Source organism: Phragmites australis, chromosome 6 (assembly GCF_958298935.1).
Source record: "Phragmites australis chromosome 6, lpPhrAust1.1, whole genome shotgun sequence".
Classification (NCBI taxonomy): Eukaryota; Viridiplantae; Streptophyta; class Magnoliopsida; order Poales; family Poaceae; genus Phragmites; species Phragmites australis.
This window is the reverse complement of record NC_084926.1, coordinates 5,350,529-5,401,736: the sequence shown is the minus strand read 5'-3', so window position 1 is coordinate 5,401,736 and position 51,208 is coordinate 5,350,529. Positions and strand designations below refer to the sequence as shown.

Genomic DNA, 51,208 nt, shown 5'->3' with positions numbered 1-51,208 from the left:
CTTGCTCTTCCAGGAGGCGGCGGCAGCGCCGGCGATGCGCTTGATGGCGCGGCAGGGGCTGGCGGCGGAGACGGACGTGGCACGGAGCTGACGGCGGCCGCCTGCTGCGGCGGACGTGCGTACGCATCGGCGGCGGCCACGGAGAAGGACGAGCTGGAGCCGGCGCTGGGCGGGCGCAGCGGCTCGTCGAAAACAGCGGACGCGGAGTCCAGGGATCCCCCCGGGATGAGTGGCTCCTGATCTATCCTGTTCTTCCTCGACCGCCGCGGCGGGGATGGCGGCGACGACTGCTGGGGCTCCGGCCACATCTCCAAGCGCTGCTGCTGCCGGGGCGGAGGCGGCTGCGGCGGCCGCCAGCTCGCCGTGGGCTTCCTCCCCCTGCCGCCGCCGCCGTCGTCCTTCTCGAACTCCCTCCAGTATATCGCGTCGAGCCCGTTCTCGTCCACCATCCCGATGCCGCCTCCCCCTCCCCCTCCCTGCGGCGGCCGCTTCGGCGATCTCTCCGGCCGCTTCCCGGCGAAGGCGCCCTCCTGCGGCCCGCTAGAATACCCATTCCCATCCGCTGCCTTCAGCTCCTTCTTCTTCCCGTGCCGGAGGAAGAGGAAGAAGGCGAGCCCCGAGACCGCGAAGCTGCTCAGCGCCGTGCTCACCACGGCCACGGCGATGTCGCTGCGCTTCACGGACGACGACGATGGGGGCGGGGACCCCGGGAAGAAGGGCGGAGCGGTGGTGGGGGCCGGGGAGGGGGATATGACCGTCGGCGGTGGAGGGGTGGCGAAGGCCGGCGTGCGGGTGGAGGGGAAGCGCGTCTGGATGTTGCGCTGCGGTTGCTGCGCGGCGGCGAGGGGGAACAGGACGAAGACGGCGAGGAGGAGGAGGTGGGGCGGGCACGGAGCCATTGCCGTGGTGGGGCGAGGAGAACGGAATGGAATGGAAATTTGACGGGGGCGGGATGTGAGACGAGGTGGGATTGACTTGCAGGCGCTGCCGCCGCCGGCTACGTTATTGTTTGGTTGGGCTGCGTGTGGTGCGTGTTGACTTTGTCTGGTTGGGTGGAGGTGGGGTTTTTGCTTACTCGGTCCGGCCGCGCCGGACCAGACGACGCGAGAGAGACGAGGGGCAAGTAGCTTCGCGGTTGGGTCGGGGAAGAGAAGAGAGGAGAAGACGCGTTGTGACTGTGGTCCTTGTGGAGCGGAAGGTAGGAAGGAGCCAAGGCGGAAACAGCGCGGGCGCCGGGGCCACCGCCGCGCGTCGCTGCCGTGCCGTTGCATGCGGTTCTTCTGGCCACCTTTTTGTTGGCTGTCTGACGCGGCGGGTTCCCATCGGAGGCGTCCGTTTCAGATCTAGTGGTGCGCGGGATATCGGGACGTACGAAAACTCTTTACGGATGTGTAGTCGTGTGACGAGTTGGCAGCTCGCAAAGCGTCGAAACTCCAACAAGTGAAAAACTGTGAAAATCGTACGTCCGCCGGGCGCCTGGTGAGATCGACTCCGAATCACATCTACACACCACTCAGCGCGCGGTTTAAACTCTCACAAGTTGTTTGGATTTGTGACTACTAGATTGCGCGTTCGCCCAACGGCACCTGTACCGAGTGCTGTCTGCAGCAATTCCATTTTCCGCTAAACTGGGTGCATTTGGTTGGGGCGCACATGCCCCATGGACGGTGGCGCGAGGCTTCCCAGCTCGTGTTCTTGCGCTCTGGATTCGGCTGGCAGATCGCCGGCAAAAGGTCATGACGCTTGACGCGTCCAAATAACCACTGGGCAGCTAGTATTTCGCACGAAGAGGCTGGAGCCTGACGACTAACGTTAACTTCGTGGCCATAATTTGAATCTTTTGGTGCCACTGGAGAAGCATGCCGGTCGCTTGCGTCGCTGTGTTCTCGAGTTCAGTAGTGTGGCGTGGCGAGTTGTTCGTGGCTGCGCAGCACGGGCTAGTACGCCGTGCGCGTGCGTACGATCTCGTGTGCTGATCAATGATCACGCACCTTGCAGTTGTATAGATGTGATGACGCGGGCTTAAAGACCGTTTCTTCGATTAGCTCACGTATATCAGCAGAAAATGGTACTAGCTCGATCGCGCATGACCAGTTCGTTTGCTTCTGTAGACAATCTGATGAAATAATTGTTTACGTAGTTCATAATTTGCTTCGTCAAGTACTCAATCTCGTGCTTTAAATCTGGGGGCCTCGGTATGCAGCCTCACAGCGGTTGCACAGGAAACTAGATCTGAACTTTTGTTTCGCTTGGTAAATTTAATTCTGCCTGCATCAGTTTCTTCATAGTAACTAGCAGGATACAGGGTTTGAAAATTCGTTGAAAACCACTTGGTGTTTGCGATATTCGGCCAATATAGTCCGCACTGTATTCTGAATTCTACCAGTTTTTGAATTTGAATTCAAAAAAATTAAAAAAAAGCACAAACAAAATTTAAAAATACTAGAGATAATTCTAAGACCTTCTATGATTTATTTTTTGAAAATAATGTTGTTTGCATCATATTTCAAGGAGAGGGAAGTTTTAAAAAAAATGCTGAAATGGACCGTATGAACAGGATGATTTGGTCCATCACATTAAGAAAAAACTTAACATGCAAACACATTTTTTAAGCATATCTTAAGAGGATTTTAAAATTGGTTTCGCTTTATTTAGGGTTTTATTAAATTTTCCATAATTTTTACAAAGTTCACAAGCATAAAGTGAACATGTTAAGACACAACACTTTAATTAACTTTTTTCATGTTGACCATTATTTTTTTATAAATAAAGAATAGTATAAGTAAAATAATAAACGTGGTTTCACTAATTTTGGAGGTGTGATGGGTGAGTTATGAATTAATCTAGTTGCAATATATTTACACAATCATGCATATTACAATAACTATTTCATGAGTTCATGTATTTTTAAAAAACATAGGATCATGTAATAAGACTAAAAAATTAATTTCATGAATTTTAGATTAGCAAATAATTAACTATGCATTTCACTAGGTTTAGCAAATACATTTTTTCATAGAAAATATTCAACTTTTTATGTTTGTAAAAATACTTTTATCATGTAGACCATATTACAAGGAAACCAAAAAAAAATGTTTCACTTGATTTGAAGCTCAGATGAATTAGTTATTGATTTTACAAGGTTGAGCCATTTTTTGGTTTTTTTTTGAACTTCACTGCAATTCGGGAAATGCGCTCGAAATCAGGAAAATCGAACGGTTTTCGAAGAATTTGTTCGAAGTGTGTTCAATGCGGAAAATTCAAAAAATCTAGTCAATTTTTGGTGTAATTCGATCAGATTTCGGTTGAATTCGACCAGTTACCAAATGGTCGATTTAGTCAAATTCTTATCAAATTTTACAAATTTGACCAAATTTTTACCAAATTTTGAGCGGTTTTTTTATATTCGTGAATTTTGAAAATTCGATGGGTCCTGATTTTCAACTATAAAACGGATTTGTATACCTCGGAAGGATGACCTGCGCAAATAGCATAGCTAGACATATGATGATATCTTTTTTAAGCACCATAAGCCCTTTCATCATAAATTCATTGATATACAATCAATCAATACTTATTGGCAATTTTTTAAATTCGCCTAATGAATTCAACCAAATATAGTTGCTCTAGCCTACCACCATGATCGGGAGATGCACAACCTAAACCTAGTTCTCGTGCTCTGCACTGCTGATCCATAGCTCATTAAGTGTCACTTGTCTTATGTGTAATGTTGTTCTTTCCGTAATGAATTCAACCAAATATAGCCACATAGGCCTCTTCAGTTGGTCCTATGAAGACCCAAACCTTACGGTCACCCGCCTACCGCCGTGATCGTGAATTCTGTGAAACTACTCTGTTCATTGATATTGTCAGTCACAAGGCTAATTGATGCTCAAGATTGTGAAAGTATCTTCTTTGAGTTCCTTGAATTTTATTGAATTTTTTTTTGTGTTCCGTGCTATTTATTTGATTTTTCTTGATTTGTTTTTCAATTGAAAAGTCCTAAACTCGTTTTTCTTTGCATTTTTTTTGTAGAACCCAATATGGATCACGGTCCATCCTTCTATTCAGGCTGTTCACCAACGGGCTCTCATTTTTTTTTTCTCGTCGCATCCCAACCCAGCTCGGGACCCGGGCGCTGTGGCCGCATGAGGAAAATCCTGTAGGGTGTGATTGGTTCCGGTGGGAGCAATAATTTTAGAGAGAGAAACGAGTTTGTCATGTGTATGTATTATTTTAGTTTGTTTTAGTGAATATAAATGTATATCGCAGTCTGGCTCGTGATGCAAATGTTCGAGTTTTCCTCTGTAATTAATCACAATCTCAATTCTTACATTTTTTCATACGACCTCAGATTCGGTGAACCAAACAGAATTTCGGCTCAGTCTTTCCAGATAGATACAACTAACCAAATACTTTTTTTTAAACAGATATAGCTCTACTCAGTCTGCATATACGATCTATACGGGCAACTAACCACGCTTTTTTTCAACAAATATGACTTCACTCAGCCTGTATATACGGTCCATACGAGCAACCAATCACACCTATAGTCTACGCTCGACTGCGCATGCGCTTGTGCTGGAATCCGTCATCGCTATTGTTGTGTTGTTGCCATCGTCTATCGTCGTCGTGTAGCCGCTTCACCCTTATGTCTCATTCTCTATGTTCTCACGTGTCACACAGATCCGCCAGCCTACGAGTCGCTCCCCGCTGTTCATCTCACTGGATGCAACGATGGCGAGAACGTAGCTGCGACAACCTGTTTCTTCGTCACTGTCGTCTTTACGGGTGGACGAAAGGCTCAAAGCTCACGAGCTAGCTCGGCTGAGCTCTAATAGGCTCGTTGTATTTTATAACAAGTCGAACCAACATTTTAACTTGTTTTAGCTCACGACTCTAGCGAGTCAGGCTCAACTTAGCTGGCCCACAATGACCCGAGGGCTGAGGGAGTCGGGGACCATTTGAGACCTGAGACATGACTACTCCACGCGAGTATGCGACCACACATCCACTTTGCTTTGGGTCCTCATAAGGCTATTTGCCCTAGCTATCATCGGGTCCTTAAGAGGCTTTTTGCCCTAGCCACCATCGCCTTGAGGCTCCACCTCTTTACACCATGCCATAGGAGTCCTTGATGTTAGCATGTCGCGTTGCGCCACCACCTGGAGCCCTCGACATCGCGCCGTCTGGAGCCATTGACATCCACTTAGCATCGAGTCATGTTTGAGCTATTGTCAACTATTTTGTTGAGTTTTTAGTTCATGTTTAACCTATTGTTGAGTTTTTAATACTAGTTTGTTTCAGATTAAGTTCTGCAAAAATACAGATTGCACATGTGCATCGTCTGACTCGTGAGCCTAACAAACTGGACCGAACCAAGCTAAACCTATCTCTTAGTTTGATTCTCAAACAAGCCAAACTGAGCCAACTGAGCCGAGCCCGGTGTCCACCCCTAGTCGTCTTGCCTTCTGCGCCATCCTAACCTTGTCACAGCCTAGGGTGACACCACACACCAATCTCCTTTTTCGAGCTACTGCCGATAGGATCTCTGCGCCAACACCCAGCGCCTCCCCAGCTCATCCCTGAGTTGTTCACGCTGCCGGTAATGGTGAACCTACAGCGCCATTGTAATCAAACACGAGGATCATGTCCTTTAAGCAATCCCGGCGAGAAAGCAATCTTTGGACGGGACTGCGATAAGGCCCTGTTTATTTCAGATTATAAAAGCTGGATTGTGATCAAAATCCAAAAGCTAAAATAAACAGCTAATTGGACAAGCTGGATTGTTACAATCTGGGTGTTAAATTGTAACAATTCGTCTTCCACCAGATTATAATAATCCACAATCCAGCTTTTACAATACAGATTTTACAATCCAGCTTATTACAATCAACAATCTACAAGCTTCTTTTCACAATCTCCAGCTGAAACAAACAGTCCCTAAATTATCCGTGGACGGTATACGGTAGGATTCCTTTTGAATTGTACTAATATGGAGCGACGGAAAGAAATTAAGGAGTTGAGTCAGACTCTTAATCTGGATAGTGTAATATATTAGATTCCATCTTCAGTATGGATTCTAAGTATTGTGTATGGGCTTCCAAAATGATCTGACAAAGATATAACGGTTATAATTAGGGTCCATGAAAATGAATGGTATATATTTTTCTCTTTTTTTCCACCGATTAACGTGATAATTTTATGATCTGGGAGCGAATATGAAGACTTATTTTAACACTCAAATATTAAGATAAATATAGATTGGAGGCTACCACCAAATTTATTTTTATTTTTGCTTTGATTCCTGTTATTTTGGGTGCTTTTTTTACGTATCAAACAATTGAAGTGCTCCTCAGACTGTTTACCTGTTCGATGTGGCTCTGGCCATCTTTCATCAAAAAGGAGAAAAAAAAGAGAAGTCGTTAGGGTCTGTAAGAACAGCTGGAAAGTTCTTTCTGATTATATATTAGATATGGAGGGACATTGTATTTTTTCCGAGGTAATCGGAGACTTTCTAGTTTCTATATGTGCAGAACTCATCAAATTTCAAATGATAAGAGTTGACCTAAATTAAATAAGTATTGCACTGGTTCTTCTGTCTGACTATGCCTGCTGCCAACCTTTTATTATTTACTTAATTTATTTTACAAAATGAAAATCCCTACTTCTCTATACTTATATACCTGTCATCGTTCTAACTAACAACAAAAATATTCAAAACATATTCTATGGTGAATACTCACCGTCTCCAATACTGAAGCTTGCTGCTCGGATTGATTTAGTAAGTGTTTGTTGAATTTTCGAATTTTCTTATTCGAAGAAACACATAAGTTTCAGTTCATTCATTTCTCTTTGGTAGTTTGTGCGTAGATTTTTGTCCTTTGTACTTTATCATACCATGTGGATGCACATTCGTGAGAATGTTACCGTTTCTTCGATAGTGACAGGTACCGAACTACACAACCTGACCACTCAAACAAGTCGAATAAAGTGGAAGAATATATAGCTCGAGTTATTTGGTTCGTACCTTCCATTCAGTGGGAGAAATTTGAGCAAATGCTCATACACTTCAACGTGATCGTGGCCAAATGGTGTTTGGTTGCCTTACATTAGCCAACAATTTATTTTGACCCCGTCCATTTCTCGATGCTTTCTTTTGCCTTTGCAAGTTCGGTCACTAGTCATTAATAATTCGAATTTTGTAGTACTACTACAAACGCAAAAACATTGACAGTTTTATGGACTTCCTTTAATTTCCACCACCAAAGTGCAGGGCAGTTCGATCTGCATTCTACGAAGTAGTCTGAAAGCACGTACGTTTCTGCATGGGACCACCGCGTGCGGAATTAGAGACGAGTCATGACTGTTTTTCTTCTCCGTAACATGGACACCGTTAACAACATGGATCATGGTAGTAGTGACTTGTCGAAGCTCGTATTCTAGACGCCGAATTTTTTATTTTTTAAATAAAAAATTGTAAATATATATGTCTATTTCAAAAATTTGTAGATATAGACTTCTATCGTCATTGGAAGAGCGACATGACCTGTTGCCCGTGTTTAAAAATAAAAAAATGTGTTCCAATGCCCTCAAAATTCACAATACTATCGAAATGGTTATGAAAAGTCTGGGTTGCAGAGAATGTTATCATCTAGCTCTCTAAAAATTTTCAACTAAACTAATTACATGCGCAATGGGAAAAAAAGACATATGTCAAGATATCAGAAAATTGTCCTTTTTTTTGTTTCCCATTGTACAAGCTTATTTTTGTCTGAAATTTTTTGTTTCAGAATTTTTTATGGCCATTTCGATAGTTTTTTAATTTTTTTTTGAGAGTATTGGAATGTAATAATTTTTTTATTTTTAAACCTGTCGCCCTTCCAACAGTCGACATGAGTATAGATATGTAATTTTTCAAAACCAATGTATATATTAGTAGTTTTTTATTTAAAAATGGGAAAATGCAAAAAAAAAAATGCCAGTCTAATTTTGAGATTCTCCTCAAAAGTTGTTTTATTGCAAATCCCACCCCTAAAGTCAGTCTGGTTTTGAGATTTCCCTTTTTGCATTATATAAAACATATTTTGTACTCCGGGAGTATATACTCTCACATACGTATCTCATAACATAGGGAGTATTTTATGTGATAAATGTTATGTACATGGAGCATGAGTATATAAGATCATTCAAGTGGTATGTATACTTTTTTATGATTTTGTACATATTTTTTGAATATATTATATTTTATGTACAAATATGAAGGTATTATCAAAATCTATTAAAATTGATGAATTTCTTTTCAATTTTGTTCATATAATTCACATCGGAGTATTTTATAATGAGTATATAAATATACTTATAGTGATAAAGGAGTATATCCAATTTATTTATATGGTATATCATAATAGGGAGTCCGTACTCCAGACCATTTTTCGTGTGTGTGTATATATATATATATTCTCTATTCTACTCCCTGCGCTAAAAATAGTTATTCAACACCCCGGCCACACCACCCCTCTGACCCTGACCAGGCCCGAACCACCCTGCCTACCAACCAGGCATCCAACCCGCAACCGTAATTCAATTATTATTTTAACTATATATATGTTCCTTATTTTACGATCGGATGTTACCATTAATCGCATCATCTCCTATAAGTAAATTCTTATTTATTACGACTGTACATATGTAACCTCCCCTCCATCAGACACGTTGCTCACCAGCCCGGCCCACAACCGTAATACATTAGTTATTGCAACCGTAATGCACTAGTTATTGTAACCATCATACCGTATTATTCTTACACTTTTACGGTTTTAATTGATAATTTTTAACGGCCAATGACTCACCACCATAAAATCGAGAAGACACTAATTCTTTTATGGTTACATGGATGCATTTTTATGGTTATAGCTGTGCCTCAGTCATAAACAGAAAACGCATGGTTGCATGGATGCGTTTTTATGGTTATAACAATGTGTTTTTACCATAATTATTTTATAGTTACATGGGTGCGTTTTTATTGTTATGATTCTAGACCAACACTTGGTTTTTATCATAATTATTTCATGGTCGCATGGATGCGTTTTTATGGTTATGAATCTGGATCAACACTGGTTTTTACCATAATTATTTCATGGTTGCATGGATGCGTTTTTATGGTTACAACTATGTGTTTTTATCATAATTATTTTATGGTTACATGGATGTGTTTTATTTGTTATAAATCTGGACCAACACTGAATTTTTTACTCTAATTATTTTATGATCGCATGGATACGTTTTTATGGTTACAGGTGTGCCTGAGACAACAACAAAATCCATGTACAACCCAGATTTGTTAAGTAGAAAAAATGTTGTTAATTTAACGGTTATGAATCTGAACAACACTGGGTTTTTACGGTTGCGGGCTTTTGTGTTTTACGGTTGGAGGTGTTGAATCTAGACTAACACCTTATTTTTACGGTTGCTGGCATCAATTTTACGGTTGCGGACAATATTTGTATGGTGTCGGAGTGATCTCGGGAGCCCTACTACGATCGGGACGCGGGTAGGCCGGGACGCTAAATAACTATTCTTAGCGCAGCGCTAAGAATAGCAGCGCCCTATATATATATATATATATATATATATATATATATATATATATATATATATATATATATGAAAAATGCAAAAGGAGAGAATATCAAAACTAGACTTACTTTTGAGAAGGTTTTTTGTTTCAACCAAACAACTTCTCGAAGAAAATTCAAAATCAGACTAACTTTCGGGGTTTTTTTTTTGCATTTTTCCAAAAGAAAATCATAGACGCGGCAGTCAAGGGAAGAATAAGTCGATGCACCACGTGGGCTTACGTTGTTTGACGTCTCCGTTCGGCCCGTATTGAGATTTGATTTTGCTGGATTAGCAATCCATGACTCAGATCGGAACGGGCCCAAGTCTTGCGTGAAGGAGCATTTGATCGGATCTGCCCCACCTTGGGGGCAGGGCAAGAAAGAAATGGGCCATATTTCTCATAGCGAGGTTCCAAAACAACGAGACATTTTATTTTTACATTTTCTAACTTAAACATTTAAATAAATAAACTCTATATGAAAAGATTTCCGCACCTACCGTCCTACAGCCCTCTTAGAGAACGATAAGAATACTATAGTAGTACGATAAGATCTTACCACCCTCTTATTTGACGATTAGGCCTTACCGCCCGTTGAGACAGCGCGTAGCCCCCGTAATGAACAGTGCCCATGATAAACAGTACACAACGTTTAATTTCTCCTCCTATATTCTCTGTTTAAAACAATGGTCTTCTGTTACTTTAAAAATCCTAAATTTTTTTATACGTGTTCCATAACCTATGTGCAACTCATTTAATTGGATTCATAAAAAGCCTATGTAGAATTTAAACTAAAATTCTCAAAAAATCTACTTTTATAACTTCTAGCAATGGTTAGGTATCAAATAAATTCCAAAAATCTGGAATAATTCACTAATATTTTCTTATGTGATTAAATAATTTCTAAAATTATTTTTAGCATTAGATTATATGATGAAAAGGTAAGTTCTTTTGTAATGCTCAATTTATATATATTTTTATAATTTCATATGATATTCTTCTTTTAACTCAATTTGAATTCAAACATATATAAAATTAGTGCTGAAAATAATTTTAGAAATTATTTCATCACATAAGAAAAATATTAGTGAATTATTTTAGATTTTTGGGAATTTATTTGATGTCCAAAAAATTGCTAAAAGTTATAAAAATATTTTTTAAAAATATTTAGTTTAAATTCTACATATGCTTTTTAGTGAATCTAATTAAAATGAGTTGCACATGAATTATGTAACACATACAAGTTCTAGAATTTTTAGAACAATAGAATATCACTTTAAACAGAGAAGATACGAGGTGAAATTGAAAGTTGAGTACTGTTTATGACAGGGCTACCCACCTTATCAATAGATGGTAAGGCCTGATTGTCAAATAAGAGAGCGATAAGATCTCGTTGTGATACTGTGGCATACTTACCGCTCTTTCAAAGAATGGTATGCGTTCATTATTATAAATCTTTTCATCCGGAGTCTATTAATTTAATTATTTAAGTTAGAAAATATAAAAAATAAAAAAAAACGTGTTACGTCCAACAACTCCTCTACGTTGATGATTGCTGGAGCAGCGATTTGGAACGGGCCAGAATCTTGCTTGAAGAAACATTTGATCTGCTGCACTATGGGCCATGCAAAGAAAGAATTGGGCCATTTTGCTCACGGCAGGAGTAAGCTCGTAGACCGAGACGAACTGAATGATCAGAAGCAAAGCAAAGGAGACAGCTTTTGTCCAAACAATAAAAAAACAAATCATGCATCCCTCCCTTGCGAATTGCTTCGGCCTTTCTGTCCAGGCAGGCCGGCAGACAGTGCCTTCGCTTGCCTGCAGGTAAAGAGCGCCCGTGCTAGGTTGGATCTGCTGCCCTGTAGGAGTATGTTCTTGGCCTCTTGGGTGGATGGTCGCTACCTTTCTTTCCATCTGGGTTTCACCTCCAAACCTCGATTCTTTACCGATGCTGCATTGCTATCTATCTGAGCCTTTATTCCCCCAATTGTCCAGTTTGATGTGTTCGGCAGAACCTGCCTTGGAACGTGAGGCTTGCATCTGTGCCTGTTCCACAAACTTAGGAGGCAAGCAAGGGTGCCCTAGCCTCTACCCCAAGTATCCGATGCCTTGGAGTAGAGTCTACTAGGCTGTAATCTACTTTGCTCGGCCTGTGCCATTCCATTTAGTCGTTGTTTTTTCTGTGATTTCATCTGCTGGATGTCGTTAGCAGCAGCAGCAGCGATGAACCGGCACCAATTGTTTCACATTTCAATGTTGTCTTGAGAAAATTCTCACCTCTTAAATTGTTAAACAGGCTGAAATTTCTATTATTTAAAGCTAAATAAGTCATGCAATTTTCCTTTTTCTTGTCAATGTTGATGAACTATAGGCAATATGGACGATCTCTTCCTCACGCCGAGTTTTCACAAGAAAGTCAGGTGTCACACCAGCTATTACCTCACCAAATCCATGCTGTATCCTGGAGGACTGGAGACTAGTTTTCTGCAGCGCCTTTCTCCTTTCGAATACGCCTTCTGTTGCAACGAATGGAAGCAAGGACGGCTGGTCGTACTACTATTAACCCGGCCGGGCCTCCGATATTCCTTTCGCGGCCGGGAGTAAGAGCATCTCCAACCTATTTTTTAAATTTATCCCTCTATTTTTTTCATATAAAGAATTTTCTATTATGATTCTCTCCCTATTTCTCAGCGCACTCTAACTCACTCCCTAAATTTAGCTCTATATTCTCCACTCACCTATATTTTATTAGTATCCTATAAATAAAAAATATTTTCAATGACTATCTTTCCAATAGATAAATTTTATATATGTTTGAATTTTATTTGAATTCAAATTAAATTAAAAAAGAATATCAAATAAAATGATAAAAATACATATAAATGGAGCATTAAAAAGAAACTCATTTTTTTCACCATATAACCTAAAGTTGATAATAATTTTAGAAATTAGTTCATTACATAAAAAGAATATTAGTGAATTTTTCTAGATTTTTAGAAATTTATTGGAGACCCTAACAATTGTTAGGAATTTTAAAAGTAATCTTTTCTGAAGAATTTTAGTTTAAATTTTACATATGCTTTTTGGAAGAGCGACAGGCACTAATTGTTTCACATTTCAATGTTGTCTTGAGAAAATTCTCACCTCTTAAATTGTTAAACAGGCTGAAATTTCTCACATTTAAAGCTAAATAAGTCATGTAATTTCCCTTTTTCTTGTCAATGCTGATGAACTAGGCAATATGGACGATCTCTTCCACACGCCGAGTTTTCACTAGAAAGTCAGGTGTCACACCAGCTATTACCTCACCAAATCCATGCTGTATCCTGGAGGACTGAAGTCTAGTTTTCTGCAGTGCCTTTCTCCTTTCGAATACGCCTTCTGTTGCGACGAATGCAAGCAAGGACGGCTGGTCCTACTACTACTAACCCGGCCGGGCCTCCGATATTCCTTTCGCTGCCGGGAGTAAGCTACCTGCACGCATTTAGGTGACCTACTAAGCTGCCAGATTCCTGTTCGTTGCTTAACCGAACCTGCTAATCAATAGCTCTTACACTTGGCCCAAGTGACGCACAGAAAATCATTGCGAGATATTCCAAAGCTCTTACCGTCGGATATAATAGCCCCACTCTTTGTTCTTGTGCTCTCTATTTAACAACAACACGGAGAAGCCGTTGAGAGCTGTTAGAAGCACCATGTGTTAAATATGTAAAGTCAAAACTCAGAAGGGGTGGTGCAGCCTTCCCCCAAGTAAAATCAGATGTGTTTGCGGCACGGGAATTCTTCGATGGTTCTTGCGGGATCCGAACTGTTTCCTATCGAAATACATGGAAATTCCTGCGTTCCTGACGGTATACGATAGGAAGCCTCACGATTAGCTGGGCTTGATGTCATTGTCGCTGATGCTCGCCGTTACGGTGTTCTTGCTTGACGTCGCCATTATACAATAACAAAACGAGCTTTGGTGGCCACGGCTGCCCAATGGCCCGCGGTGGTTGGTTTTTAGGTGCCTGAGTTTGTTTTATGCTCCTCTATTACTACTAACTCTCGAGTGATGTACTCCACTTTTGAGCGAAGAAGGATAAGCTGCCTGTCTCCCTATGGTTTGGCGCCATTTGCTGCTTCTATCTCTGCATGATCAGCTCATATCGGGGAAAAAAATCATGCAGCCTAAACGCTTTTCTGTTCGGCACAAGTGTTACACTCCAAACGAACACCGAATGCCATCTTCCATCAATCCATTTCTAGCACTGGCCATCGCATCACATCGTGAACCTGAAAGAGCTCGCGCCGGATCACTGTCTCACCCATTCACGAACTGCCACTCCGAAACTTCCAACGTGCTCGGTGTTCTCCTCTCGTTGACACGGGCTTGGAATCGGTAGCCGGCGGCACCAACCTAACCTGCAAATAAACCGGTAGCTTCCAGGAGGGAAGGTGGCCTGGTCGCCTGATGTGCATGAACCACAAGGCAGCAGCCAACGGCGATCTTCCGAAGATCACAGGCCGATGAAAAGGATCGTTCGTTGGGCAGTGCCCATCCGGAACTGACCTGCCTAAAAAAAAAACTCGTGTTCTTGTTCGGCTGGGAGTACGGGTATGAAGCATGTGAAAGGAATTGAATACAATGACGTAGGGTGGTTGGTGATGACTAGTGGGTGGAGTTCATCACACTCACAAGGATGGATAGAGAAATGTGAAAGGATGAGAGAGAAATGCAGTGGCCAAGGGGGAATATAGACAATCATTAGTTGCACTTGCCTTGCGTTTCCAGCTCTCCATCTGGTCATTGGCAGCCTCCAGGCTGGGAAAGTGTGGGGTTCTGCTGTAACCTTACACCCTTGCCAAGCAATGTGGAACACAGACACCGTGCTCTGAGAGCGATCCGATTGGGAACTAGCGGTCTCAGATTCTCCCAGCACATTGATTATTATCAGTCCCAGATTGAAAATGGGTGATATCAAGGTTATTGTTCATCCCCAGTCCCCAAACCCCATGCTTGTGAGGAAAGTGAATATTTTTCAGAATCCTAGATAGAGTATGGGCTACCCCCCCCCCCCCCCACCCCCACCCCTTTTCCCATTCTGCTTACAAGTTTTAGATGGCAAGTCTGGAAGGGAGATGGTGGAGATGCTCTGTATTGGGATTTGAGAATATGTCCAGCTGCAAAAAAGTGTACAGCTGCTTAAGAAGTTATCATCAGAAATGTCACTGAACATGGAAGATGCCTGTTCTGCAGCTACATTTCAGTCTCAACAATGATCACATAACATAACTGATGCTGTTGCTGTTACAATTTCAGAAAACAGCCTTCAGCACTCTGATCTGATATTCATGTCAGGTTTGAAATGAACATAGTTTCCCACTGCATTCTGTTGTTTCAAAAAGCAATTTAGCAACATTCCGATTAAATTGATTCCGAATTTAAACATATGCAAAAAAACATAACTACCAATAACATATATCATATAGATTATCATGAGTATTTCAAAAGCAAATATGATAGAACATAAGTTACTCATGAACATTAATGTATCAAATATGGCAGTTGTCAAAGAGAGGTGTATAACACATGAACTAAAAAACAAGTGTTAAAACAAAAGGATTGCTCTCAGTGCGGGTTACCAAATTAACGGTCATCCAACGTATACTAAGCTTTACTGATTAGTGTGCCAAATTCACCACTAGAACAGACCGAGCTACCCAGGTTAAAGATCAAGTATAATATCTCCACTAATCTCAACATAACAGTACTTGTCGGCCACCACAGAGCCAACCCACACAGCACAAGACAGCAGGGTGCCAAAATTGCTCAACAACAGAGCACACACTAGAGCACCCAACCGAGTTTTGCCGCTAGACAGAGACAACATAGAGCACAAGACGCCCAACAAGAGCACCAGCTATCAATAGAGCACCCAAGAGTGCAACACCACTGGACACAGGGCGCCAAAGAAAGCACATCACCAGAGTACACAAAGAGCTAAACAGAGATACCACAAGATCAATAACTAGCGACCACAGCCTAGCTCAAGTGCACAAATAAAACGCTAATCAAACTTAGCCCACTATCATCACAGAGCATCACAGTCACTTCTTCTAGCATGCAAGTTAAACGAAATTGACACAGAGTAAAACTGATGCACGCTAGACAATAAGACAGAAAGAAGAGAGGAACGAGCTTACTGCCCAGAGGGTAGGAAAAGGCAAGACATGCAAATGCGCTATCCTAGAAAACAGAGACTCTCCCTCTATGCCAAGATCAATGGAGAGAATATTTTCGGAGATACAATACCGATATGTCGTCTGCAAGGCACACTGCAGACAACACCTGAGGAGCCGAAGACACCACAACAGCAAGAGCCCAGCTCCAGGCCAGGGAGGAGTAGCCGAACACCGATCTGCAAAACGCATGCACGAAGGCACGATACAATCACAACAACACCTTCACTGCCGCAACCGAGCACACGCACACGCAGCCCGATGACCGAATCTGCCACGCACCGAGTGCACAAGGGCACCACGCCCAAGCCCACACAGATTGGCAAGACAAAGCCGATAGGTACTCGATCGGAGAAGAGCACCAGCACATCGGGAGCCGCCTCACCGGAGCGGAACACGGCTCAGCACCGAGAGAGAACTGATGGAGAGAGGGAGTGGAGAGCATAGAGAAGGAAGAGGGTGGAGAGCTCGAAGTAGAAATAAGCATCAAGGGAGAGGAACCACCCGATTTTATCCACCTACAGGCGCACCAACACCCCCACCAATTCCGCCGAAGTCAAATGGGAGAGTGGAAGGGGCGGAGCCCCCGCGCCGACGCCACTCCCCTTGGGAGCTCACGCATGCCTTAGGGCAAGCCGCCGCGCCGGGTGGACTGCTCTGCCTATTAGGCCTGAAAGTGGCCCATCCGGTCAAATCTTTCTCTTTTTTTAATTTACTCAAATCTAAATTTAACTTCAAACTTAAATTCGAGTTTTAAAGGGAAAACCCCTCAAATTCCAACACATTCCTGCTATACGCTTTCAAAGATTCCAACGTCTGGGAGTAATTTAAAGAGAGGTTATCTGTATCACTGGTTTTGTGGAGATTTAGGTGGCGTTAGTTGGAGGATTAGCAGTATTAACGCTGTATTATTAATCAGTTGAGAAGTCCCCATCTTACGTTCCCACTTTCTTATATAAAAAGTTCATCTTAACTAACAACAATATTAAAAAAAAATTCCTTTCTTTGCAGCTCCGTAGGTGTGTAACAGTGCAATCCATCTGTAAAGATCCTCGCATAGTTCTTATGCTATTAACTCCAAATGCTCCTGCTAATGTGACAGGGAAGAAACACTAATGGCCCCAGCTCAGAAGTCAGAACAAACAATCCATCGCCAATTTAGAGCAATAGGAACTTCCAGAACACAGGAAACAACATTTGGAACTCAACAGCGAAACAGATAAACACTGAACAAAAGCACATTAGGGATAGAGGTTAAAGAAGCAAAGAGAGAATAGAATTGCTCACAGAAGCAACTACTAACAATTCCAAAACTACAAAACCAACCGCATATTAGGCCATTCTGGATGAAGATTTCCAAAACTACAAAACCAACCGCATATTAAGCCTCTGGATGAAGAAAGTAAGGAGGACAAGAAAAGCAATGGATTAAACCATTCTTGCTGAGCACAATAAGCACACAGGAATAGCAAGATGTTCTACCAACATAACCAAGATGAATGTAGCAAAAAAATAGCAACAGAGGGAATTAGGCCATTCTGGATGATGAACCGAGTCACAAATACAACAGAAATCTTGCACAGGCACAAGAATAGGATCCACTCAATTTGATTCAAATCAATTCAATCGATATTATACGAGTTTACTGAATAGACATGTAAATGAAACAATTCTGAACTAATAGACAAAAAAATGAAACCTTTATCCTATCCAAGAATTGTACACCACCAATCAAGTAATTCCAGCCTCCTGCAGTCGCCACCTCTGAATCAAAGCCTAATGAATCAATCTGAATCGTAACGCAAATGAACAAGAATTCGCATCCTGTATTCACTGGCCTCTCCATCTTGCTGCCGCTGCAACGTGCCACCCCTCCCCTCACTGTCCTGTACAGCCGAAGGCGGCAGCTGGCTTGCGGTGGCAGCTGTGGTGGCAGTGGCAATGCATTGCAAGGCAATTCCATTACCGGCCAAGAACCACCACATCCCCAAATGAAAGAATTATGTGTATGTCATCAGCTTCTACCAAGAAAACACTGCTGCGGGTAAAGCCGATGATGATAACGCAGACCCGGACGGTGCTGATGCGGAAGATGCGTCATTCTCGCCAATGTAGAGGTCGTAGGACTTCCAGGTATGGTCGAGGGGACAAGGCTTGCCGGCGTCAAGGCGGTCCCATGGTTTGCCCTTCCCGGACCAGTGCATCAGGCTGACGGGACCCTTGTGGAGGGGGCGGCAGCTGCCGAGCACGTTGTCGCCGCCCAAGCCGTGCTGGTTCCACCGGTGATCGACGGCCTCCACCTCGCCGGCGAAGACGAGCAAGAACGGGGGCAACGATCCGAGCTCGTAGATTCTTTTTTCTTTCTGTATCTCCATCCACTGCTCGATGCGGCGGCGGTAGTTGCCGACGCGCCATCGCCGGAGGTCGATGACCATGACACCGGTGTTGAAGTAGCAGGGCGCGCGGCGTCGCCCGGCGAAGACGCGCTCGCCGAGCTTGGAGTCGGACCAGAAGGCCTCGGTGAAGTATCGGGAGAAGTTGGCGTGGCAATACTCGGGAGCGGCCACCACCGCGGCGGCGGGCAGGCGCGTCTCCCAGAGCCGCCGCACGTCGTCGACGGCGAGCACGTCGGAGTCGAGGTATATCGCCCTCGGCACGCAGCGCGGGAGCAGGTCGGCGAGGTAGTTCCGTGCGTAGTTGAGCGGCGCATCGAGCGCGGCGCGCACGGACGCGGAGATGAGCCCGGCGACTGCGTCCTTGCGGAACGGGTAGATCTCGAACCGCAGCGACGGGAACGACGCTGCCACGGCGGCCCTGAGCTCGCCCACCTCCGGCGCGCCGCCGCCGTCCGCGGCCAAGAAGTGGAAGAAGAGCGACTCCGGGCAGGACGCGTGCTTGAGCAGCGAGTAGATGGCCGCCATGGAGCCCCTGAGGTAGTGCGCGTCCAGCGTCATGGCGATGTGCACCAGGCCAGGGTCGCACACCCCCGCGCCAGCGATCGCCGAGGGGCACCCCTCCCCGTTCCGGTACTCCGGCGCCTCGGCGAACCTCGGCAGCGCCGCCGCCGTCCCCGATGCGGCCAAGAACGCCGCCACGACCAGCGCGGCCCACATCGCCGGCGAGGCGCCCATGGCCAGCGCCGGCGAGGGCTCCCCCTTGGTCCCCGGAGATGCCCTCAGGGCTCGTCCTCTCCCTCGGGGGGGGTCGGGCTCCTCTCCCGGTCGGGTCGGGTTGTGTGGTTTCCTCGTTGGAGGTGATCGGCGTCGTTGCTGGCCCTGTGTATGTGCGGGTGGCGCTGGATCGATGGGCCGAGTCGTTTTATCGGGGACATTTATATGTGGCGTTACCAATAAAGGCCCGCGTGGGAGGTGGGTCCCACGTGCGGCGTCGGCTTTCCTCCCCTTTGCTTGCCCCACGCGTTATAATCGTTGGCGATCGGGTGGGGGAGGGTTAATTACGACGTGGTTAGTGGCTGCTTAATTACGGCTAAACTGGGATTAGCAGCAGCGCGATACGGTGACGCGTACGTACGCCACTCTGCTTACGTCTTTCTGATGCTTTTTTTTTCTCTAGGTTGTATTCTAGAGTCCGTAACGACCTGAGCGAGCGAGCCCGTGACAGGGGTTAGTGTAGTGCAAATTGCCAAGGAAAAGAAAATGCAAACGTATGATTTATCTTATTTGTCTTTCTATTTTATGTGATATTTATTTATTTATTAATTTTGTAAGTATTTATGATTTTTTCTACCTACCCCTTAAACGCGAATCAAACAAAGCGAATTCGAAATTTGGAGCTAAGTTGACGATACGAGCTCGTGGGTTATGAAATTTGGAGCAAATAAAGACCAGACATGTAGCTGTTCGCAATTGGGCGCACGTGCTATTCTCGTGTCGAGATCCACTGATCCAGGGTGAATTAAATGAGGCCGCGTATTCGAATTTTCTGTTGTTAACTAGTAATCCTCAATTACCATAGGATTATGAATCAGAGGTTTTTATTGGGAACTTATTGCTGTGATTTCCTGGAAACTTCACACGGTATGTGAAACTGTGGATATACAACATGCCATGCGCTACCACAAATATAAGCATTTCCGTGGTTTCCCGCTCGTATACTGTCGCACAAATGGTTTTTTACTCCTAATTTAGTCTAGTACAACTGTACAATGTACAAGACGACCCAACATTACGGACTAACTGCAGAGCCTAAAACGGCGCACGCTGGATCTCTATAAACAGTTACTTTTTTTTTTTTAACGGACGGGATGACATAAACGTGGCACCATGTGCTTGGTTCCACCTCCGTCGTTTTTCTTTGGCCTTGCGTACTATACTGCTACTTAAGCGTGCATAAGACCTTGAAAAATCGACAGATAAAAAAGAATGGCGACATTAACTTTTTTCCTCAACGGCATGCATATTTCACCTACATAGAATTAACTTAGGATATAATAATTCGAAAAAATAAAAAAATAACATAAAAAATTCACAACAAAATCATATAATTTTAAAAGAAGAAAAATGATGTGCCTAAATAGTAGGGTGGAGGGGACTGTATTGTCTAGAGTTGTTTGTCCGTAACAACGCTACGAGAAGGATTAACTGATTTATGAGGGGGTGAAAATAATTCTCGCAAATTATTTAGTGTAAAGATAGCGTGACGGAGGTAGAGCCGACATGCCTGCGGTGGCACATCTTTTTGAGAAACTCAGCGTTGTAAGTAAAGAGCAGGGGTTGGTGCACACTCTGAAGAAAGCTGATGGTGAATATATGAAATATAAATATTAGATATCTAGGTATGAAAGATAAATAATGAGATATTAAATATATTTTTAAATATATGAAAGACAAACATTTGACATATATATATATATATGTAAGATAAATAATAGGGAATTAAATGTATTTTGGAAAGACAAATGTGATTCAAATTTATACAATGACATTATGATCCATTTGGATAAACAATGAAGATCGATCGGATTGCCATAATTCGTGCATATTGTAGAAATATTGAAAAATGAATCAAACTTGGATCCTGACCGACCTATTCATCATGGAGAGGGAAACATCCTTTTTAGGTGGTTTTGCTATTGATAGGCCACTGGTCACAAATCGAAAATGTTCTTTGCAATTTGTCACTAGTATTTTGAAAAGCTTTTGAAAAACAGATGAACATTAGCAAGGTTATTTGTGAACTCTGTATGATTAGTGCGAAAAGAATGAAATGCCGACCGCTGTTGAGTGTTCATTGTCAATTTTGTATTTCCAGAAAAAGGGTTTCCGTCATTCCGTGTTGAAGAGTCGTACGCTCGTCGCCAGTTTGCTGGTCCTCAAAATTCAAGGACCATATGACACCACATAAGAAGCAGGGAATTCTAGAATTCAGAGAAAAGTTGCTTAGACCATTTCTAAGGATTCTCATCAGGGATTTCGATTTTTTCATGATTTTTTTTTTCGTTTTTTTAGCGTTTTAATAGTTTTTCTTTGTAGTTTCGTTACGAAATGATTTTTGTCATTTCTTTAGGACGAGATTCTATCTTTTTTTTTTTACAAATTCATTTAAAGAAATTATTGTAAATAAGAGAAAATAAAAGAAATAAGAACGATGAAAAGAATAGAGAAAACAACAAAATAAATAGAATATGAGATGGTATCAGTATCGAGGTCCCATGCGTTCTTTGGCACTTCCCTTCAAGTGTTGCTTCGAAGAAAAGGGTTCCGAGGCAAAAACTGGGAGCTCGTGAAACACGGAAAAGTTGAGCATTGATTGATCATATGATGATTCTTCAACGCTGTGGTGTATGGTCGCGATCTCCTTGAACGGTAAGACAACAGCCAGCGACGTAAAAGGCTTGACGTCGTTGCCACTGGCGGAGCTTTATTGAGGTCAGGGAGGGCCATGCCCTTTCTATTCTTTAAAATTCATCAAATAAATATTTAATGTTGCTAATCAAACTCAAGTAAATACTGATATATTTCCTTTTATTTAAACATGTGTCGTTGCCAAGTCATTCCATTGCCGGTAAATCCATAGCCCGATCTGTCGGCCTACGTAAGAACATTTGCTACTCAACTGCTCCATCAAAATTATCACCATTTCTCATCTCTTATCATAAGGATCCAATATCATGGTGTGTTCACGAGAAACAATTCAATATCTCGACAATGATCGATTTTTTTTTCTGCATTCTAATTTCCGAACGAGGCTCTACCATTTCGAAATGGCACCATCAGATGGCAAGCGTGATCTTCTCTTCGCCGTGCACACATTGCAAGTTTTGCAAGTTTTCGACGCCGACAAGTTTGCATGTTTGCTATTAGTTTTCTATTGCGAGTTGGTGAGGAATGGTACTAGTCAGCTACTCAGCTGGCACATGGCTTTAATTCGTTTACATTTCTTTAAGACAAAAATGATGCTTCTTCCTCCTCCTCTGCTTTCTGCGTAGTATTTTATATACCTGTGGCATTTTCCACTATAAAGTGGCATACACGTTCACCAGTAAAATACCTTGACGATCTGTGAGACTAGAAACAGATCTGACGAGAATAATCCAGCACGCTAAAAGGAATCTTCCGAGTGGTGATGCTGAGGGCGTACATGCATGCAGTATTGTAATTTGTACTGCTAATCTGTTACGGGTTTGGGACAAGCATGACAACTTGCCAGTCTTTTCGACGTTGCGGCGTCGTTAACTTACCGGGTAATCCACGTCTAATCAAGCTAGTCCTTGTCACGAAAAGTGTAACGCTTGGTAAAATTGGCAGCATCTTGTCACCCTGAGATTCATGTCGCTGTCAGAGTCTGTAGCGTACTAGCGTGCATCGATCTTCCAGTAATCCCATCCATTGCTTTATAGTGCATGAACCTCTACCGATAAACTAACAGGATCTCAAGAGCCTTTCTAAAACTCGTCTCTTATATCTTCATATAGAAAATCTTTTTAATAATATTTTTTTAAAATTAATTTTTTCTTCAACAGACTTTCAATACTAACTCTCAATATTTTCCCTCATGTGTCACTGGGTGGACCTCATATGTCATCTCTCCTCTTTCTCTTTCTCTCGCCCTCTTCCCTCTTTGCTCGGCATGTCATACCAGCAGGTGCCAGAGAAGAGCAAGGAGAGCACCGGTGACCCATGGCAGTTCATTGGCCTCCTGCCGCTGTTCGACCCACCGAGGCACGACAACGCAAAGACCATTTGTCGGGCTCTCCACCTCAGTGTCAACGTCAAGAAGATCACCGGCTACCAGCTGGCCATCGGCAAGGAGTCTGCATGTCGCCTCAGCATGGGCAACAACATGTATACCTCCACCAGCCTTCTCGTGACAAGTCCAGCGAGATGGGCGGCCTCCCAGTCGACGAGCTCATCGAGAAGGCCAACAGTTTCACCGAGGTGTTCCCTAAGCACAAGTACGAGATCGTGAAGCGGTTGCAGGACTAGAATTGAAGCACATCTGCGGCATGACCAGTGACGGCGTGAACGACACACCGACGCTAAAGAAGGTCGATATTGGCATCACCGTGGATGACATGACGGACGCGGCCTGGAGAGCATCGGGCATCATGCTGGTTGATCAACGCTAATCACATCTTCAACTCATCATTAGCCATTGCTGCTCCTTCAAGAAGATGAATTGGAAGAAAATTTTTGAGGGAGAATAACTAGAACAAGAACAAACAACTCATCACTTGGTTCCCAAATCAAGTTGCTTCTCATTGCTTATCACCGAATCGAGTTGCCCTCATTACTGAATAGCACTGCCTCGCCGCTCATCGCCGAATCAAGCCCATGTCTTTGCTCGTCGCCGAATTGAGCCGTCGCCGCTCGTCGCCGAATCGAGCCTGTCGTTGCTCGCTGCCAAATTGAGCCACTACGTTACCGCTCGTCTCCGAATCACACCATCCCACTGCTCATGTAGCCGAATCGAGCTTCTACTGCTGGCCGCTCGCGATAACCAGAACCGTAGGCGAAGGAGGGCACACACTGGCAGGCTCCTTCGCTTTCGCGTGTCCGGGTGAGGCTTTTGCGGCGGCGAAGGTGCCAAAGAAGTGGCCAAAAGGGCAGTGGAGTTTGAGGAAAAGGCCGTCGGGCGACTGGAAGGAGGCGCCGACAGCCCTAAAGTTGGGGTACGTCACCACCTCCATGGGATCCGGCGTGTGGTTTCAGCTAGGTGGGCGGAGAGCGCTCGCCGCCACGCATGATGAAGAGACCAAGGGCGAGGCCCACCGTCGGTGACACGCTGAACCAACGACAGCGACGGGAGGAGGACGGCAAGGTGTTTAGAAATGGGGTGGGCCCGTGGGGCAGAATAGCGTTTTGGGAATCAAGGGGTGTTCCACAAAAGTGGAGAGCAAGAGAGGTCTTTTGGGAACTCCTAAGGAAACAAAGTGAGATAAAGAGGCGGTTAGAGATAAGTTTTAGATCAAAATTCCTATATTTGACTATACAAAACCACTTATAGAGTCTCTTGAAGATGCTCGATAATATCATAGTTAACTTTGATGGTAATTGTTAGACTATATCCTATTGTTATGGAAGGATATTATTCATTTAGATTTATTGTAACCTCTACGATATGATTTGTTTCTATCTTTAAACAATTGACTTGTGAGTCAAATTATATGCTCTATATGAATAGATTGGATTCACGAGGCCCAATATAAATTATCCATCGCGAAGTACTGCCTAGTACTAGTTACCTGTACTAGAACACCTTTTACTTGTATGATGTGTTACGTCTCCCCATCTTGAAATGGTGCGATCCGAAGAGCCTTTTTGCCGCGTGACTGCGATTACAGTGATGCGACCAAACAAACAGTGAACGTCGCCGTTTGGTGTGGGATTGCTTTGCGTGCGCTCGTTTGCGATCTTGACTAATCAGCCTTTCATGTGTGCTTTTAATTTGCTTCCAATAACTGGGTACGATAAAGTAATAGACCTCGTCGTCTTTCTTGTGGAAGAAATAAATATATTCACGGTATTGATTCCAATGTTGTTACGCCATTTCTTGGTGCTTAAAATAAACAAATTTTCATTGTTGTTACGCAATAGTTGTCGAGACGTGAATTGATCTTGCAATCCGGATGGTCTCCATCACGACGATTACAAATCGCACCCATTGGTTCAGCACACATCTACATCCTGGAGTATAATAGACGCCGGTTTACTTAATCAAGCTTGCAAATGACACCAATTCCGTACTATTCGTCTCGTTTTTCAGTTGCAATTTGCCACTTCAAAAGCGATGCACGGAAGGTCTGGAAACCGGACAGCTTGGCTGATAGCTTGGAACGTCTATTTCGTCATGACCATCAATGGTAATAGCGAGTAAGCGACTAACGCATGAGCGAGGAAAAACGCCGGTTGCTGCCGTCATTAACGGCTGAGATAGTCAAATCCAAGACTTAACGAGAAAGCAAGCATATGCTGAACCAGAAGAATATCGAGCCGAGACTCGAGAGTAGCTACGGGAAACAGGCTTCTTGACGAGAAGATGGCGGTCTCGATCGAGAACTCGGTGAATCTTAGAAACCACTCCTTCATTCGCAGAGAACTTAACGGTTCGCTCCTTGTAACTTCCAGGCAGCGACCTCGTCTACTAGAAAGAATCCACTCAATTCAGCACGTAGCAAGATCGATGATGCTCACGCCGATCGAACGAAGCGTCCAAAGACAAAGCCAAGTCACACCGCAGCAGCTAGCTAGCCTCTCAACGGGACAGTTCTGGGCTATGGTTCGACGCACGCCCTGATGAAGGAGATGCCGTGTCACAAGCATGCAATCGACCAATCAATCGTAACATTTGTCGTGGTCGTGAATTCATGATCGATGCAGCGAGCGCATCCACAGGGCGTCTCGAGCATTCTGTTCCCCGGCCAGCAAGTGTGCACAGATGGTGGGGCGGCGTGTGGCTCGAAGGTTCTGCTTGCCTTCCTCTGGAGTCTGGACTAGAAAACGAAGGATTGGTTCGCGCGGCGCCATCCAGGAACAGGAATGGCTAGTCTCGTGGCATCCGTGCAAGCAATTGACCGCTTCCAATTACAGGAGCGCATGCGCGACGATCAGAAAGGAACTGGAAATCCTCGTGTGCGCGTCCATACGGTGTCTGGTCGATTCTTGCGTCAACGACGAGATTTTTGGAGAAAATTATTTTAGCAGTACATATATATGCACGACAAGAGTTTGTCGCTACGGAAAGAGGGAAGGAATTATACTTCTTTTCCCGTCACCTTATCAGCCAAAATATTGGATTTGACCACGTATCAGATTCGCTGGGTGGCTTCTAGCCTTGGGTTGAAGGCTTCAGAATATGCCTCTCCCAAGCATCGGCCGGTGCTGCTTCTTTACACCGACACCGTTCGTTTACGTGCTGGTAGTGGTTGCGCACGAGTCGCCACGGGTCTCTCTCTCTCTCTCTCTCTCTCTCGCAGTGACATCGGCATGGCGTCATTGCCTGGCGCCCGGGGTCATGCTGGCTGCCGAGGCCACTCGTTTCCGAGCTGCGAAGCGTCCTAGCATCGGACAGGTCGAATTTGGCACCGCTAGCCTGCTGATCAGCCGTGGACAGGTTCGCGCGTGGACAGGCGAAGCAGACCCTTCATACGTGTCGCAGAAGCACGGGGGACGGGGAAAGCATGGCGGTGCACGGGGAGTTGGAGGTCGAGACGGGAACGGGTAATAAGTCTCGTTTCGGAGACGTCTCGGCCCCGAGCCCGCAGCGTACGCGGTCAAGCACTCGAGCAGGCGAGGCGGACACAGCGACGGCCACGTACCGACGTACGTACGCGCCACGCGCTTGCGCATCTCGTCAGCTGCCCCGAGAGCGACGCGCCCGCCCCGTAGGATCTGGACCAGTTCTCTCAAAGTTTGAACGGGTCGTTCCTTCCTTTCACTCGGTGCGCGACGAAGACGACGTCCTGAAGCTGGGATCGGAAGCGTGCGCGGTCTGGTCACTAGCGCGCAACGGCTACTTTTCTACTGTTCTACATCTACGTGCGCGCCGCACCACGGCCGAGTAACTTGGCGGTCGGTTGGGAGGTCGGGTCGAGCTCGAGCAGCTAGTTCAACTGGTTCGTATTTCGTATGCGCGTGCTGTGTATATGCTACGTAGATAACGTGCAGCCGAGAGAAGATTTGGATCTTGCTGGTTCGTAGCGGTATGTGCGACTGCGCGTGATGCAATTGGCATTCCCTTGCATCGGTTTGCATGTTTGGCCGTAGGGAGACGTATATGGGAGAGATGTCATTGTACGGTGTCGAAAGGACGATGCTCGCACAAGTTGATTTCGACGTCCACGGCAGCTCCGGTCGGGCTAGAGCATGCCAGCCAGGCTACCACCACAGGCTAGAGAAACAAACCGCGGCGGGATATTGCTGCAATTTCTGCAGGGGAATAGGAATCGGGCGCCTCTTGTGGGTGGTAGTTGTAGTTCGGCGCGCAAGTGCGCAACGTTCGGCCCCAGCCCACTGGGAAAGGAACACACGAGTGCAAAGGCCCAAACAGGTGAGCGTGGAGCTAAGCTTCGGGTGAGGCCACTCGGCTGGGCCTCCAAAGCGGGCAAGCTGCTACTTTGAGCGCTAGCTCAGTGGTGAGCTCTGCCGTTGTGCAGGTCGCCCGCCCGGGTTCCACGCTCAGCATCGGCATAGGTGTAGGATACGCAGATGCGTTCATTTCTTCCGATCTCTTCATTAGCATGTGAAACAGACGCACACACTTTATGTAGGGCATGCGTCCTCAATTGTACTTTTAAAAAAAAACGGTAATGATGTGGTCCGACCGTTCGGACGTATAGGATATTTTGATTAGGCCAATGTAAAAATATTATTTATTTAAGTTAATTTTTATGTCCTCGTATCTTTAATGTTTCATACGTTTAAGTTTAATATTTTAGACGTTATGTAAATTTATTAAAATAGTTATTTTCGTATGTTATATCTCAGAATCTCTTGTGTACAGATCTGAAACTAAAAAATTTATCCATTTGAATTAATTCTTATATTTTTCATCTTCAATGCTTTATATATTCAAATTTAATGTTTTAAACGTTATAATTTTTTTTGTCAGAGCTATTTTCGTATATTACACCTAATTCTACACCACACAGATTTTATATGAAAATATTGTATGAAACAAGCCGTCATACTGCGATAGGATTTTTTTTTCTGAATTGAATACATGCAATGTACTATTTTAATACATGACTTTTGATATTATAAACAGTCATTATAGAAGTTATTTTTTGATACTGACGTTTGGACGCTAACAAGTCCGTTAAAAAAACGGAGCCGCCAACAGCAGAAGCCGTACGTTTCAGCTGCCGCTGCCATCCTCCTTGCTCCTCAATACCACCGCCGATGCTCTGCATCTTCGTCGCTCCCCCAGGCTCGGCTCATCCAGGTATTCATAATTCATTCACGCAACAATGAGACGACAACGAGACGAGGCTGGCCCCTGCTAAACTGCTAACGATTCTCTGTCGCCTGTGGGGATTGCTCAATAGCATGCCTGAATCCAAAATGTGTGCACGATTCATCCGATCAAAATATTCAGAACCGGCATCACTGCCAGCTGAACCAATTGCCACGTTAAGGGGCTCAAATCCGTAGCTCCATCAATCACCTTAACAGAAGTAAAGAGTGGGCAAGTGTAACCGATATACACGAGAAGTAAAGAGCAAATTTATAATTCCCAGCTTAGATTCTTTCGATCAGGACCAATTATGCGGGCCAAATCTCTAGCTTCAATAAGAAGCCAGTCAGCAGCAGTTAAATTGAATTGCAGAAAAGGAAAAACAGAAGCAAAACAAATAAGAAGCTGATCCTCCTGACAGCGCATCTCTATACAGGTTCATTTTGCAACAAAAAATTCCAGCAATGCCCGAGGCCTTCTTCACCAATAATTATTTCTCCTGGCTATCATATCGCATTAGAAGGAATGCCCACCTTCCCTGTTGCCAGCCTATGGAAGGGAAGCTCTCAATTCCTTTCTGTCAGGCCCAAATGACTGCGTAATCAATCGAGTCGGTCAGAATTGGTCCATGCCCAGGTATAATCAAAATGCAATTGTGGTTGAAGTATGATGACATCAACTGATAGAACCAAACCCACCCATTCAAGCGCTTGTGATGTGATTTTCTTGCAAAAAGGAAATTAGTATATATAATGGGATTAGTGGTACTTCCTCTGGTCACAAAAACTTGTTCGGTTTGGACATACCTTTACTCAAACTTTTAAATCTTTTGAGTATTTAATATCATAGATATTTCGATTGGAAACGTGATATAATTACAATCAAAGTAGTGGTCAAAGTTGCGTTTTGGAGATGTGTCAATGTCCATTTGTGACCAGAGGCAGTGGTTGCCAAAGAAGACGTTCTCTCAAACAAAAAGTTTCAAATTTGTAGCTTGAGTTAAGATCATGAAAACTCCCATTGGGATAGTTCAACACAGAACAATAGAAGCACCGGCAAAAAATACAGGTTGCCGAAATTCAACTCCTTACTAATGCAAATAGGCACATCATGTTTTCAGTTCATGTAATTAAGAAATTGCAACTATTTTCAGGTTGAGAAAGATGTAAGATGTATGTTAGGTTTTAAGTATTTCAGATGAGCCAACTTTCATTAAAAGGACCTAGATGGAATAGATTTGAGTATTCAGCACCAACTTACCTCCACGCCAAAGCCCTTCTTGTAAACATTTGTGAAGAGCTCAGAAGTATCAGGCATAGAACTTTCCTGTAGATATTGAAAGGTGCAAATGTAGTGGTAAGCATAACTAATTTGAAGTGAAAAAAAAAACTATAAGAGTGCATCTAAATGCAAAGGGACCTTTGCTTTAGCAATGGCGTCATCTACTTCTTTCCTAATTTCTTTCTCCATATCCTGAAAAGAACAAGCGTATTAAGGACTAGAAAATGTTCTAACTTAAATAATATTTAACTATTTATTGACCATATCAAATATCATTTAGGCTTCAATTATACTTGATATATTTCCAAAAGAATCTCGTACCTTGAGCTCAGCAGCAGTTGCTAGGTCATGTGCCAAGATCAACTTTCTGACTCTCTCAATTGGATCACGTTCCTGATGGCATTGTAACACAACTAATTGAAGTCCACTCTTAGCACAACGGAAATTCATAAACTGAAAGATCAAAACATCCTTACTTGTCTTACACCAGAAATCTCATCCCTGGTGCGGTAAGTGCTTCCTGGGTCTGACATAGAGTGGCCATGGTACCTGTAGGTATCCATCTCAAGAACCTAAATACATAGAATTGGGAAATTTAGTAACCATCATCCAACATATGAAATGAAATAATTATGAGCACAGAAATAGTGCCCTGAAGTTACTAGCAACAACACTTGAGCATATGCACTTATGCTCAACTACTGATTGTACTTGGTAACATTTGATAGTAGCAGTCACATTGTAAGTTAGCACAACGTAAAGCACTAACATACACACAGCAAGGCATAAGTTGGCATCAAATTATAGTTATTTCATTTCATATTTCATAAGTGAAGGGTCACTGGCAATAGCTGACATAGTTCAATGGTGCAGCTGCTTGAATCAGGAACTCTTAGCACTTCGATAAACAATGATATATGAAACAAGGCCAAAATAAATGGGTGATTTAAATGAATTTCAATTAAAAAACAACCTGATTTAAATCTATTACTGCAATACTGACACAATGACACAACAGGCAAGTAGGTAGACTCAGCAACAGCACAACTCGTACCACTATTGAGCACTAAGTTAGCTGGAATAATGCAGATAAGTCCTCCAATATACTTATGAATATTAATTATCAAATGAAAGAAAATCTTTAGTAAAATAACATATACAGCTTTGACCAGGAAAGATCCAGAGATTTTGCATTATGTAGAGCCATTGTGTTCTCCCAGCATAAAAAAGGTGAAACGAGCACTATGGAGTTCAATTGTGGCATCTGACATTGGTTCTTCATGTGAATCTAACTGAAACACGTTAAACAACTAGCAACGCCAGTACAGCCAAGCCAACTACAAACCCCTAACCATAGTTCTCCTACATGAGTGTGCATACTCCAAATAATAAAATGCAGCAACAGTTCACAGTACTCACAATTGGGCCATTCGCAACGGCATGCTCCTTTGCAAATCTGCACGCTTGCTTCACAGCAAGAACATCCATTCCATCAACCTACACCAAATACAATTTAATTATATCAGTAGCAAATACTAAGTACATCAACATGAAATTCAATCAAAGCTGGATATTACTTAATAAGAGGAGAGGAGGATGCGTAAATCAACATTCTGATAACTAAAAGTTGCCAATCAAATAGTCGATAAGCTACAGGGGATGAAATGCATTTTACATCTAAAGGAAAAGAGTGGCTTCCATCCACAACAATATTAACACAGGTCTTAAAATTGTTGTTAGGTAGTTACAGTAAATAATTAAATATACTTATTCCTGTACATGCTGAAGCAGCTAGCATGTGCTGGATCTATACCACACTCTTCAGGAACTAAAGAGATAAAACACAGAGAATCTATAGGGTCAAACCCTCCAAATAAAAACCACTATAAGCAATTCAAACATACCACAAACTGAAATCAAAATCACCATAGCAGTCAACTTTCGTGAATCCAGGCACTACGATGAGCAAAGACAGAAACAATAATTCTACATCACCTTCAATCCAGGCACGTAATCGCCACGTTTGTAGTAGGCGGGGCTCTTTGCCGCCCTCCACTCAGCTGTTCCCATTCCATCTATGCAACAGAAATCAAACCCAGATCACGTCGCATCAGATGCACAGTCAGACATCACGATGCAACACCAATTCCCAGAAGTGGTGCACGAACTCACAATGGTTGTTCTCGCAGACCAGTATGGAGGGCAGCTTCCAAAGGGCCGAAATGTTGAGCGCCTCAAAGAGCTGTCCCTGGTTAGCGGCACCGTCACCATAGAGCGAGAACGTGACGGTGTCCTCCTTCTTGTACTTCTGCGCGAAGGCGAGGCCGCATCCAAGGGGCACCTGCGCGCCGACGATGCCATGACCGCCGTAGAAATTGGCGTCCTTCTTGTAGAAGTGCATGGATCCGCCCTTCCCGCGGGAGCACCCGGCCTCGCGACCCATGAGCTCGGAGAAGGTGGAGACGAGGTCCCCTCCGCGGGCGAGGTAGGTGCAGTGGTCGCGGTAGGCGGTGATGATGGAATCGGAGCGGGTGATGGCGGCCTCCATGCCGACGGCGACGGCCTCCTGGCCGTCGTAGAGGTGGCAGAACCCGCGGATGAGCTTGGCCTTGTAGAGGGAGTCGGCGGCGATCTCCATGCGGCGCATGACGGACATGTTGCGGAAGAAGGTGAGGAGCTCGGCGGGGGTGGTGGTGACGTCGCGGGAGGGCGGGTCGACGAGGTGGGCGGTGAAGGGGACGGAGGTCTCGATGGTGAGCGCGGCCGTGGAGTCGGAGATCGGGCGCGCTGCGATGAGGGCCGGGGCCGGGGCCCGTGCGGCGGGGAGGCGGCGGAGTAGAGCGGCCGCTGCCATCGCGACGATCCGCTAGGGTTTCGGAGGGAGACGGCGATGTAGGAGGAGGGGGCAGGGGTAGAGGAATGAGATAAAAAGAGGAGAAGAATTTTATTCGCGGAGTTGTTGATGCGTTCTTATATTTCTCAAGCAGAGGAATTTTATTCGCTGGCTTTGGCGGGCTGGCGGCGCGGAATGCTCCCGTGCAGACGTGCGCGATGCTGTAATTTAATTATTTAAGCTAGTTTTACTGGCACTTATACAGAAATGCTAGATATCTGTCGCAAGTGGGAAGGAGGAGGCCGGCGGCGAAAATGGGTGCCGCGCGGAGGATGGAGGCGGTGGAGGACGACCGGCAGGCCTCGCCGGCGGCGAAGGGCAGGAGGCGGTGGTGGCGGCGCATGGGTGGGACAAGGGCAGCAGGCGGGGGAGTGGTGCTCGATCCCGATCTGGGCATGAGCATCCTTGAAGAAGAAAGCAAGGAGAGAGACGGACCGTTGGATTTCCCATCATACGGTTTATAATGGCTAGTTGGATCCATATTATAATGAGATATTTGCAATATGGTTAAAAAAATAATTAGACGATGAGTGACAACAGGACTTTATTTGAAGTACAAGCGCATCTGATGTGCGTTTTATTATTATTTTCGTATGGTATCTGATCTCTCCTAAGTTGGACTGTTATAAATTTTTGCCTGGCTGGCAGAATTATGATTGGGGCTAGACAATATACTTTCTTGTCTTAGTATTTTTCTAGATTAATGGCAAAATTAATAACACAAGTGGCTGTAAGTAGATCAAAAATCAAAAATTTCTTTTTTTATACCAAGATCTGAACTTTGCTTAGGGCCAAACCAGTTCAATTTGATATTGCCAAGTGCCTACTGGTATATAATGAAAGTTAATATTGTAGCCAAGAGAATTGCTACGTAGTTGGGACGCTGTCCTTAATCCAAGCAATAATCATGAACGGTTGGTGGTTATAATGTTGCTGTCGATGACGTTGGGAATATTTGGTTAAATTAATAGGTAGACAAAGCAAAGACAAGTGGCCAACTAAATATCATAATTCAAAGCAACCCAAGCAATGGCGAGGAGCCAGTCGCTCGGTACAATTTGTCCCAATAAACCATCCTTTTCAAATCAATGTTCAGCATTGCGTCGACCAAGCAAGGAGTAGAAGGCATCTTGGCGGCTTTAGCCCACTATCGCGATGGGACAATATAAAATTTTGGTCAGATCTATTTCAGTAAAATTATATACAAACAAGGGCTTCAGGTACCCTGTAAATAATACTGATCCCTTATAGTATTTTGATTGGCTGTCTTTTCATCAATTTCTGAATAAAATTAAGACCAGGCCTGAAGATTACTTGATTTGGTAGTGTCTGAATTATGGCAACTGAATTGAATTAACACAGGGTATCTCAAACAAAATACAACTGAATAGTGTTTATGTGTGCCTGTATCTGATTTAAAATTCGAGTACGGTTAAATTTTGTCCCAAAAAATAATTCACACGAGATCCTATTCCTACATTCTGAGGAGTTCCAGCAGCATGATCGGTGACGGCAAGTTTCGGAACCCACAGAGGTAAGCAAATTAACAAAATGAATGAACAATGGAAAATCCACAGAGGTGACTTAATAATGAGATGGGTTTCAGTCTCTTTTTTCGACTGAAATAGCCTAAAAGATATCCTGCATTGAGTAAATACAACGAACTCTAGGCCAAGTCATGTCCATGCTTTTCTCCCTCTTTTGACAACTTGTACAGTCAAATTCCCAAGCGTGCACTAACTGCAGCACTTGAGCTTATGATTTGCCTACAAAAAATGATTAATAGCAGACTGACTGAAGTGTCGCTGCATGATGTTGCTGCCTTGAGCAAATTCAGAATACCACGACTTCCACGCTTCCACATAGTGGGCAAACAGATCACTGAGAGCTGCATCGAGAAAAATGTGTAAGAAATTTAGTCCACATATAACTGGCCACATTCTATGTCTAGTAACTGATCCAGCCCTACTTCAAACGTTCCAAGCTAACAAATGGTCAAAATGGACTATTGGCAGGTTTTCCTCATAATAGCTTATAAAATTTAGTAAACTTCAGACTGTAACTTCTCCCAAGTACAAGATGACGGTGTTATATTAGAGATGTGTTGCAGTGTTCTTAGGATCACATTCCAATGCCAGACTTTGTAGCTGGCCGGTTGCGACAGGGGGTTTGCCAAGGCTAAACATGATGATGCCCTTTTGCCTGGCTAGAGTTTGCTGGGAGCTCTGGTTATTAGGAACAAGACAGCCCAAGAGGGAATTCTAATCTCGAGACCATTGGATCCCACTATTGAGATGCCTAATGATTTAAAACTTCAGCTACACAGACATGCTAATGCTAAAAAAACTCGATTAACCTAAGAGTAACTATGTGACATTATAAATAAAAAGAAATAAATATCTAAATTCGTGTCGAAAAGAATTCAAATCTGGATGGTCTAGGCGTACATTCTCACCTTCAACCAACCTTGGTTTTGGTACTGCGGTCGAAATGCTAATGCTATACTCTTACTTCTAGCCTAACAACGTGAACTAGGTGGAGTACAGGATGACAAGTCACAAACTTGCCTTTTTCCTACCTGAAATAAAATTTTCTTAAGAAGCAAAATTATAATTTTGACTAAGGAACGAAACGGGATTAAAGAAGTATTAAAACCAACCTTGGTTCTGGTACTGCGGTCGAAATGAAGCAGAAAGGTTCTCCCAGTCCTCAGCCCTCTCCCTTTGCCCAGATTCATTACCCTCATGTTCCTCTTTCCTTGCACCAGCAGGGTGGAAAGGTCCATAAACAAAACCACTTCTGTTGCACTGCCCGAGCTGACTCTGCACAGCTAATTTGCAGTTCTTCAAGATGTCACCACCACTCTGTGTCAGTTTTGCTTTCTTCTGGATTGTTGAATCCAGATTTGTTCGATGCATGTCAATGTTAGTGAGTTCAGTCCCAAATTTTCGTTTGCTCAATACAGTCTTCCCTGGTGGGGGTACAGCAACTGTGACACCATTTTCTGCTTTCGGTTTCCCCGCCTTGCCCAACCAACGGAATGCAGGCTTTCTTGTGTCCGCTTGCTGTATCTGGAAGCCACAATTCAAGAGTGAATGTCAAGAAACAGCTGCTACCATTGGATTGCAACTTAATCATCAGTGAGCATCGAAAGCCTACCTTCTCAATTAGATTCAAGGAAGACAGCACATTGGCAATGTCATATAATCTCCGAACTTTAGCTGCATTACCAATAAATATCAAGATTAGATTATGTTTTTATTATTCCTGATACTACTTGTGCTGCGCGATTAGAAAGTGAAAATGCAAGTACTGACTTCTCATATTAGTCTCCTCGTGGCCTTCTCCAAGGAGTAGCTTTGCAGCTTCATCAAGTGAGATCGTGTCAACCTTCTCCAAGTATAGATTTCATATCAATGAACTGATCATGCAATCATCTTTAGGCAGAAATACAGATATTAAGAATTGCTCACCTCCATGGTAAGGAAGAGCTTCACGAAATTCTGTGTGAGCAACCCAAGTGACTTCTCCTTCCTGTGATCTGAAAAAAATGACAACCAAAATTCTGAGCCTGACAAACAGAATGAAACAGCACACATATTAAATCAAAATGAAGCAAATAGCAATGTACCAGATCTAAGCCGGCAATGGGGTGCACCAGGTTTGTTAGAAGGATTCTCCACAGTCTGACTCAGTTTCTCGCTCTCCGTGTCACCATCCGGATCGCCGAACTTATCATCATCTTCGTCATCCGACATCTTCACAACAGGACATAGGAGAAAAGACACTTAAGTTAGGAACTACAGTTTTGCGCACCATAACCACATGCATGGATTCAAACGGAACAGAAAGATAAGAGGTCGTACATTGGCAGGAGATTGCTGCTCTGTTTGCATAGGAGCCAAGCCAGACTTCTCTCTAAACGCCCTCTCCTGAGGAAACCAATAGAAGAAATCGCAGCTTAGACGGATGAGATCTACAGTTATTGATCGTATTATCACGCATGGGAGTAGATGCAAACCTTGAGTTCTCGCAATGCCATCGGAACTCCGTCGAAGCCTATCCAGGTGTACCGATTCTTGGCCTTCTTCGTAAGGATCTTCTCACAGTGTATTTGAAACAAAACTCAGAACCGAGCAAACATACCGAACAAGAATTCGATCCAAGAAAAGCAGAAGGACCAACCCCGACGCTCTCGAGCACGTTGACAATGTCGTAGATCCGGCGCCTCTCTACGCCGAGGCTTTTGGCCGCTTCGTCCAGCCCGACGGACTCCACGTCCTCGCGGTTGTACAAAACCACAAAGCTAAAAGGAAAATCACATAAAATTTGGTAAGAACAGCAAAGAAAACTCAAAAATTACAAATCCCCAAATGTGCCGAGGCTGCGAGAAGCTCACTTGGAGCAGAGGAGGCCGAGCGACTTCTGCTTGCGGCTGTACGCGTGGTGGCGGCACTTGGCGCCCCCGCCCCCTGCGAGCATCGGCCGCGGCCGCGCCTGCTGCTGCGGCAAAGCAGACGTCATCGCCGCCGCTGCCGCCGCGGCCGCGGCCATCTCGGCAACGGAAGAGGAGGACGCAGCCATCGACATCGTCACCGCCGCTGCCGCCGGCGCCGATATGCGTGAGATGCCAGCGAGGATTCCGCAGGATTTGCGTTCGCGTGGTGCAAGTTTCGGAGAGGAGGGAATTCCCGTTGGGGTAGTATTATAGATGGACAGATCTGTGCGGATGCGGGAGGGAGGAGGCGGGACGGTGGGCGCGGCGGTGGCGGACTCACCCGCTCTTCAAAATTCTCTTTCCGCTCCCGTGCGGCTCGGGCCGGTTCGCTTGAGATCGGCTCGACGTGGCTCTATGGCGTGCAGAAGGAGTTTCGGCAGTTTGAAATTCAAGCTGCGGACGCGCGCGGCGTGGCCGATGGGGAGCGGGTGAGTGCGCGGTAGTGGCCGTCGGATTTGGGGTTTTTGGCTGATGTGATCGCGTCGTCGCGCGCTGGGGGTTGGAGCCTTGGAGCGGGGAGGGAGTTCTCCGCGGCTTGGCTATTTTGCGCGGCAGCTGGGCGCGGGGATATGTTTAGGAGGGGCACGTGGAGGAGGCGCGATGGTGCGGACTGAGCACGCGCGGCGCGTGAGTAGAGTTGAAAATAAAGTTTGAGACTAGTGAGTTAGCCCGAGCTTAAGCTCAATCAAGCTTGGTTTTGATGTATAGAATAAGGTAGCCTAACCGCTTCGAGTCCAGTCTGGGCGCGCCTGGTCGGAAGGAGTTTGGTTGGGATGATGTTGGTCAGCCTCAGTTTACCGACGCCGCTCGCGATCGCTACCCTGCTCTATGCAGTCTGGTCACATCCACGACCAGTCAGGCTGACGTCACGGACAGAGTGGTGCACGACCAAGGCGGTGCTGGGCGATGGAGAGGGCATGCGAGCAACAAGATCAATCTCACGGGCAGCTTTTGTAATCTCGTTAATTACTGGACACAATACATCAACCTTAGAAAGATTCTGCGGCGACGCAAATCGTGAAATCCTGACCCAGGAGAAGATTTGGATATAGAAATCCTGAGAAAATATTAAACAAACCAGTCTGATCTGAGCCCTCTCTGACAGACGGAGATCGCACAACGAAAGAGCGCCGCGCGGAGGGCCACCTTTCCTCGCGGCCGCCGCCATTAGTAATTTGACCCGCAAGTCAACGAAGTCATCACGGAGAGCTGGATGAGGGAAATATTAAAACACCGCATGACCAACAACGAGCGCCATAGGGACGGCTGCGACGTTACCTCGGGCTCTCTCGAGTGGCGTCATCACTCTCGGTGTACTAATAGGTCAGATGTGCTCTCCACCGCAAGGGGCACAACCGACGCTTAATAACGCCACGGACAACGTCTTATCCTGATAGCCCAAGTTCGCAAGCTGTTTGACCCGAGCAACGAGGGTCAGTAGTTCTGGAGTTGACGTAGGGGAGTCCCCCCCCCCCAGTTCTCGTTGAGGAGCGCCGACGCATCCGGCACGCACGCAGTGGTTGTCCAAGGAATCTTCGATCGAGAGGTAGAACCATTTCTCCCTCTAGCTCGACCACGACGACTTGAAGCCCATCTCAATGTAGGAGCCAGCAAGCGTTTGTAACCTAGCCGTGTAAAAGTACCTGAAAAGGTCAAGGCATGGCTCGACCCCGATGAAATTCTCGCACAAATGAGCAACGATGCTCAGCATGATGATGAAATTGGGGTTGAGGTGGAGGTGGCAGATGTCATAAAATGAGATGAAAGTGGTAAATAATACGGAGAAGGAAGCAACGAAATTGGGCAGGAAGAAAGAGGCGAACATTATGATCTCCCTCTAGCGAGGGGCAGGGACGTCCCCCCAGGACGGTACCCAAAAGATAGGCGATGAGGGAGCAAGCAACTCTTGTACATCAGCTTTAGCTTCACAACGGTGCACCTGGATTTGGGAAAATCAGGCTCTTTTCTGGTGCATGGTGCCATAGGAGTTACGACAGGAGCACGGGTGAAGATGGAGATAATGGGCTTTGAGCACAAGGGCTTAGGGGCTGTGGGGGATGGCAAAATGATTCGTGGATAAGATTTGGCTTTCCAATTTATAGGGTCGACGCGATGTCCCAACCGTCGCGCAGAGCCCAGTCGTCTCATGATTCAAAAGGCCACACTTGGGGAACTGAAAAATCCTTATGGTTCGTAGAAAATCAATGTCTCTTTCTCCCATGATGTTTCTCTCTGTGTGGAAGTTCAAAACCTCCCCTCAGGATACGGTTTTATGGACCCACCACGAAAGTGGACTGCGTCGATGGCTACTCTCGGGGTGAAATCGTGTTCACCTGGGTCCAGGTGGTATGACCAAGTCTACTCGTGACCACGTGGCAAGCCGCTCAGACCACCACATCCGCGAGGGAGCTTGGGAACTATTGTTGATGTATATAATAGAGGGGTCCCCTGTTCAGAGGACCCACACCAGCCAATATCAGTTGACAGAAGATTTTTTCCCTGATCAGGGTTCTACCACGCAACCAGTCTGCACCTTCGCGACCAGGATCCTTACCACATAAGGAAATCTTGTGACCAGCCTTCGCTGGTCACAAAACAGGTACTCCTCCCTGGCGGACAAGTCATGGTCGGCACAGAGGTGTTGTGTCCCGTTCCATAGCATTAAACACTACGGGACGGGCTTATAGGCGTGTCAGGTTGCTTCACAGGAGCGCGTGCGAGACCAATTATGAGACAGGGCGGACTGACTGACTAGGGTAAGGTAAGTGTGGAAGAGTCCAACAGATGGGACATGCTCGGCAGGGTCAATAGGGCAAGAAGGAGTACCTACACCATTCATTATAATAGCCTATAAATGGAAGGTTTAATTAGGCATGAGGCTACTGCTTTTGAGACTATTTGTAAATTTTCCTTTTCTCTAGTTTAGTATAACGAGAGGAGGAACTCATCTGTAACGGGTTCAGAAAACACTCATAATAGAATACAAGAATGTAGAGTTGTTATACTTTGGGAGGCCTGTGAAAGGACAATGATGTCACCTAGAGGGGGGTAAATAGGCGTTATTACAAAAATTCGTCCCCTTTTACCGTTGACCTAAACTTGCAGCGGAATATAAATTAACGGATTTTTCACAAGTGAAAAACCTAAATATGCTAGGCTCAACTAGTGTATAATCACCCTAAATAAGTGTGAAAATTACAATCCTAAGGTGACTAAAATTATTCAATTCTAGCAAGAGATATGCAATAAAATTTAAATTGAAAAAGGCTGAAAATACTATTCACATGCCTGAAAACACTGTTCATCCGGAGTATCCGGTGTAGTCCGGATACTCTGGGTTGTACAGGTCTGGAAACTCCGGTAAAGTCCGGATTCTCCGGGTTCTGTACAAAACTGAGTCTGAAACTGAATATAAAGGATGGGTAGAGAGTTCTAGCTCAAACCAAATGATGTCGTGTGTTCCCGGAGATGATTCCAAGTAGATCCACGGAGAACCTACACTCAAATACACACAAACAAGTAGATCGAGCAATATGCACAAAGATTGAGCAAGAACTCAAAATTAAAGAAACAAGAGAGGAGACACAATATTTGTTTCCTGAAGTTCGGATTCACTACCGTGAATCCTACGTCTCCGTTGAGGAAGCTCCAATGAGCTGGGTCTCTTTCAACTGCTTTCCTCGATCCACTCTTAATTTCTTCCCTTGCGGAGGCGAAATCGAGCCCTTCACAAACTTTCCCGCGGCTCACCACAAGCACGGGAGCTCACCGACGACACCTAGCCAGCTAGGAGGCTTCACCTCCAAGAGTAACAAACGCTTCGAGAACTTCTTGTCAAGAACTCAAATGCTCAAGATTGGATTTTAGCTCACATACACTCAATCTTCCAATCTCACAACCCAACTATCTTTTCTTCTCAAATCACACACTAGATTGGAGTGGAAAGGAGTTATTTTGGCTCTAGAGGATGTTCTTTTTGTGCCCTTGCAGCAGCCCCAAAAGGATGGGGTGAGTGGGCTATAAATAGCTCACTTCAAAAAACTAGCCGTTACTCAACTTTTTTGGTCTTACCCGGAGTCTCCGGAGTATCCGGGTCAACTGGAACAGCCCAAACCGAGAGCCTCTGGCGGAGACTCTCCCGGAGTCTCCAGCCATCCCGGAGTATCCGGCCTTCACCGAAGTATCCGGGTTCAACACAGAGTTTGATTTCGACGATTTTGGACTCTATGGAAAGTTTATTCAGAGGACTACACATCCCAACTGAATTCATGACCTAAAACACATATAATCAAATTAGGAACACTCCGAAATACAATTCGGATACTTCCACACTTTATGCTCCGAATTTTTAAAAGAAACTCTCACATGGGTTTGGTTAGAAACTCTTGAGCACTGAGGCGTGACAATTAGCTCACGTTGCATCCCTCTTAATAGTGCGGCATATCTAGACTCAATTTCAAAGATAAAACATATTTGAACCAATTTGAGCCTTTTAAATACTTTCAAGTACTGTTTCTTACTTTCAAATCTTTGAGGGTTGCCAACTTTCATAAAATGTTCACTCCATCTATTCTTGATTACTCATGTGATTGATGCGAATCACTCATAGCTTCTCATAGCCTTGCACAGTCCATTGGCGCAAAACTTCACTCGCTTTTCACCATCGTTTTGGTCCTTCGGCGTCAAGCCATTTGCTTGCCCTTCACCACCGGATGGTCCATCGCAGCCGAGTCTTGCTTGCCCTTCACCATCTTGCCATAGAAAACCATTTTGTATTCGACATCTTCAGAGAATTCACTTTTTCATATATGGAGTCCACTTTTGTTCTTCAATCTTGACATATGTGATTTCAATTCAACTTATGCCTTCTTATAGATCCTAACCCTAACTCACTCTCAAGCACAAAGCACATGTGTTAGTCCATAAAACCTAAATGACAACATTTATACCTTAAGTTACTTGATCTCCACAAGTAACTTATTAACCTTCATACATATTGTCAATCTTCATATAGAACATAACCCCACTTATTCTTAAACACATAGCACACAAGTTAGTCCATAAAACTCTATTAACAAGTCATACCTTTAGTTACTTGATCTCCACAAGTAACTTAGCCTTCGAGCTTAGTGCTAATCTTATTGAGCTTCTTCTTCTTCTTATGAGCATCACTAAAATCTCAATGACTTTTGATGCAATTTTTTGAACTCATGGTATTTTTCAAAGAATTCATGCTTCATCATTTATGCATCTCCTATGGAATAACCTAATAGCAATTCTCAATATGATTGTTAGTCTATATGTATTGTCATCACTTACCCGAGCATCACCTAGAGCTCATTCATCTTGATGCATTTTCAATCTCCCTATTTACCTAGAGCTCATGCATATCTCTTATCCATGCATCATCTATGGAACAACCTACTAACAAAATCAACACCATTGTTAGTCTATAGGTATTATCATTAATTACCAAAACCACACATAGGGGCTAGATGCACTTTTAGTCTGAACCTGGATAACCCCTGTGTTCTTAAGTTCTAGTAGATACACACCCGTTCAAGACATTGATCACGCACCCATCATCTGATACACCCCAAAATCATTATCTAGAATTAACCCTCGACGCTCGGCTTGGTTCGGCTCGGCTCGACTCGATCGTCAAACGAGCTGAGCTCGAGCCGTCTTCTCAGCTCAGTGACCAAGCGAGCTGAGCACAAGAGCGGCTCGTGGCTCGGTGGCTGACCCAGTCCAACTCAACTCCCAACTCAGCTTTTAGGTTTAACCCCATCACCCTGACTGCACGACCACTCCCGAGTCCCATCACCCTAACTGCACGACCACTCCCGAGTCCTGCCACCCTCAGTAGTCCGCCCTAGACACACACACCGCCTACCTCTCCAAGATATGCATCCTCAAGTACCTCTATTGCCGCCTTTCCAAGATTTGCACCTCTGCTGCCTTCTCGAGGAGCAGGCCACCCGAGCTGGACCTGGATGAGGAGGAGGAAGAAGACATGTCCAAGTGTGGCTACGACATGTGGACGGTGCCCGAGCCCATGTCCATCAAGGAGTGCCACCGCCGACTCCTCTAAGGGACGGGGCTCACTAGCGGCATGGACATTCTTCGCAGCCGCAACGTGCGGGCGAGGCTTCCTCGACAACCACATTAGTCGTCGATGGCTGTAGCATCTCTTGAGATCGCGAAACATCATTTTTTTTTTTGCATTTTTGCCATCAGGGACCGTCCTGACTCCTTGTCGTTCACCACGAAGACACGAACTCCTTGCCGTTGTCCATAATGCAAGGCATTGGCCAATTCCTTCCACTGTTTTGCACTTTTGTCTCAACATCCTGATGCACCGAGCTCTCATTTTTTTTTATGGTTAGTAAATGCATCAACCAAACATACTGACTCTGTGAGCCAGCCGAGACCAAACTGAGCTTGAATTTTAACTCGGTAAATTGACTGAGCCAAGGCTATCTCGGCTCGCTCACAAATGAGCTTGTTCGAATCGAATTGAGCCGAGCCTGGCTCACCTCGGCTCGTTTGCACCCTACGCGTTAGTACAACGTGAACAGTTGGTTGGTTTTGGCTTTCCTTTTCCAGCTTTCCCATTGCAATCAATTATGAATTTGGGTGTGTTTGATTATCTGAATTCCTCCAGTGTAACCTGTTGAATGTGTATAAATTTATGAAGAAATATATTTGTTATCTGCATCCACAGTTCATGCATGTATGAGCGGATGCAAATATACAGTCTCACTCTAACTGAATTCGTTTATGCAGGCGGGCGCATTTGTCAGTGTTACAAAATCATCTTCCTGCGACTAACCAATCATAATATCAACTCTTGTATCCACTCATGTAGCCTCAGATTCGGTCAACCAAACAGAAAATCAGCTCAGTCTGTACAGATAGATACAACCAAACAAACATTCTTCTTTTTAATATATATGACTATACCCAATATTTTTTTTAATAGATCTATAAAAACCCGTTTAAATAACCAAACACACCCTTTGTGTTGGCACCGTTGAAAGTGCCTAGAGGGGGGGGGGGGTGAATAGGCTTTTCTGAAAATTAAAACTAAAACAGCGGATTAAATCTGTCGGATACTCCGGTGAAGGTCGGATACTCCGGTTAGGTCTGGAGCATCCGGTCTAGTTCGGAGTCTCCGGTCTATACAGAAAATCTAGAACAACTACGAATTAAAGCAAGTAGCTAAAATCTATAGTTGAAGCTAGGTCTACTGGATATCACAGAACTAAAATAACAATTAATACTAGATAGATGATCACTAGAGCAATTTGTATGAAGAATCACAAATTCACACGATTAAGCAAATTGCACAAATGAGAACGCGAGAGATTATCTTAGAGTTCGGCCACCTCACAAAGAAGTGCCTACGTCTCCGTTGAGGAGCTCACAAAGAGCCAGGTCTTTTCCAACCCTATCCTCTTCTAGCGACCACCAAGATCAAGCTAGAATTTCTTACTTAATTCGAAGATGATTACAAACTTCCCGTGGCACTCCACAAAGTTTGGGTGCTCTACGGGCGACGCCATGCCGTCTAGAAGCATGAAGCTTCAAGAAAAATGATCACAGCGAATGCTCGATGAAGAACTCAATGCTCAAGTGGCTTAAACCCTCTCCAAACACAAACTCACTAAATTTTGTAAACTTTGCACTAGAGGTGGTTGGAGGGTCTTTGAATGCTCTTAAAGTGCTCAAAGAGTCTAGAGTTCACCAGCAACAGCAAGCTTTTAAATGCCATGGGGTGCGGGAGTATTTATAGCCCTCTCTCAAAAACTAGTTGTTACTGTTCTGTCAGAACTGACCGGAGTCTTCGTTGAACACCGGAGTATCCGGCCCCAAATCCAAAAACGGCGTCAGAACGGTCACAGAACATGTTAGAACTAGCCGTTACAATTCTGTTAAGTTACCGAAGTCTCCGGTGAACACCGGAGTCTCCGGTCCTGACAGGGCTTTCAAAAAGACTAAGTTCGGAGACTAGCCGGACCCTCCGGCCTCTCCAGGTACCGGAGTATCCGGTGAACACCGGAGACTCCGGTCTTTTTATCAAAAAGATTAAAAGCTAACCGAGACACCCTGACGGAGTCTCTCTCGGAGACCCCGGTTAAAACTTATCCTCCTACCGGAGTATCCGGTGAACACCGGAGACTCCGGTCTTTTTCAATTAAAATAAATACTTAACCGAGACTCTCTGGCGGAGTCTCCCTCGGAGACTCCGGCCTCAAAATCCATAAACTACCGGAGTATCCGGTGAACACCGGAGACTCCGGTCTTTTTCCAATAAAAATAAATCGGAACCGAGACTCTCTGCCGGAGTGTACCTCGGAGACTCCAAACTAAACACTGAGTACCGGAGTATCCGGTGAACACCGGAGTATCCGGACTCAGTGAACTTTTGCAGAACTAACTCGGTGTCCGTGGGTGAGTGTGTCTCTCAACTAGTTGGTTCTAAAGGATATCTTGAGCATTGAGACACTAACCAAGCAATCAAATGCAACCCTCTTAATAGAGCGGCTATCCTAGACTCAATTTCAAAAATAAAAGAATTTAAATCCTATTGAGTACTCTTAGTTGCTTCTCCTTTTATTTCGACGGGCGTCAAACGTCATATGTCTTCTTAACTAATACTTATATCAGTTCATAACTTAGATAAACATATTAGTTCCTTAATTGTTTTGTCATCAATAAACTAAAACCCACGTAGGGGGCCCAGATGCACTTTCAACCGCGCAACTCAATGCCCATGGCTACAGGCGATTTCCACTGCCCCGTCGCGACGGTGTGTCATGAGAGTTGCCCCGAAACCATTGTACCACACTGTAGTTGCAGGTGTTGTGCCGGCAATGCCTACCGACCCCGCTATCACAGTTACAAATATTGTCGGTAACCACTCGTTTATCACGGTTATCGGACGATTTGATCTGTACCGTTTTTATAAACCGAGCAGTTACCGACCATACTTAAATTTAAAATTTAAAAAAAAGACAAAATTTGATCAGTTTCTATCGACTTACTGTACGATTATCGCGATAAACATAGTTACCGCTGTGGACTGGTAACCGTTTATATAACGATAACTAAAACCCTGCCCGTTGTTGGCTGCCACCACCGGGCACCGGTTCATACACAAACACGGACAGTGAGCTGAACTGAGGCTTTGTGCCTGTCTGGGGACACGTTTTTCTTCAGTCATCCATTGTATGCAAAGTTGCAAACTGTTTTGCCCATTTGTATGAGCGCACATTGCAATTCGAAGATCTGGCCCGAGTTGATCCAGTATGTACTATGGGCCGATTCATACGGTCGCTTCATGCTTTATTGGGCTGCACCAGCGGGCCAGATCGTCGAAATTGACACTTTGCCTAGCTGTGGACCTGATTCCTCTCAAAAAAAGGAACTGTGGAGTCCATGGCCAATGAGTATGACTGATGAGCTTCTGCTTCTGCTTCTTCCTCAGGCAATTGCAGCACAGGTGGAAGTTCTGCAGTGCCACTGCAGGCAATTAGTATATTTGAGTTTCTTTCTCAACAATATTTGTGGCTATTGTCGGGTAACTTATGCACCGTACGCACAAGCATTTGAGGTTGATGTGTAATGTGATCACTAGGAGATGTAGCGTCACCATGCCAGGTGTCGACAGTCAAGCACACACTGGAAATATGGTCAAGAAGCTCACGAGCACAGAAGTTGATTTATCCTAACTATTTACATAGCACATCCAGAGTTCAGGCTAGTACCCGAGAGTTTAAGATTTGCAGTAACCCCCATAGAACCCTATAATCCAAGTACACCTCATGCTTTCAGCTCCGATAAAAGAGAAGACCACCGAAAATTGCAGCGGAAGATCCTTCAAAAAAGGGTTGCACGGGAAAAGAGAATTTTAACTGCCTCCATCCTGAAGATATTGTGAACCCGTCCTGCCTACAGCATGTCTTCATCATGCCTAACCCATCCTGAAGAAATTATGAGGAAAAAAACAATTATTAGTTGCCGAGTAGCTGAGCTGAAAGGAATAATGTTAGGCAAGATATATTGGAAATTTAAATATGGATTGGTTGTAAATGAGAGGGAAGCCCTACATGCCTTAAAAAAGAAAGATTCAGCAAGATGCATTACATATATAAAACATTGAAATGACACCATAACTTTAAAATCATTTCAATGCATTATGTATGATAAATACTACTTTTATGCTGCATTGTTATTGTCAGCCTCCAACTTCACTATTTTATTAGGTTGGAATATCTGATTGGCCCAACTACTATATCTGCTGCAGCAACTGAATCATAGAGAACAAGGTTATTAGAGTTTTAGTTAACAAAGAATTGCCTTGACTTCTGTAAAGTTGTATCCTTTCTCCTGCCTTCTTGAGTAACCCTTGTTTTCCCTACAGATGACATGTTCGGCTCGGCTAATGGGTTGGTGACAAGTCCACCCCGAAGCCCAAACTTCCGCCTTTCCCATTTGTAAGAAGTTCTGCCCTCCTCCGAGCTGTTTGGTGCGTCGGAGACAGAATACCTGGAGGAATATCTACCACCATCGCGCCTTCTCCAGAAATTTGGGCTCAGAATGCAGCAGGTATTCACATCAGGTTCCCTGTTTGACATCCTTCCTGAAGAGAAGGCCAAATCACGAGTGATCTCGTCCAATGCCATCTCCAGCCCATGCACCCTTGTCTCCAAAGAATTCATGCCACTCTCAGAATTCCCCATGAATTTCTGATAAACAAAATGAAATATAAATTTAAAATGTGCTTCCAATAAGCATGGAGGATATCAGAAGCTTAGTGCTCATAAGGTACACAGTGACTGATGACTATATGACTTAGGATTTAAAACGTTAATTGCCGCAGGACAGTCGCAGGTCAATCAGCAAGATGATAATATGCCTTCATGGCACTAGTCAAATCAGTGTATGGTTACATTTAGCGCTGCCATGTTACGTGGGGAACATGGACAGCAACATGGCACATGCTATATGCATAGGACAATGTCTTAATTTGCAATTATAATATCACTTCGAATCCGACCTTACAAGTCACTCATACTGAAAAATCAATGTTGAACAATGGTCAGCATTTTGCAGCAGCAATCCCTATCCAGCATTGTGCATAGACCAAATATTACCCTCTTCTTGCAAGAAACATAGATGTTGCAACTAAATATTCTGAACACCAACATTCGGCATGGACTAAATTCCTGCAGATATTTCCTCTGATATTTTAGCCAAGTAATCAGGGGAGAAGTTTTTAGTTATTCATATTTGTAGACACATTTATGGCTACAAGCCCTATAAGCTCGTAATTCAATTGTAAAATACAAGACCCAACACAACAAAGGAAAATTACCTGGAGAAGATCTAGTAAACTGCTCTGCTGGTTTTCAATCTGACGAAGCTGTGTCTTAATCTCTGAAAACCTCTCATCTTTGTGAACTGATTGAAACCTCTCTGATCCACCATCAACTTCAGAAATCTCTTCCAAGTTACCACCACCCTCATATGGAACGACTCGTGAGCCTGCTTTCGATCCAGTCAGCTTATTGGCTCCCTCACTGCCTTGAAAGTGTGTCCTCCTTGCGTCTAGTCTTGCTCTCACGTTCCCTCCTTTCAGAAGCTTCTCCTCCGTTACCACTTTGATTGGGGTAGCATCCAGAGCAAGAGCAATGTCAACCTTGTAGTCACATTTCTTGGCTTGGCCCACTTTGCGGTGTGAAGGAGGAGAGAGCTTCTTGTTCCTGATGGATGAAGGGCTACTTGTTTTAGTGACGCTGGGCGACACATCAGGCGGAGGTGATCTGCTCACTGGTAATCTGCTCCTCCTCGTAGCCGATTGAACTGAGTTTGAAGCTAGGGAAGCAGCTGGATATCGCCCGTCACTTGCACTCCCTGTTTAGTTACAAAACAATTCGTGTCAATAATTTGATGAAGAAATTATGCAACTAATCAGAATTTTATCAGCAAATTACAATAGAATCTTCCTCTACATACTGGACCCCTTTTATGTGGTTCTTTACTACTTGCAACATACAAGAGTTTCTGTGGTTCTATACTTCTTTCGGTGTACAAACATACATTTACCAGATCCGCACAAGCAGAACTAGTAGTAGCAAGTAACAACTAAAACTACAAAGGGAACCATCCTCACCTGTAAGAGAAGATCTGCATTGTGACTGCGACGCTGGTGGCTCAGCGGAGGAGCATTCGTCCTCTTCAACATCCGGGATCTCCTTCCAGACCTGGATCATCCTGTTCATCGACTCTCGCACAATCTTGACCTGCATTGGCGAACAAGAACACTGGAAATCTCAACAACCACACTCAGATCCAAAAAAGCATGTCATCATCAAGATCCGAACCAAATTGAAGACCAACCTTGTCAAACCTTCTGGCCTCGAAGAAGGTAACGCAGGAGGATTTGTAGGTCATGAGAAGATCAGTGTGTTCTAAGGCCAATGCAGCAAGCGCCTCCGCCGCGGCCTTCCTCGCTGCCCAGTCGTCACTAGCGATTGCATCGCGGAGGCACGGGATGGAGGCGGTGACTTCGGCAGCGCCGCCCATGGCAGCGGAGGCGCCGATGAGGGTGATGAGCGCGGGCTTGGCCTTGAAGGCATTGCTACGGAGGAGCTTGAGGAGGCGGGGCTGGAGCTTTTGGAGGTAGGAAGCGAGGTCGGCGGTGAGGACGGACGCCTCGACGGCGGCGGCCGTGGCGAGCGCGGCCGCTAGCTGCGCGCACTGGTCCTGCTCGTGGAGGAGCGCGTCCGTGAGGGGCCGGAGCGCGGCGGACGCGGAGCCCGACGCGGCCGCCGCGGCGCGGGCGGCATCGACGAGCGCGGCGCGGACGGAGGAGTCCTGGTCCCGGACGCGGCGGAGCGCGGCGGCGAGGATGCGCGGGACGAGCGGGGCCACGACGTCGCGCGGGTGGGTGGCGGCGACGAGCGCGAGGGCGCGGAGCGCGTGGCGGCGGAGCGGGGTCTTGTCGGTGGGCCGCGCGTCCGAGACCGCGGAGACGAAGGCCGGGAGCTCGTTGGGGTCCAGCGCGCGCGCGATGGCCTCGAGCTCGGCGGCCGCCATGGCCTCGGTGTCGCGGTCGGAGAGCTTGAGGAGGCAGCGGTTCACGCGCTGCTTCAGCGGCTCACGCCGCGCGGCGGTGCCCATAGCTGGCGCGCGAGCCACGAGCGGTGCCGCCGCAATGTTGCTCGGCAAGTTATTGGCGTATGCTGGGTAGGAGTTACTTGGCGGCAGCGGCGTGGAGTGGCATGCAAGCCAGCAGCCTAGCAAGTAGCGACTGCGACGATCTCTAATAGGGTGCGGCCGTGTGGGGGGCGGCCACCGGCCAGGAGTAGTGTGGTGCTGCAGCTACTGCTACTGCGCGTTTATTTATGCTTCTCTTTTGTTTTCTTCTTTTTTAACTCTTTTTTCTTTGTTTCTTTCGCTTTTATTTTACGCCTGGAAGAAAGAGCTCAGGACTCAAGAGCAGCTTTGTACGCAAGTTTAACCGGGTTTCCCATCAAACTGAGTAAACTGCCATCTGATTTTGTTTTAGATGAAACTACCAGCTCTGACATAAGTATATGAAAGTATAGCACTAATCAATTAATGCATGTACAAGCTGGGATACGTTAAATCTTATTCTATTATCTAAAAAAGCACTAATCAGTTGGCAACTGAGCATCAAGGGTGGTACTGTGTACTTTGTGAAGATTAATATCGAATGCTTTAATTTAGCAGAGAATCAAATGAGCGCCTCTGCAGACACATGTGACACCTGTACATCTGCCTATAATAATAAGGAACAGCGAAACCTTTTATTTGACTGTTTGGCAAATCTAACCAACGTGAATGGACGTGAATAGTGCTGTTTAAATGTATTGTGTCTATTGATCAGTATAAGGCATAGCATGGTCCCAGAGTAGATGGGTTGGATCAGCATGCCACGGCTAGTCGGGTCACGTCTGAGCTGATACCTTGACACAACGGATCGTGCTGATCCGATTCGACTTAGACGAGTCGACACGGACACGACCTATCCTGCCATAACCCACCACGCTGTCGTGTAGCCCCGTCTCGCTCCCGCGCCACCACCCCGCTGTGTCGCCTCGTCTCGCCCCTACGCCATCACTCGCTCTGCCGCCATGTTACCCTACCTTTGGCCTCCCCGTCCCACCGCCCGATTCCCTCACCCTCGCGCCATCATGCCGCCTCGCCGCTGCCCAGCCTAGCCCCCATGCTGCCCCACCCCTGACCT

At 45.0% G+C, this 51,208-nt stretch overlaps 5 protein-coding genes and 1 pseudogene across 7 annotated transcripts in view; 1 reads left to right on the top strand and 5 right to left on the bottom strand.

The window, feature by feature from the left end:
* The window catches only part of LOC133921282 (formin-like protein 16), a 4,302-nt gene extending 3,212 nt beyond the window's left edge, over positions 1 to 1,090 (bottom strand). The window contains exon 1 of the mRNA XM_062366090.1: positions 1 to 1,090. This exon is cut by the window's left edge and continues 360 nt beyond it. Within this exon, the coding sequence (XP_062222074.1) occupies positions 1 to 899 (899 nt within the window). The 5' untranslated portion in view covers positions 900 to 1,090.
* Positions 1,091 to 17,433: 16,343 nt separating this feature from the next.
* Positions 17,434 to 19,125, bottom strand: LOC133921280 (probable galacturonosyltransferase-like 9). Its single transcript, XM_062366088.1, has one exon. It carries the CDS (start codon positions 18,970 to 18,972, stop codon positions 17,863 to 17,865), a length of 1,110 nt encoding a protein of 369 aa, XP_062222072.1. The 5' UTR covers positions 18,973 to 19,125; the 3' UTR covers positions 17,434 to 17,862.
* A 3,805-nt stretch (positions 19,126 to 22,930) lies between these two features.
* On the top strand, positions 22,931 to 23,429 carry LOC133920804 (plasma membrane ATPase 2-like; annotated as a pseudogene).
* Positions 23,430 to 28,502: 5,073 nt separating this feature from the next.
* On the bottom strand, positions 28,503 to 32,750 carry LOC133921279 (pyruvate dehydrogenase E1 component subunit alpha-1, mitochondrial). The gene is made up of 8 exons (XM_062366087.1): positions 31,709 to 32,750; positions 31,532 to 31,611; positions 30,956 to 31,033; positions 30,013 to 30,108; positions 29,858 to 29,929; positions 29,675 to 29,728; positions 29,516 to 29,581; positions 28,503 to 28,849 (listed from the first exon to the last, which is right to left on the bottom strand). Exons 1-8 carry the CDS (start codon positions 32,388 to 32,390, stop codon positions 28,805 to 28,807), a joined length of 1,173 nt encoding a protein of 390 aa, XP_062222071.1. The 5' UTR covers positions 32,391 to 32,750; the 3' UTR covers positions 28,503 to 28,804.
* A 1,235-nt stretch (positions 32,751 to 33,985) lies between these two features.
* On the bottom strand, positions 33,986 to 37,708 carry LOC133920377 (E2F transcription factor-like E2FE). The gene is made up of 10 exons (XM_062364998.1): positions 36,829 to 37,708; positions 36,615 to 36,735; positions 36,451 to 36,528; positions 36,296 to 36,361; positions 36,061 to 36,187; positions 35,903 to 35,970; positions 35,747 to 35,819; positions 35,589 to 35,650; positions 35,089 to 35,500; positions 33,986 to 34,317 (listed from the first exon to the last, which is right to left on the bottom strand). Exons 1-10 carry the CDS (start codon positions 37,017 to 37,019, stop codon positions 34,196 to 34,198), a joined length of 1,320 nt encoding a protein of 439 aa, XP_062220982.1. The 5' UTR covers positions 37,020 to 37,708; the 3' UTR covers positions 33,986 to 34,195.
* An 8,913-nt stretch (positions 37,709 to 46,621) lies between these two features.
* Positions 46,622 to 50,322, bottom strand: LOC133921278 (TORTIFOLIA1-like protein 3). Of its 3 annotated transcripts, none has more exons than XM_062366086.1 (5): positions 49,336 to 50,322; positions 49,109 to 49,238; positions 48,311 to 48,849; positions 47,482 to 47,681; positions 46,622 to 46,916 (listed from the first exon to the last, which is right to left on the bottom strand). In XM_062366086.1, exons 1-5 carry the CDS (start codon positions 50,116 to 50,118, stop codon positions 46,907 to 46,909), a joined length of 1,662 nt encoding a protein of 553 aa, XP_062222070.1. In that variant the 5' UTR covers positions 50,119 to 50,322; the 3' UTR covers positions 46,622 to 46,906. The 3 variants fall into 3 exon arrangements, with proteins under 3 accessions (XP_062222070.1, XP_062222069.1, XP_062222067.1); XM_062366085.1 differs by having other exon boundaries at positions 47,293 to 47,681; positions 49,336 to 50,321; XM_062366083.1 differs by lacking the exon at positions 46,622 to 46,916 and having other exon boundaries at positions 46,930 to 47,681.
* Positions 50,323 to 51,208: the final 886 nt, after the last annotated feature.

Excerpts from the sequence above, each read along its gene's own strand:
- LOC133921280 (XM_062366088.1), bottom strand. The coding sequence starts at position 18,972 with ATGGGCGCCTCGCCGGCGATGTGGGCCGCGCTGGTCGTGGCGGCGTTC.
- LOC133921279 (XM_062366087.1), bottom strand. The coding sequence starts at position 32,390 with ATGGCAGCGGCCGCTCTACTCCGCCGCCTCCCCGCCGCACGGGCCCCG. Across the intron at positions 31,612-31,708 it reads GGTCTGCGAGAACAACCATT|ATGGAATGGGAACAGCTGAG; the intron begins GTGAGTTCGTGC and ends TCTGTTGCATAG. Across the intron at positions 28,850-29,515 it reads AGAAGGGCTTTGGCGTGGAG|TCATTTGGGCCTGACAGAAA; the intron begins GTAAGTTGGTGC and ends TTGATTACGCAG.
- LOC133920377 (XM_062364998.1), bottom strand. The coding sequence starts at position 37,019 with ATGTCGATGGCTGCGTCCTCCTCTTCCGTTGCCGAGATGGCCGCGGCC. Across the intron at positions 35,971-36,060 it reads CCATTGCCGGCTTAGATCTG|ATCACAGGAAGGAGAAGTCA; the intron begins GTACATTGCTAT and ends CATTTTTTTCAG. Across the intron at positions 34,318-35,088 it reads ACCGCAGTACCAGAACCAAG|CTCTCAGTGATCTGTTTGCC; the intron begins GTTGGTTTTAAT and ends TTCTCGATGCAG.
- LOC133921278 (XM_062366083.1), bottom strand. The coding sequence starts at position 50,118 with ATGGGCACCGCCGCGCGGCGTGAGCCGCTGAAGCAGCGCGTGAACCGC. Across the intron at positions 49,239-49,335 it reads AGGCCAGAAGGTTTGACAAG|GTCAAGATTGTGCGAGAGTC; the intron begins GTTGGTCTTCAA and ends TCGCCAATGCAG. Across the intron at positions 48,850-49,108 it reads ATGCAGATCTTCTCTTACAG|GGAGTGCAAGTGACGGGCGA; the intron begins GTGAGGATGGTT and ends GTAACTAAACAG.